This window comes from Anastrepha obliqua, chromosome 5 (genome assembly GCF_027943255.1).
Source record: "Anastrepha obliqua isolate idAnaObli1 chromosome 5, idAnaObli1_1.0, whole genome shotgun sequence".
Lineage (NCBI taxonomy): Eukaryota > Metazoa > Arthropoda > Insecta > Diptera > Tephritidae > Anastrepha > Anastrepha obliqua.
The window spans coordinates 127,864,075-127,923,162 of record NC_072896.1 but is presented as its reverse complement, the minus strand read 5'-3'; the positions used below and the strand labels follow the sequence as shown (position 1 = coordinate 127,923,162).

General features: G+C 39.0%; 1 protein-coding gene across 1 annotated transcript; it reads right to left on the bottom strand.

Annotated features, from left to right (window-relative positions):
* Nucleotides 1–7,276: 7,276 nt before the first annotated feature.
* LOC129247067 (putative mediator of RNA polymerase II transcription subunit 26) lies at nucleotides 7,277–43,540 on the bottom strand. The gene is made up of 2 exons (XM_054885963.1): nucleotides 43,518–43,540; nucleotides 7,277–13,220 (listed from the first exon to the last, which is right to left on the bottom strand). The coding sequence occupies exon 2, from the start codon at nucleotides 13,212–13,214 to the stop codon at nucleotides 9,570–9,572; it is 3,645 nt and encodes a 1,214-aa protein (XP_054741938.1). The 5' UTR covers nucleotides 13,215–13,220; nucleotides 43,518–43,540; the 3' UTR covers nucleotides 7,277–9,569.
* Nucleotides 43,541–59,088: the final 15,548 nt, after the last annotated feature.

Sequence of the window (59,088 nt, the reverse complement as noted above, 5' to 3'; positions counted from 1 at the left end):
CCTGCAGAAGTGTCAAAGTGCATTGACTCATTCCAACACCTGTGAGGACGCTGGTATTTGATGGGTTGAATCCAAGCAGACATTTTGTCCTTTTAAGATTTAGTTTTGGCCAAAGCGCTTGGGGGCCCTGCAGTTGGTAGTCAGGGATCAACTTCTATTGGTTTCTGCGATTATGCTCAAGCCAATCGCGGTGTACAGTGCGTTCAGAGAAATACTCATGACCTCTACCATTCGCTGAAGGTCAAGCTCAGAGGTTTTCTTTGCACACTCATCCGCTCTTCATTTGACTCCACTCCAGAGTAGGCGGGAACGCAACAAAGTGTGGTGTGGTGTTGTTGGATAAGCGAGAGCGACCTCCTGCATTCTTTAGCACATCTTGAATTGATGCGCGTTGAGGCCAGTGCCTTAATCGCTGCTTGACTATCAACAAAAATGGTAAGGCTTGCTGGAGGTAAGTCCATTATGTCCATCATATTTTAATTCATAATAAAATATTTTTGAAACGTTTATCAATTTTTATTTACAATTAATCATTCGCCGAGAAGCAGTGGGTGTGTGTGGGAATTGGACAGTTCATCAAAAATTCCACAACGCCCGATAATTCCTACAGACACGGCGAACAAATGCCGCCATCAAATAAGTATTCTGCCCTAATTCCACATCACAGCACCCGTCGTCATGTGAGGAGCGGCTCAAGCAACGTCTGTTTCGCATCGAGCGGTTGTCTCTTGAAAATGCTATTCCTCACAAGCTGTGCCTAAGTTGGCAGCCCACCATGAGGATAGGGACTCTATGGGCTCTAAGCTAACAACCCAATACTCCGAAATCACATTGTTACTGAGCGGCGGGAAACAATTAAACTTCATCATCATCATGGATTTTGTTCATTAACTGATGTAATGAGGCTGCATGGGCTAGCTTCTGACAATTCGTTAGATATGCCAATGCTAAAATACCATTCGCTAGTGTTGAAAAAACGCGCTAGCTGCAAAATAAATTGGTGGTAAGGTATTTCAGTGGTAAGTTTGACTGCCATTGGTGACCATTCTCAATAATAAATAGCACATCTGGTAGCAATGCCACAACTTTTAACATTCCTTATTTTACCCGGCTCACAGAATTATGAACGCCACAGTGACTTTGTCGAATCGGTACTGATAATAAAAATTGTCATTGCTTAATTCGAATGGGAGCTAGACCGTGAGGTGTTTTTCCCCTGCATTGATAGTATCGGAATTTCTTAATAACTTGTAGTCTGCTTCTGGAAAGTTGGCTTCGCGCTAACTCAGCGAGAAAATTGCAAGGTCTTTCTAACCACAAGTGGGTTGGAGGCGGTCTGAGGAGCTTTTAAGCCTTGCAAAGTCGCAGCTCTCAAATATGCCCTATCCGCACGTTGCTCGTTACGCGCTCTGCGGTGGAACTTGAGATTACTTTGAGTCACTTTTGAAATCATCTCAGCACCTTCCATTCCGCTATCCTGCGGTCACGGGATTAGGATTTGGGCATTATCTTCATTCTTTTTTGCTACTCCTGCGGGTAGGGCAACTCTTCGATTTTGTCAAATACCACATACAAATAATCATATAAAAAGGAGTACACACTGAGAATTCAAACACTCGTTTCATATTTGTTTTATAGTAATTTTATTGTAATACTTTTCTTTATTTATTAATTGGTTGCATTGTCTTGTACATTTCAAAAATTCATCTTTAATAATTATTATTATTATACTGTTATGAAATATTCTCCTTGCCTACGGTTACTCGTCATACGGGGATTGTGTGTAGATATATTTTGTATGCTAATTTACGTTCATTAATACAGAATGTAGATGCACATACATATTTATGTATATTATTCACTATGCAATATGAAACTTTTTAACGTTGAAGATAAGTTGATTTTGTGTTCATCATTAACCATTACTTTGTTTAGTATAATTATTTTATTGTTTGGTTATGTTTCTTTGAGTTTTGAGTATTTGTACATCTTTTGTTTTTATTAATTATTGAGTAGTCAAATTGTACGCGTACAATGAAAATCTTAACGCAGACAAAACCCTATTCGATTCGCTAGCTGTCTGTTTAATATCATATAAGTAATTACGAGTAGTTTTCTTAATCGGAAATGAAAAAGTTACAGACACATAACTTTTTGAGTTTTTATTTATTGATCATATTTTTGTTTAACGATTCCCCCTGCTTAATTTGTTGTTAGAGGTCTTTGGCATTTATATTTAATATATTTTTAGTGGCACTTTGCCCTTTAACAATTTAAACATTAATACTTGCTTTTTGGGCCACGAAAGTTCGCTTTCGGGAATATAAAAATGGCAATAAGCGTTATAAAAAAATGTTAATGAAGAAATGTGTGATTGAATATGCTTATAAACGTTAATGTTTTGCGTTTAGCCTAAATCTTGACGTCGTGGATTTCTATGGTCTTAGATTAGGTTTCCTTTATTTTTCTTATGCACATTTCCGTGCTTCTTAATATTGGTGTATGTGTACATCTTAATTTTAACTATTTTTAACCTGAATTATAGTTTTTCGCATGATTAAATGATTGTTCGCTCGGTTAGGAGTTGTGTTCGACTAACAAACTTTCTGGAAAAAAATGAACTCAAATATGCGTTGAAATTATCAAAGGTCTGTTCATGAAGCAAATAATGTCACAATTGTTGGTGTTCGTGAATCCGAAAAACTTGCAAAATAGGGGATTTCTCACTTAGCATTTCATTTTGAGGGGAAGTTGCAACTTTTTACTGGATACATTTGTATTTGTAAGAATTTGCAAGTGAGAAGAACGGCAGATCGCAAAGTAAAAATAAACACGAATTCAAATTAGCGAACTGAGTCAAGTTCTAACTTTAAATAAAAGTTGTGATTAGAATAGAGAATGTAAGTGAATTTATTTTAGAACAATTTTATAAAGTTTATTTGAAGTCATATATTAAATAGGAATCGGCTAATGATATAGAGGTATGCACTTCTGAACGACAGCCATTGCACAAAAATTCAAGTAAAAACACTCTTCTTCTTCCTATTGTTGGCGGGCACCCTTGGTGTGAGTTTGACAGGCAGTCAAGTGTGTGATGGTATGAGTGCTTGGTCGTTTCACTTGTACGTATTGACGGTTTTGCCAAATTAGAATTTTTATGGTGACATTAAAAACAAGCGAGTATCGACAAGAAATATAAAATAATATCTTTGACTTAGAAAATTTACAATAACAAATATTTTTAATATATTTACGTAATAGCCATGTTACATAAAAGCGCGTTTCGCAATCAGGGGTTCTCAGCTGTGGGCATTTTTTGACAACCAGCTGAAGGTGTTTTTACTTATGGATCTGTACAATGACCACAGCCTCCAGTCACCGTCGCTGCAGTTTCCGAAATACAAATCGTTAGCATTGAAGGTATCTTTTGTGTTTATGCTTTTACTTCTTGGTTATCAACTAGTTTGGCAATATGCACATATACACATACATTTACATACACGCATAGCTAGAAGCAAGGAACACATGAAGAGAGCTGTGTTAGCCACAACAATACCATTGCTAATGGAATGTTCTTCAGCTGATAACGAGGAGTAAATGAAACAAATGGACAAGTGGACAAAATCATGTGATGCTAAGCTGTATATACAGTAGGTTCTGTTTTTATGCGGTAGATACGTTCCGCAAGAAGCAGCATAAAAAAAAACAGCATAAAAAAAGCTACTAGTTCTATAGTAAAATTATAGATAAGTTTCAAAATGCTAAAACCGCATAAATCTGAAATAATGTAATAAAATCGCATAAAAAAGGGCACTAGTCCCATATTATAACTATAGATACGTTCCATAGACCGCATGAATCTGAAATAATTAAATAAAATCGCTTAAACAAAATATTGTATTTTTGAAAATTATATCTTTATTTAAAAAACGTCAGAATCGAAAAATAAATTTAAGTCAGGAATAGAATCAGACAATACCCACATGTTGCGCGTTCGTTTAGGATTTGGCGTAAAATCCCTTTCGTCACTTGAGGAAATGTACACGTCTGATCTAGATAGTTATGCAGGCGGTTCCATACTTGTAGGGTTAGCATTTCTGATGTAATCTGTGATGAGTTTTTGCTTAGCTGTCTTAGAATCTTGTTTATATGTACAATTCCCGATAGGTCGACATGCATTTTGTAATTAAAAAAAAATCCGCACTATTTCAAAACCGCATAAAAAAAAGCCGCATAAAAACAGAACCTACTGTATTGCATTTTCATCGCTTTATATTTTTTTAATTTAATACAAGGTAGCTCAACTGAAGAAATTTTTAATTTTTTGCTTTAATTTATAATAATTTTTCCCGCCCAGAATTTAATCAGCTGTTCGTAAAACATGCAAATTGTTGCTGGTTTTGCGTTCATGTACTTTTTCGACATTTTTCTCTTTGAGTGCGAATTCTTGCAAATTAAGTTACTGGCTAATTTTTACATGAACAGACCTAATATTGTAGTATTATGCTCACACCCTTTTACTCGTAAGTATCCGTTTGCGCGTAGCGGACGATTTTAAAATTGAGAACCTAAGAGAAACAAAACGAAAAATAATGTTTTTGACAAAATAAAATAAAACACAAAAATGTTTATAAATGATTGCATTTTATTTTCAGAAAATTTGAAACTTCTCTTTATGTTTACAGTAGCATAAGTTTAAAACTTTGTATGTTCCATATTATTTCATATTGAGTTGCTTCTACAGCATTTTTGTAGTCATACAGACTTTGGATAAGTCCTTTTCCAACTTTAACATTATAGATTTTAGGTTACTAATTTCTTGTTTCATTTTTACAATTTACAAAATTATATGCACGATCTGCTATAAAACGTGAAACTTAAATATTAGATTTAAGATGGTTGTGCTATCTTTGTCAGCTTACTAGAATCCGATCATTCCCGATCATTCCTGCGATAGCGTAAATTGTACGTACGTAAATACTTCTCTCATAAATTACATACATATGTATGTATGTATGTATAACAAAATTGTTTTTTGCACCTTTCTGGCGTTTTTGAAACTAATTTATATGCTTCTTTACATTTTTACACTTTTTTTATTAATAAACTTAATTTGATTTTAGAAATCGTTACAATTTGTTTTTGTTTTTCTTTGCTTTTTGAACAAAACAAAATCACACTCAAGTTTCTAAATTTATTAAAAATTAATATTAATTTGGTCAAAATATCAAGAGGCAACAAAGTATATTAGAAATATAAAAATCAACGACAGAGTGGCAATCGTGATGAAGACACACAAAAGGAAGAAATTTCAGATTAGATGTAAAAAAACACAACAAATATTTACATTTCAATAGAATTTAGGCATATCAGCGTTTTAATGCTAAAATAAATATTAAAATCAATTCTAAAAAAATATGAGCAATTTTTACATTAAATTTAAATTTAACGTAATTGAACATCAAACCAAATAGTGTGTTTGTATGTGTGCAGTACATGCCTATAAATACGTGTGTATATGTATGTATATGTATGTAAATATAAGTAAGTTGGACGCTCCTACAAATTATGAGTTCATAATATTTCTTATACCCGCACGCCTGTACGTACGTGCGTGTGTATGTTTCTTTACCTTTCAATGAATAAAAAAAATATACTTGCATTTTGTTATTTCCATCCTTCATAAAGAACTCGTTTATAATTTAACTGGTGGGTTTATCTGGCTTGTTTTTGTTTCAGTAATAAAAACAAATATGTATATGTACATATGTGCATACACGTGCATGTATGCGTTTGTGTTATTAATGTAAATAAAAATTGTATTGTACTTAAATTTACTTTTAAATATCTATCAATTTTAAGGATCAAACGTGCAAAATCATTAAAATCTAATTGTTTTCAAAGCTTTTGTAAATTAATTTTCACACCGCAAAGTCGTTTCGCCCTATACTCGTAATATGCGATTTATTATTTCAAAACTCAAAACCACAGAGATGTACAAGAGCTTTAACTATTTGTCGTATGTACGTTTAGCTGTGCTGTTAACCCCGCTAAAGTCTTGGGGGTAGGAGTTTACCAATACACCCAATCCATATCAACCTTCACTCTCTTTATTTCAAAATGGGAACATAGGGACGGCTCGATCTTAACTGGTGTGCCGGCCATGAGCGGCATCTCGTAAAGTATGGATCAAACAATTTGAAGTTTATGCTCGTTTTTTATACACTTAAAAAATTATTTTGTTTCATTCAGTTGTGAGCTACAGGATTTTAAAAATGGAAGTCAGCAAACAGGAAATTTGGTACATTTTACAGTTTTTCTTGCACAAAGGCGAAATTGCAAGCCGTTAAAATTGTGATTGGTGTTTACGGGGCCGATACTGTAACAGCTAATTACAATTTGCGTTGAGGCAGTTTTGATGTTAAAGAAAGCGTCGATAAAATCACAGAAAGCATCGAAATTTTACGCAATAATAATGGATTTCTTTTACCTCAAACAAATATTTTATTAATACATATTCATATGCGTATGCACTTGCAAGTATATCCTGCTTCCTATACATTCTTGCTTGTACAAATTTTTAAATTTACCTCCTTTTTTATAAGCTACAAATTCTAATTATAGAGTTATCAGCTAAAACCTAATGGCGTAACATACAAATAAAAACTAAATGAACAAAAGTGCTACCTACAAATATTTATTCATCACGCATATCTTAAATTATATTTTTAATTCCTTTTAAAGCTTTGGTTTCAGTGAATAAATATTCTTTTCTTTTGTGTTCATGTTGTTGTAATTGAGCAGAGTTAGTTTAGAAAGTCCCGATAAATGGTAGATCACAAAGAATTTTTCCAAAATTTACCTCACGTTTCTAAGAAAAAACAAAAAAAAATCTTTAGAAAAAGACTCTGAAGATGAAAGGTGGTAAAGGCGAAGGAAAATCATAGAACACATACAAAAATATGCACCGTGAAAATAAACACACGAACACACGTACACACTAGTCATATGTGCGTAATTGTAGTATTTGTCACCTACCCAAGCATCCTGGATAGATCAAGCAATAATTCGGTTTGTTATAGCTCCGGCATGCATAGAGTGATTTTGTCAAATTGAAAACTTTTTGAACAATTCAACAGGAATAAGAACCAAGTGGGTAAAAAAACTAAAGCCAAACCAAAAAAAAAAAAATAACATAAAAAAGGAAACGAAACTGCATTTTTGAATTACACTTATGTCCATATGTACATAAAATGACTCGCACTCATTTTTTGATCTTTGTCACATTTTTAAGTCTCTTTTTTTAGTATTTCACTTAGAATGTAATTGATTGAATTTTATTTTATATAACATTTTCTAACACTCATTAACTTATCAAAAGAAAAAGAAAATATATACATATACATATATGTATATATGCATATTGATACATACATGCATCTGATTTAACATTAATGTTGGCCACCTAAGTCGGTTGGTGTGGCTGTTTTAATTTGCATTAACCGAAGCAAAGAATTTCGCAAACCGGATGTAGCTCTACCTCACCGCTGACTACAACTTTTGAACAATTTCAATTCAATATTTAACCAATATATATATACATAAAAAACTACTATATAAATATATACAAACATATTATGCTTAAAAGCGTGTCTTCGTACACAATTCATAATTTTCGCTGTTTGAAACGAAATTTACTCGCATGCACAATTGTACTGTTTTCTTCAGGGACCAAAAATAACAGTTATCTCGCATTTACAAATTGCAAACGTTGCCCGAATTCCGAAGTTTAACGAAAAAGTTGTTTCGTAACAATTATTTGATGGGAAATACTTTGTACGTTGCCAATCTGTATCCACATCTCTACATTAAAACTTACATACAAATCTATCTATCATGCGAAGTCATTTTTTGCACCCTTCGTTCGGTTTTCAACAATCAGAAATCGAAATAAATGGAACAACCTCGAGGAACGAGTGCCAGACGCAGTACGACCGGGTGCTAGTACTGAGGCTGTGACTCCATGATACTCTTACTTAATGGTTTAACCCATTTAACATCAGACCATCAGAGAGCTGACAGAGGACTTGAACATTGTTTATGGATGCGTCCAGGACATTGTAGCTAATGATTTGGGTTTGCACCATGTTGCTGCAAAGTTGGTCCCAAAATACTTGAGTTTCATGCGTTCATATCGCCAAAGACATGATTTCCAAATCATCAAACGCATTAATACTGAAGATTAATCGTGAGTTATGAGTACGCAATTCACATATCAGGCGACTAAGTGGAGAGCTCCGAATGAACCAAGATCAAAAAACCCACGTCGTTTTCTGTCAAAAAGGAAAGCGATGCTTATGATTTTTATGGATTACAACGGCATTGTACACCACGAATTTCTGCCAGTTAATATGGGCGTTAGAGACGTTTACGTAAGACAATTCGCAAAAAAGAAATTATTTGTGGGAAAACCACAGTGCCATCATTATCCGTGCATTTTTGATCAAGAACGAAGAATTATAGCATACAAAAGTTATAGAATTCACCTGATATGGTTCTCTGCGATTTTTTCTGTTTGATCGAGTCGAAAAACGATTATCGGGAACGTAGTTTAACGTTTCAACAGCCGAAAGAAGTAATGGAACAATCGAAGACGACTCTGCTGGCTATACCGAAAATAATGTTTTGAGAGCTGGATCAAACGCTGCCATAAGTGCGTTACAGTTGATGGGGAGTACTTTGAAGGTGATACTATCACTTTTGAGGACGCTTAAGCGTTTTAGGCGACTTTAGCAAAGCGCACCAGTCGTTAGATATCAGCAATCAGCAACTTAAAAAATATGTTAAATGTTGGGATGTAACTCCTATTGGCGAAGTAAAAAGTATTTCTTATCTAATAGCTATTATAGAGCAAAGTGTTTGTTATGAGACGTATAATTGTTATGCCCTGGTTTTCTTTAAATATTGTGTTTTATTCTTCAAAGCATACATACATACATACATAGTATATATGCATGTGTATTTTATGCTTGATACATAGCAATATTAATAATAATGTACCGTTAGTTTTGCAAATTTCAGTGGCATATCAAAAGGGAGAATAAATTATGACTCCATCCGTATATACGTATGTATGTATGTTCTCTTCGTATTGTGAAAATGTTAGCATTCACAATTCTTGTGGTGCCTTCTATATATTTAATCTTGCAACCTACATTAAGTCAATAAAAATTTTTTTAATTACTTCTTAATTTGTGTTGTTCTTGTTCTAAGCTTTAAAAACATTATGCCAGCTTTCGTATAGTTCAGCTTACGTACGGCATAAGCATAGGAGTTTAATAGATTTGGAGCGATTGCGATACACTTGAGAAACTGTGTTCTTGGGGTAGTAAACGGCCTCGTGGGGAACAGTTAAGTTACACACATATGCACCCATATATTGCATGTACATCTGAGTATATGCATGTATGTATGCATGGAAGGGTCTTTCGTCTTGGGTGCATGGCTCAATGAGTCCTGTGATGGGCACGGCCAATACCGCGAGTTCGGCCTTTAGTGCTTTGAAACGGTTAAATTATTTCCTTTTTGATCCGTAACTCGACGTTCGTTGTTGGCGTTTGTTTTTTGCTGGCTTTCGTTGCCAGTGGTGTGCGCGGCATCTGTTCGACACCAATGTCAGTGGTGCTGGTTTTGATGTTGTCGTCGAGATTTTGATCGTCGCAACCTCGTGTTTTGTGTGCTTCACGTGAGTTGGCAACGTATCGTGCGTCACGCGTACAGTATTCCTCTTTATTGATGACAAATTTACTTGCTTTCATATTTCCAGTGTCATCACTTGTTTCTGCCTCCGCACCGACACTATCTTGGTCGTCTTCGACTTTGTCAGATTTCGCATTTTCTTTTAGTCTTAATGCCTCGTTACCATCGTCAACAGATTCAGTTATTTTGGCAAGCGCGTCGGATGCTGACATTTGCGCCTTCTTCATGGACGATTCGTCACTACTATTGCTGCTGTCGAACAACTGTCCAGCAGTTGCAGCAGAATGAGGCGACAGTGGCGTGGTTGCGGTTGGTGGCGTAGCTAACGCACTGCTGTGAGGTGCCTGTGCATCAGTTTCGCCCGCAAGCGAGCGCATAGGGTGAAGGCTGTTTTCGTCTCCGCTATCATCGGATGTGTTCGTATCAGTGCCGCTGCCGTTTATGACTGTAAAGCGGGTAGCCTCTTCTTCGTCTTCGTCTTCATCTTCAATGTCATTGTTGTTGTTTATTTGTGTGTATTCTTTATTTTTGGCATTCGAGCACTCGTCGGTTATATTCATTATTGCACCCCTTTGAGTATTGGGCGACGGTGTTTCATCTTCGGAGTCAAAAGAACTGTTATCCTGAGTTTGGTGCGATGGGTGATCGTCTCTTCGAGCCATAGCTTTAACTTTTCGGCTTAAACTGCAAATACTTTCGCTGCCACTTTCGATCCGTAAACGTTTCACCTGCGGTTGTGTGCTTATATCAGCGTCCTTTAAGTCATTTCTATTATTCGTGGCAATATCGGTATTCTCCCGCATGCCGACATCATTTCGGATGTTGTCAGCAGCATCATTCTCACTTTCTGCATCACTTCCGTTGTCGTTATCATCATCGCTTCCTTTAGGAATGCAGATAATTTCCCTTTCATCCTCACTCTCACTTAGCATGTCATTTTCGGATTGACTTAGGTTCTTTTTCCTACTGGCCTCCGCCGGACTCAGAACATTCCTTACATTAGCACCATTTTCATTGGTGGCAGGATCTTTGGTTTCGGTATGGTTATCTAAATAGCGACATTCCGCCGGCGAGAGCGATTTTTGCATATCTTCGTCTTGAAAACTCTCGCTGTGGTGCAATCCATTCGTCTGCACTGGAATCTCTTGCTGCAAACTGAGCATTTGCATGTGATGTCGGCAAGTTTGTAGCTGCTCTCGGAGTTCTCTGATCATAGTATCGCGCCTGTGCACCATTTCGCTGAGTTGAAGATTACTGTAACGCATTTGTTGATTTTCATGCAACAATTTCCGGAGCAAACCGAGAACGCGTTCTCGTTCCTTGGGTCTGGTTTCACGCAACGCTTCAACAGCTAAGTCCCAAGGCGCCAAAATATTGCTGCTATCCGCTTCCCCACTTACACTGTCATCGTCTGTGTCTGTTGACAGTTCAAATTCGGAGCCGACGTACGGAAGACTGTTGTGTGAACGTTGCTTTTGAGATTGTTTCTGAATTTGTACATCTGATTCCTGCGACTGCATTGTCGCTTTTGTGGAGTGGGTGCTCAGGTTCAGCCCGGTTGAAGTGGAAGACTGTGAGGGTGAAGGCGAATGTTGCGTTTGCTGTGAATGATGATGGGAACGCATAATGAGGTGTTGGTGTTGTATTGATGACATTTGTTGGTGCTGTCGTTTCTGATCAAAAAGTCGATGGTTTTGCTTGTAGTATTCATACTGTTGTTGGTGATGTTGCAATATTTGCAGTTGGGGTTGTTGCTGTTGTTGTTGTTGTTGGTGGTGCTGCTCTTGCTGCGGATGGAGTTGGGCTAATGCGGATATTGGAGGTAGTGGTGGTGGAGGTGTAGGCGATCTAATTATATTCGCCCGATTGATTAAGTTTTTACTTATGCGAATTCGGCTTTGTGATTCGTTGTTGTTGTTGTTGATGCTATTATTGCTGGCAGTAAAGGTTGCTGATATCGACGTCGGGAGAAGTTTGGCATGCTGATTAACTGTTGCAATGAGGGCCTGCGCGTTTTGCTCTCGTTTTGATTGCTGAATATGGGTGTGATGTGGCGCGTGATCGCGGCTTATGCATTTGTTCTCATTACACGGGGCGGGAGACGTGGAAGATGTGATCTCGTTCGAGCCCGAAAATTCTTCGGAGCTGTGCGTATCTGTAGGCGATGATGGAAACGTGCGTGGCGATTGACGAAGGCAGGCTTGCTGTTGTTGCAGCGGTAAATACTGCATATGCCTTTGCTGCTCCTGTTGCTGCTGTTGTTGTTGTTGGTACTGTTGTGGCGGGGGCAGGTGCGCGGACAATAGCTGTTGCTGTGGCGGCGTTGTTGATTTCGTCGATGATGTTGAACATACGGAAGAGTTTGAGGTATAAAGCGAGTGTCGCCGCGGTTGTGACTGCTGCTGGTCCTGCAGTTGTTGCTGTTGCTGCAGCTGCTGCTGTTGCTGCGTAGTATCTAAATCACCATGACTGCTGCTACTGTTACTGTTGCTGTTGCTGTGATTGATGCTACTGTTATTATTGCTTGGCATTTTTCGTTGCTGCTGACTCATTTTCAACGACATGGGCGATATCATGGGCAATGTGGTGTCCTCGTCAAGATGTACGTTACCGCGTCGATCTGTAGTCTCCTCGTCGCCACCATTTGCATTGTCAATGGGTGGGGACTGGGGAGTCTCGTTTGGTGTATTGGCACGTTCTTGTTTTATTTGAACCTCAGTTGCGCACAAATTCGAAAGCGTCACCTGTTCTTGTAGCGTTTGTTGTTCCTGATGCAGATTTTGTTGCTGCAACAAATGTTGCTGTCTATGTTGCACTTCACGCTCTCTTCGCTCTCGCTCTAGCTCACGCTGTTCCCGTTCCCGCGTCTGTTCCCGCTCTCTAGAACGTTCCAACTTACGCTCCTGTTCGCGTTCCCGCATTCGTTCCACCACTTCTCTCTCCCGCTCGATGCGTTCACGATCTCTTTCCCGTTCTTTGTACTCACGCTGCTCCTTCTCCCTTTCCTTCGCCAAAATACATTTACGAGGCACAAGCGCCACATTTGGTTGGTAGGTGCGTTCGAAGCGTTCACGGTCTGTGCTGCGCACTACTCTTTCCGGATTCTGCAACACTGGTGGTTCTTGACTTAGATAAGGTAATGTGGAGAACGCCGCCACCGCGTTATATGTAGCAGCCGGGTGCAGGAAGGGTTTCGGTGCCCATGGCCTGAACGCAGACATTGAGCCAACGCGCTGCTGCTGCGCGCAGTGCGCGTACATAAGCGATTGGTAGCGCTGGTATTCGATCTGATAAGCAGAGGTTTCATCGAGGCCTTTCGTTTTCTTCGTTGGAATGTCAAGCATTTCGGTGCGCTGCTTGTCGCTTAGACCGTGAGTCTGATGGTGTGATGGTGGTGCCATACCTGGCAGTGGATGTCCAAGCTGAGAAGCGAGCATTTCGTCGTCCACATGCATTACAGCCTATAATGAAAAAAAAACAAGAATGTGAAGTTAGTTTACCATATTATTGAACTAAAAGTAAAACAATTTTAAATTATAATTTCCTTTAACAAATCAAAGTTCTGAATTTCAAGGAGTATTTAAGGGAAAATTCTGCGGAAGATACAAAAATACCGATTATATCCTAAAATTGCGCTTACTATGCGGAGAGTGGGGAAACCGAGTATGGGAGTGCTACCTGAGTTTATGAGTGAGCTTTTTACGGCTTTATTATTTGAGCTCGATAGCGCATACGATTCTGGTGTTTGCTGATTTTACTTTACAAATTAAATTGGGTAGCCTCGAACAACATTTGATTACCAGTAGTCAGATAATTAGATCTAACTTTATATGTTCGATGTACATCTCTCGCTATTAAAAATGCAAAACGTACAATTAATAAAAACTAGTTCAATACCAATGAAAGAAGTCGTTATTAGCCGCTTGGTGACAGTGTTAAATATTTCTAAGTTTTCGTAGTCTTGAGGAGCAAAAACAACTCTCGCCCATTACGAAATGGCTTCTCCCTCAGTTGCATGACGACGGCATTACTCCAGCAAAACCAGGATAGCTTCACACATACATACATATTAATATATCCATATATGTAAACTTATCCACACAATCATAGTTACGTTGTACGTAAACTTGTGCTCGGGTGTACACATTGAGCCACGGACACATTGGGTTGCGCCAAGCATGTAAACATGTTGTAAAAACCGATGCGCCGACAATTCAAACATAAATTCAACATGAAATTGGCTGTTAAGTTAGCAGGCCAGGAAACGTTGATGGCAATGAGCACCAGATGAAGTAGTAGAAGAACTGCTCCAACTGCAAAGAAACAAGCGTGACCAACTATTCGCGTAAAGAAATTGGCACTGGAAGTGGTGGACAAAAAAGCTAAAAGTTTCAATTGCAATTCTTTGCAAAACAGCCGCTAGTTTATTCCACTTACCAAAGCATAGCGACAGGGTTAATCGCCAGTTTACTGCTGGTTGCTGGTGGCAGTTGACTCTTGACTGGCGTTTGTCGATTGCTGCTGGTTAGAGACTGACCAACAGACTAGAGACTGAATGGCGGTAGTGAATCGATTGTTGTCATAGCTACCGCGCCGCCTTGGTCGCGGAAGGAGAACAGACAGACAAACGGGCGAGATATCAGTATCGCAAAAAAACAAACGACCCATTAAGCGCAATAGTCGTAAAAATCCAGGGTTATAAAGAAAATCAGCAAAAGCTGAAAAGTCTTATGTCCAAAGGGGCACAATGTCAGCGCAACTGTAAAAGAATGCTTAGCTTGACAACGAACAACAACGCTGCAGCAGCCATTCCGTGTGACAATGGTACAGGCCGAAAAGACCAAGAGCGAGAGCAAGGGGAAAGCGAGTTTTTTAAAGCACTGACCAAAGGCTCTTGATTTTTACGAAGAAGCCGCACTCGCCATAAAACCTTTAAAATCATGGCCAACGGCATTGACAGCCGCAGTAGTAGAGCGCATTCAGTATTTGCTGGGGTTGAAGGTGGCGGCACAATACTATGGAGCTGTTTGTTGTCACCACAAACGTCACAAGCTGGATAGGCAGACAAATAGACGAACGAAAGGACAGACAGGTAGGCAGGCAAACGGACAGCCAGTTGAATGCAATTGGCTACCTCTGTGCGGCTGTGGAGATTGTGGCATCTGGACACTGAAATGTTCCATCTGATATCCAGCGTCTGCTTGGACATGATCTACGGTCCGGTTAAAAGATGAGGGTGTAGTGTTGTGCATTCTGCGTATACCATCTACGTATATGTATATTATTTATTTAAATATGAAAATATTTCACACATAAACATATGCCCAAAAATACACATATACATAACTGCACTCGAAACTATTATTGAATATTTCTTAGTTAAAAAATTAATGAAAATACCAAGATTGAACTCGACAAGAAGGGAGTATTGGAACCAGAAGATACACTCGCATTGCTCCAAAATAGGCGGATAAAACCAACCTTCAGCTTTTACTGACGAATTATAGCAAAAATATATCAAAGATTAAGGGAAAAGAAAGCTCTCTTCGGACCTCAGCGCAAGTTAACTATGTTAACACTCGAAGCTGCTGAAGTCCAGATGTGTGCCTTGCATGCCATAAATATTTAAGCTATGCACCCATAAATACAAATACACAATAAGCTATCCAAGCAAATAACAGAAACAACTATCATTAGCATTTCCGATACCAGCATTGTCTTGACAGAATTGACAATGCAGCCCGTCTATGGTTATGATATCAAATGTCCAATAAATATAAAAAACGTCGACTTGGAGAATTATACAAAGCAATATCAATAAATAGCGTATGCCTCTTCTATGGAAGCGGGTTTGTGAGAGTAAATACTTGAAGAATGTGGAGAAAGAGCTGAGATTTTCGGCATGGTAAATTAATGATCACTCGAATTTATGGCCAAGGTTGGTGCTTAGTGCGAAAAATGTGGATGCGGAAAATGGCAATGAAACATCGAGGAAGCAGCTAAATGTGGAGGAGGTACGACATCAACCACATCCTCCGCTCTACGATTATTATTACTTTTCTTTCAATAACAAAGTAGTGACGTAAAAAGTGGTTTGCCCATAATTTTGAACTTTTAACCAGTTTTTAAGTTTCTCGGTTATCGCGAAGAAGTAGAACTGTTACAAGCTAGTACAAAAGGGAGCTGTTATGAATAGTGGGATGCAATTCCCGAATGGGAAAGAAATCTTGGCATTATAAAATCTAGGGCGTTGACGTTAAAATCGTAAAGTTTTGTAAGAAACATTGAAGCGAATTTCTTCAAGAACTTCAGGACAATTAACAGAACCACAAATAACATCGAAACAAACATGAAGGACTGAAGGTTACGTCTAATCACATGCAAATCACTCCAGATTTATTAGCATGCACCCAACACTGAAGGGTGGTGGTAGTAGATCAGAGAAATGAAGAGGTTGCAGAACGAATCGAATAAAATTTCGTTGTACCCGTTCTATCAAAGGATAAATTGGATTCCAAACCAAAGATGCTTACTCGAGCCTAGAAATGCTACCCAGTCCCGAAAGAGCTACGCTTTAGGATATTTTTTGTTATTTACGCATACATAAATATAATATGTATATTGAACATTTTTTCCAACTCTACCTCACAAAATATAGAATAAGTTTGCACATTGCATTGAACTCGCATATTCAGTTAGTTGATAAACACATACACAAGTACATACCGACATATTATTAGATGTGAGTGCCTGAGTCCGAGTGAATTTGTCAAATTCAAGTGCTTTTAATCATTTTGTTATTTCTTTGAATTAAGCCTTTTATCTTTTATACAGTTTGTGAGATTTAATTAACATACATTGAAAAAAATAAATAGATAACTAAATTCAAGAACGGTGAGAGTATTTCTGGCACTCAACTCATAGGAGTATTGTTTTCAAACTTTTCGTAAAAAGAACAAAACAAACGAAATTGGCATCCAGCAAAGTGGATAAAAGAAAATTGGAATTGACTAGGAGCACGTTCGCATACACTTCAGACTTGTGTTCACTGAAGTTGGGAAGTCTCTCTGGCCTTCTGACCTGCCCCTCATGTCTATTTGGAAAACTGTCAAATGCTGACAACAGCATTTTGAGGAGGCGGATAGAAAAAGCCAGTGGAAGGAAGAACACTTGAATGAGTGCATTCATAGTCATTTACCTGGATGAGGAGGATCGCACAAGAACCGCGGGTGAAGCGAAAAACGTCAATCAAACAAAAACTATAAGTAGTAAAGCAATTGTATGTTGTACTTGTAAAAAGGGGATGCTAAGTGACGGGGAATTAAAAATTGCATCGAGCAGGATCAAAGAAAATACCAAATAGATATATATCTAGAATGTGTCTACAGTGCGCCACTATGGTGAACATGCATATATGAACCAAATTTATAAAAAAGTACTTCTTTAATTCGTATTTAATTTTTTATTATTTTAAATAAAGGTTACTTTAATTACATATTTTGAAACATGACTTAACAAAATGAACTTCGAGAAACTGGTGGATTTTTGTACCTACCTACCTAAAACGAAAACACATATATCAAATAAAGGTAATCCATAATTGTGTATCCATAAGCAGTTTACTGGATTTCTGCCAAACTAGTCCGCATTTACAGAAAAGGAGTTAGTCGTGGAGTAGAAAATATTTCCTCTTATTCAGGTTCTCACTTCAGGGCTGGGGCTGATACACTCGTTCCGCCACAAGATTGTAAAATTGCTGGTACTACGTGCACTACGTATTCTAGTTTTATGACTCGTAACAATCTTAAATAGCAATAGAAACGTGCATACAATTTTACAGCTTTGTATTGTGCCATAAAAGTATACAAAGGCAACTTAACAATTAAAATGTAACAAATTTTGCAGTTTTATTTAAGAAACCCACAGAAAGGAAACACTCGAATACAACTCAAAATGTGGATCATATCGCACCCTAAATACAAAAGGGTCACAACTCAAAATGTTCCTTCTGCTCAAATATGAACGAGACGGTATCAATAAAACGGTCCGCGGATGACATATGGCAAAAATACATTTTTTGTTTTTTGGTAGGACTGTTATAAGCTTACATGGCAAATTTCAGCGTGATATGTCACATAGTTTGTTTTCTGTGCTACTGTAAACAAGTCAAGCTCGAGTGTGGAAAATTTTGAGTTGTGACCCTTTTGTATTTAGGGTGCGATATGTGTGTTTGTACCTATAAACATTTGTATGCATACACTCGTACATACTTGTAAACATGGATATCATCATTAGAGGGATTATGCAAGGGGAAAAATTCCCTGATTTATTACTATATTTATGCATAAATATGAGAGAGTCTACGTAAGGTATTGCAGTCACCCAGCAGCGCACGAGCGGAAGCCTTGTATCACCTTAAATAGAAGTTAGTGACTGAATTTGCGATAGGGAGAGTGCGGCTGTGTCCGAAAAGTATTTTAATTTTTAATCAAAAAACAAAAGAACCGAAGAAAGAGAATATTAAGTCTCACAGAAGGAGTAGGTTTTTTTTCTCTTATCCTGTTCCATCTGGACATTAAACGTACAGACTAATTGAATTCGAACGCATTACTAAAATTGTATTTATTTTGAATCAAAAGAATTTAAAAGATAAACTTATACGTCTATTATCAGATATAAGACTATTAAATAGAAGCCGAGCATTGAGTGCAATTTAAAAACCCCTCGCTTTGCATAATTTCATGGTGCTAACAAGGAACATGCGTTCCGAGCCTAAGTAAGAATGAGTCGGTACAATGAGGTTTAATGTTCGGGGCATAGACTCAGTTTAATATTTTTATATAGGTAAGATGACTGTCGGAGATATACCATATACCGCACGAATTAAAGGTGCGAATTTCAATCTGGCTAGAATTGGTTGCGAATACTTCAAGATTTGGTCACACTCCCATTTTTCAAATACGAATCTTGCCGCGTTATTTAGAGCAATTAGCGACTCATAATTTGAGGCTTTATCAATATCACAAAGTACTCGTATTAAGGGGTTAGTCTACTTTGTCACTTTAAAATTTTTCAATTTTTTTTTTTTGCATAATTTGAAAGTATATATATCCAGAAATATTGTGTAAAAATTTTAAGAAAATCCGAGCACTCTAACTATTTTTTTTTTACCTGAACATCATTTCGTCTACCTGCGCGTATAGCGTGCATTAAAAACTTTAAACGCGTTTTTCTCAAAACAACGTTTTCAAAATCTAGCTCCACTGTATCTCAAAAACTAATCAACCGATTTTCATAAAATTTGGATCACCTATTCTAGACATAATTTGCACCAAATTGACGCTCGGGGGTTTTGAAATTTTAAATTTTTACTATATATTTTTTTTAAATATGCGAAAAAAAAACCGTTCTATCAAAAATTTTCCATTTTTATCAGCCATTTTTTTTGTCTTCATTAAAACCTAATATCCGAGGGTCATTTTGTAGCCAGTATCTTACTGAATCTGAAACATTTTGATTTTTTTGTTTCAGACAAGCCGTTCTTGAGTTCTGATGGAGCTGCCTCACCAACCCATGTTTGAGACGTTACGCTTCACTGCTATTTTTTTACTAAAAATACAATAAAATTGAATAAAAAAAAATTTATTTCTGAATTTTAAGACTTTATTTAATAAATCAAACAAATTTTATATTACTATCATTTATAGTTTTCTCAAAAAAAAAATCACGAATATAGCCTTTTTTTCGAGTCTCCAAAGTAGACTGACCCCTTAACTCTGCATACGAGATGTGCGGAACAATGGGTTTCTTAACAAACTCCCAATTTGATTTACGGTAGTAATCATTATACGAGCGACGTTTTAAAAGTCCATGCAAAAATAAAGAAACCTATTTAATCGTTTAGGGTTACCTTTATTTATTTTGCTGAGGCGTGAGCTGGTGCGTTGTCGTGATGGAAAAAGAAAATCATTCGACTTCCTCGATTCAAACGGATGCCAAACACAAAGAAAAATATCGATCTGGCTAAAATTTCGTGTATGTTTGTGCAAGAGATGCTATTAACTATATATAACCTCGATACGCGCTGGTAGGTTAATTTTTAAACTGTTTACTTTTGCCCAGTTAGAAGTCCGTTAAGTCTGGAAAACAAGTCAACACTTGACCATATCATTAATAAAGACTCAAAATGGAACCTGTGGACCACCTGATTTATTTGTTCTTAAGCGCGAATGATTTACATCGCATGGAGTTGCGGTAGTCGATACGTTACGTAAGTTTTTATTAGTTGTATATAAAAAGGTACGAAACCGTAATTGGTTACTCAGTTTTCCTAAAAACATTTTGCGTGTCAAAAGCATTTGAGAAATCAATTAGTACTGACATTTATTTTTTTCTTTTTACTAATCTTGTTCAAAAACTGTAATCTCCGTCCCGAGTTTCTTGACTACTAAGAACTAGGATGCAATTAGTGAAGTGGCGATCTAAAACCTGGCGATTGAAATTTCATAAAAAATCGCTGTGCTACTGTAAAATGACTGTTGGCTGCTAATGCTGGAAGCTGTGAAAGGAATGCATGATCCATTAGTTCAGAACTAGTAGCATTGACTATAGGGTGTATATATTTGCATACACAATCTGCACAAGTCAATATGTATCTATATGTACTTATAAACAAACTATCCTATACAAATTAGCTATTTTTTATACCATCACTAAAAGTTCGTTGATTCCATAAATGTTAAACCGAGTCACGCCTTTCGCAGTTTGAGAGACAGAAGCGCATTGGATTCACGAAGGGTGTGAAGTTTAAAATGTTTAAGGAAATGATTAACCTTGGTTTACTCATACACATTTTTTCAACTATGCGCGCGCACAATATGGCGGCTGGTAGTATCTGGAAATCCATCTTCGCCAGTGCCGTTCGGTTCTGAAACATTGTTAAGTAGTAATTTAAGTAATAAAATGCAATACTTAGGAGGCTGTGTTAGGTTGCGTGTTCAGCTTTATGCACAGGTATGTTTCCCAGCGGTCATATTTACCAATATTAGGTGCACATTTATGATATGAGCAGAATTCTTACTATTTTATATATGTATGTATGGGTGCGTGCGTTTATGTTTTTGTTTTTTTTTTTTTTTGTTTCGAAAAGCAATACAAACTTGCATAAGATGGATAGAAACAATTTTTTAATACCTTGGAGCACGGAAACTGCCTCAGGGTAGCCAACATGCAAACACACACGCACACATCCATGCTTACACAACACACAACATTCAGACACTCCTGCATGTACAATTCTTTATAACGTCGCATAAAGTTTATGACGCTAACACTTGAAATGAGGCGGCAGCGATGCATTTGAAATTACATATGCACTTGTGTGTGTGTAGCCTCTCGTAATTGGCGAGTTTCATTTACGCTTCGAAAGCAAATTAATTCGAAGTTGAGGTACTCTAGCGGCATTTGCCTTTATCCAGTAAAAACTTCATTATTCACAAAGCTAAGATGTAAACCTGATCTATTAAGAAAATATTGTTGTAAAACGTCTCCAAAATATGAGCTTTTGCTCAACATTGAGCAATTCTGTGTCACTGACTAAAGCATTTTGAACAAAGCGACATACTCGTAGTTATTTTGGTTTTACGGCGTTCTCTTCATCGAGGGATATTGCGTACACCCTCGAATTTTAAGGAAGGAAGAAGAAGCCTAGCTTCCTTGCCTAAATGGCACTACAACCGTATCTCGGTTTTGGCCGAATCTAAAACATTCGCCATCTGGCTCGGTTTATTGTTTGCTGGCGCCAGTTGGTAACACCGACTGCTGCCAGGTTATGACTTATCTATGTTGGGGAGGATTCGGTTTTCCTTTTCCTCGTCGCCCTTCAGTGGGCTCCCTCTCGAAGGACTGTCGTGTCGGAGCACTTTCGTTCATCCTCGAGACATGGCTAAGTCAGCGCAGCCGCTGTACTTTAATACACTTCACTATGTCTACATCTCGATATATGTAGCTTATGTCCCATCTGATACGGAACTCATTCTCGCTATGCGAAGAGATCCAAAGATTTTTCGGAGAATTTCTCTCTCGAACTCTTCCAGTCCTTCCTAGCCCCGCCAACCAAACAATTTTCAAAAATCAACGGTGTTTTGCAGTCATTTCAAACGTTCACTTTGTTTGTATTACAATTCAATGCACTATAAAAATGCATACCCAGAAAATTTCTACAAATTTCTAATTCCAATTTTAAAAAATTGTACACAAAGTTTAAAACTTCTTTTTATTGTGGAAGCTCAAACAATTCGAACTTTAATTCATGGGTTTTAACCATTGGCAAAATGTTCTTGTGACACCGTGCATTGTCCTGATAAAAAAAAAAATTTTCTTCTGCCAACTGGGTATTTTTTCTCGAATTTTTTCCTTCAGTTGGTCTAAAAGGTTACAATAATATTCAGAATGCATTGTTCTACCAGTTTACAAGAAACCCACAAACAAAATTCCTTTCGCATCCCAAAAAACTGATACCAACACCTTCTTGGCCGATTTCTGGGCACGAACTCGTTTCTGACCTGAAGAACCATCGAATGTGTTTTTGTTTCATTGTTAACGAATGTGGCACCCATTGGGCACGCAGCTTTCTGAAACCTAATACTTCGGTAAAAATATATATTAGTTTACTCCGCCCAATGAGATGCCTAGGGCTGATACTAAATCTCTTTCAGCCACTCGATGATTTTCCAATAGGTATCCCGAATGTTTTCTACGATTTCGGTGATGTTGCTGTTTTGGGACGTCCTTGTCGTGGATCGTCTTAAGGCTTACACGGCGACGTTTAAAGTCAGCAACCCATATTTCTTCTTACTAATTGATTGCGAAAAGTCCTAATACACTTTCAACATTCGTTTAAACATTTCTTTTGCTTTTAAACCTTTCAAAAATAAAAATACAATCACTGCAGAGACTTGATTTTTTCCATTGTGACACGTCGATACTAAATGGCTTGTAAACAAAGAGCGAACTGATAGATTGAAATGAACTTCGATACTAAATGGCTTGCAAACAAAGAGCGAACTGATAGATTGAAATGAAACTTCACATACGTCCATATGAAGAGGGTACCAACATAACATACCTCTCTTATAGAACAGCGAAACTTATTGAACAACCTAGTTTTTATATACTTTCCGCATGCTTTAGCGAAAATTAGTACACATTTTGGAAGTTGACAGGCGTCACCTGTCGAATGGATATAAAAGGTCGCTTAGAAATTAGTTTCTCCCAACAAATAAAAAGAAAAAAGAAATATGTACATATGCATACATGTGTATATATGTGTGTACGCACCTGTAATTCTGCTACAGTCGTGTTTACATAAGCACCTGCATGCATACATACACACTTCTGTAAGGATTTACGGCAAGTGTTGAAATTAAAGATTGGAAAAGTGCAGATAAAATATCGTCACTGCCACAGCCACTGCTTATGCTTGGTAAAGTTCACCTTTTCTTCTACTTTTACATTTGCTTCGTTTCTTTTCGCCTCTTGCAAAATTTTACATTCGCTTATAATGAAAAATTAAACAAGAGTTCATTCACATTGGAGAATTTGTGGTTGGACGCCAGTTCCATTGGGGGTGGAAGTGGTCGGAGGAATGAGGTCACCCAGCCGCCTTGCTGTCTCTCACAAAATCATATAGGACTTGCGGCGTAGACGGGCGCAGTGTTTGCAGGACGCTTGACTGCGCTGCTCAAAATGAGTTGCACCGAAATGAGGCATATAAAATGCCTTTCCAAACACTCCATATTGTTTTTCTTTATTGTTGCTTCATTGTTGGTGTTAATTGTAAAAAAGCACATTTTAATGACGCTTCTGTTGGAAATTTGCAGCATTACTTAAAAACCGTGCCAAAAAACCATAAAAATAATAATTCCATTATAAAAAAATCAAACTTACACTCTTCTAGCATCCAACTTCTCCCACAGCCCAACGATGGTTGCAACCAATTGAAAAGTGTTGTATGTATGTATGTTTAAGAGTATATACTCGTGCATATTTATGTATGTCTAAATATATAAATGAATAAATTCCCAACGGCTTCATTACCGTTTCGAATTTTTTAAAACTTTAAAAAGTTGAGTTGAGGTGGTGGCACTCGAAAAGTTAGTGAAAAGATAGAGGGATGTAGGTAGAAACTATGCGAGGTACACAATTTAAGAACAAAAGCCAGAGAAATAGTAAAATATGAAAAATACTGAATATCAACAACGGATTGCAATGCTGCAAAATTTAATTAGACGAATCCGCATCGCAAGCCAGTTGACGGCTGTTACACGTTGACGGACGGAAAGGCGGGCCGACGAATTGTGCAGCGGATAGTAGAAGGCAAAGCGGGGGTGCGGCATTGAGTGCCGACCGCTTGATGAACGGATGGCATAAAAACTTATTGCTGGGAAGTCGACATGTACGGCCTCCATAGTGAAACCAACAGCATAACAACTGGAGAATTGTATACAACGCAATGGCTGATGAAGCCGGATGAAGATGATGGGAATAAGGCAGCGACCAGCACGAGCTGTGCGCACTTGCTGGCATTGCAAATCCGAGGATACACCACAAAATCCCACCGCACAAATCTGCAAATGCAACAACGACAACTTTCTGAACGCCTGCGACGAATGACTCCGATTTTCGCATAAGCAAAGCAAGGCTGAACGAAGCCCGGGCGTATATTCAACAAAATTATGTGCGAAAGATTATGGGAAATTAAGCAAACAATAAAATTGTGTTTAAATATATGCAACTTCTATTTGAAGAACATTTTCTAGAACACTGCACACATTTTTGTGTTGATGGGTAAGTATGCACGCTCGAGTATGCTGCCGAATTAACAGGGACTGTATTGCTCAATACTTCGAGCTTTTCAAGGGTAAGTACGCGCAAAAATCCAATTCCATTGCATACTTATTGGCGCACAACCCCAGTTCTTATTTAAAGTTATAAGCGAGTATTCCACCATGCTTTAGGGCAAAAAACCTCATAGAGGGCAATGGCTTAATCCGCTCGAAGTCAAGAAAACTCCACACACACTTCTTGTTGCTGAAATTGTGGCTTCTCGTAATTGCTATTTTTTAATATAGCTGGGCGCCTTAATACGAATACGTGTATGTGTGTGCAAACAAACCCACACAGAAACATATGGATACATGTATTAAATAGCAGAAAATTCTCGGTTCGTTGATTTAAAAGAAAGTAAGAAGAGGGGATCGTAGGGAAAGATTTTCATTGGCCACATCGGGTTATCCGCATTGCTAATATTCACAATAAATAGTAGATACTTGCACATTCATGTGTACCTACGAATGAACTTCTTTCAAAGTTCGACGACACTTTCCCCCAGTGGATTCAAACACAACCATTGCATTGTTCAGTGTGTGTATCGGTATGTGGACGTACTTGTATATGTAGTAATATGAGCATATTTACATATTTATCAGTTTTACATATTTACTTATGGCGTAAAATTAAGGTTAAAACGGTGGATTGTGCTTTTCAGGCCAAAAAGAGGAGTAGAAGCTGCAAGTGTTGGCGTCTTTATACCGACTCGTTTGAAAAGTACAATGTAAAACGTTTCCATTGACACATTACTCCTTTTAAATTGGTTCAAATGAATGGGCATAACGGGTTTCAATAGGAATATAACATACAAAATTCTAAACGGACCTTTAATTTCTTATATGAGCTGTTAATGTTAAAAAGTCGCTCACGCTTTAAATTTTTATCGTGGCGATGTTCACGCTCGACTTCTTCTTCTTAATTGGCGCGATAACCGCTTACGCGATTTTGGCCGAGATTAACAAAGCGCGCCAGTCGTTTCTTTCTCGCGCTAACCGGCGCCAATTGGACACACCAAGTGAAGCCAAGTCCTTCTCCACCTGATCTTTCCAACGCAGAGGAGGCCTTCCTCTTCCTCTGCTACCACCAGCTGGTACCGCATCGAATACTTTCAAAGCCGGAGCGTTTGTATCCATTCGGACGACATGACCCAGCCAACGAAGCCGCTGGATCTTTATTCGCTGCGCTATGTATATGTCGTCGTAAAGCTCATACAGCTCATCGTTCCATCGTCTGCGATATTCGCCGTTGCCAACGTGCAAAGGTCCAAAAATCTTACGCAGAATCTTTCTCTCGAACACTCCAAGCGTCGCTTCATCGGATGTTGTCATCGTCCAAGCTTCTGCGCCATACGTTAGGACGGGCATGATGAGAGTCTTGTAGAGTGTTAGTTTTGTTCGTCGAGAGAGGACTTTACTGCTCAATTGCCTACTTAGTCCAAAGTAGCACTTGTTGGCAAGAGAGATTCTACGTTGGATTTCAAGGCTGACATTGTTATAGGTGTTAATGCTGGTTCCTAAATACACGAAGTCTTTTACAACCTCAAAATTATAACTGTCAACAGTGACGTGGGTGCCGATACGCCAGTGCGCCGACTGTTTGTTTGAAGACAGGAGGTACTTCGTTTTGTCCTCGTTCACCACCAAACCCATTCGCTTTGCCTCTTTATCCAGTTTGGAGAAGGCAGAACTAACAGCGCGGTTGTTAAGGCCGATGATGTCAATATCATCGGCATACGCCAGCAATTGTACGCTCTTATAAAAAATTGTGCCTGAGCGATTAAGTTCTGCGGCTCGTACGATGCTCTCCAACATCAGGTTAAAGAAGTCACACGACAGCGAGTCACCCTGTCTGAAACCTCATTTGGTATCAAACGGCTCGGAGAGGTCCTTCCCAATTCTGACGGCGCTGCTGGTGTTGAGCAACGTCATCTTACATAGCCGTATTAGTTTTGCAGGGATACCAAATTCAGACATAGCGGCATACAGGCAACTCCTTTCCGTACTGTCGAATGCAGCTTTGAAGTCGACGAAAAGATGGTGTGTGTCGATTCTCCTTTCATGGGTTTTTTCCAAGATTTGGCGTATTGTGAATATTTGGTCGATGGTAGACTCTCCAGGTCTAAAGCCACACTGATAAGATCGAATCAGTTGGTTGACGGTGGGCTTCAGCCTTTCACACAATACGCTCGCTAGAACCTTATAGGCGATATTTAGAAGACTAATCCCGCGGTAATTGGCACAAATTGCAGGATCGCCCTTCTTATGGATTGGGCAGAGCACACTTAAATTCCAATCGGCAGGCATGCTTTCATCCGACCATATTCTGCATAGGAGCTGATGCATGCACCTTACCAGCTCCTCGCCGCCATGTTTGAATAGCTCAGCCGGCAGTCCGTCGGCGCCCACGGCTTTGTTGTTCTTTAGCCGTGATATTGCTATTCTCACCTCGTCATGGTCGGGTAACGGAACGACAATTCCGTCGTCAACGATTGGGGTATCGGGATCTTCACATTCTCTATGACATGCGCAGCTGTCACCGTTTAACAGGTTCGAGAAGTGTTCCCTCCATAATTTAAGTTTGCTCTGTACGTCAGTCACCAGATCGCCGTCTTTGTTCTTACAGGGCAACGCCCCGGTCTTAAAACCTTCTGTAAGCCGCCGAACTTTCTGGTAAAATTTTCGGGCGTAGTTCCTATTGGCCAGCATCTCAAGCTCCTCGCACTCACGTATTTCGGCCTCTCGTTTCTTCTGTCGGATAATACGTCTCTCTTCCTTTTTCAGCTCTCTGTAGCGATCCCACATGGCTCGCGTTGCGCCCGATCGCAGCGTGGCTCTATAGGCGGCATCTTTTCTTTCGGCGGCAGCATGACATTCCTCGTCGTACCAATTGTTTTTTCGGGCTCGCCGGAATCCGATTTCTTCTTCGGCGGCGGTACGTAGGGAACGAGAAATGTTGCTCCATTGCTCGCGCATGCCGGTGTGTTGGGCAGTGCTCTCCGAGAGCAGGAGTGAGAGTCGAGTGGCGAATCTTCTGGCTGTCTGTTGTGATTGCAGCTTTTCGATGTCGAACATTCTTTGCGTAGGTAGATGTACGTTTTTTGCTGCACAGAGGCGGGTGCGCAGCTTGGCTGCAACAAGGTAATGATCCGAGTCGATGTTGGGTCCTCGGATCGTGCGTACATCTAATACGCTAGAAGCGTGTCTTCCATCTATCACAACATGATCGATCTGGTTTCGCGTTTTTCGATCAGGAGACAGCCAGGTAGCTTGGTGTATCTTTTTATGCTGGAATCTGGTGCTGCAGACTACCATGTTTCGGGCCCCGGCGAAGTCGATCAGCCTCTGTCCGTTACCGGATGTTTCGTTGTGTAGGCTGAATTTTCCGACTGTGGGACCAAAAATTCCCTCCTTGCCCACCCTGGCGTTGAAGTCGCCAAGCACGATTTTTATGTCGTGGCGGGGGCAGCGCTCATAGGAACGTTCCAAGCGCTCATAGAAAGAATCCTTGGTCGCATCGTCCTTCTCTTTCGTCGGGGCGTGGGCGCAAATTAGCGAGATGTTAAAAAATCGCGCTTTGATGCGGATTGTTGCGAGACGCTCGTCCACCGGAGTGAACGACAGTACTTGGCGACGAAGTCTCTCTCCCACAACAAATCCGACACCGAATTTGCGCTCCTTTACATGGCAGCTGTAGTAGACGTCGCAAGGTCCTATGTTTTTCTTACCTTGCCCCGTCCATCGCATCTCTTGGATGGCAGTGATGTCAGCCTTTACTCTCACGAGGACATCAACCAGCCGGGCAGAGGCACCTTCCCCATTAAGGGACCGGACATTCCAGGTGCATGCCCTCAAATCGTATTCCTTATTTCGTTTGCAGGGGTCGTCATCAGTGTTGGAAGTTCTCATCCGAGGCTTTGTTGCTGTTTTCATTGGGGGGGGGGGGGGGGGTGGGGCTTTTTAAGTGGCGGGTCCCAAACCCAGCGCACAACCAGCTATGCTGGGATGCTTCGCCTTCTCACTTTAGCTCACTCCCGAACGGGTGTTCGGAAGCTAACCAGAGGATACGTGGGCTAATCCCGGACGTTGTGAGCTGCTTGAACCATATGTAGAAGAATCGTCCTGGCCACTCCCAAGTGAATGGCGATCAGGAACTTTCCCCACTTGCGTGGACTTCTACATATGGAACCATCATCACGCTCGACTAGTGTGTGAAAATAAACAAAAATTACAACCGATATTAAATAAGTACCGAGTTGGATTAAACATAGGTTTTGAGTTGGAATGAGAGACCTGCGGCTTCATTCAGAATGGCAGATGGTTCTTTATGTGGAGCGAAACGAAAATCGTGGTGGAAATAAAGGGTGATCAGATTGCAGGTACTTTTTCCAATAGGGTTTTTTTTGGTTTTTGACAGATCACCCGTGACCACTATTAAACTAAATATATAATTTTTTTTCAGTATTCATTGCTATTTTATCATGGAAAGATTTACGCCTCAAAAACGTTTATAAATCGTACAATCGACGCTCTGTGAAAAGTGTTCATCGCGCGCTCAGACCAACTTATGTAGTTCAGCGATTAGGCCCATTTTTGCCTTTATGGCTACGTCAATAAGCAAAATTGCTGTACTTGGGCTGAAGAGCAACCCGAAGACATTCAAGAACAGCCATTATATTCATTGAGAACAACTGTTTGGGGCGGCATATGGGCTGGAGAATCATCGGTCCAACGCTATCGCGCCATGAGAAACGACATTTTGATTACGGAAAACCCGTGATCTCCACAACATTTGGTTCCAACAAGGCGGCGCTACTTGCCATACAGCCCGTGAAACAATGTCGTTTTGGTGAGCAATTTCTTTCTCGTCTCGGACCAGAAAAGGCCACAAAGATCAGGCCCGATATCACACCTTTGGGAGTTTTATTTGTGGGGTATGTAAAGTCTCAATGCTTTGTAGAGAAATCAGCTTCGATTGAGGCACTGGAAGCCAACATTAGAAAAAACTTTTCATTCATCATTTTGGTGTTTCATGCCCACAACGGGTTTCGAGCCCAGACAGTAGCGAATAGTATTCATGCACAAGGCTATGCAGCCACCGTACTACTTTTTGTTTTAATAATTGTTGTATTAACCTTACAATAACAAATTAGCCGATTATTTTTGGCAAAACCGGTTTGCGGCTTCCAATTACATTGAAAATTTCAAAATCTAAAAAATCTTTCCACGTATACCTCGAGAAACATCTCCTTTAAGAAATGCATTTTGATTTTTTGTTGCAGATGATTCTGTTGTGGGTTATGATGTACACCGCAAAACAATTTTTTTCTAGGCGCCTCCGAAGATTCGCTATCACTCACCCAATTTTCAACATTTTGCAATAAAAATTTAGGAAAATATTCTTGAAATGTTGCATGCCCGAACTAAATGAACACTATTTTTTTTTTAATTTTTTGTATCTGTATAGTCAAAAAATTCCTAAAACATGCCTTTTTTCACTGAATTAACCCCACCCATCCCCAGCCCTTAAATTTAATATAAAAAAAATGGCTGGTAATATTCTCCCTCAAAATGATTGTCGCAAATTATGGCCAAATCTGTAAATTATTTTTGGACAGACATACACACATATGTGTGTACACACACATGTGTATCATAGGGCTGAGCTTAGGCTACTATGGGGGTCAGCAAGGTGGCGGATAGCTGAACGGCCTATAGATATGTAGGTTAGCTGCGAATACTTAATAAGCAGTCCCCGACCAAAAGCGGCAGAAATGGAGGGCATAGTTGAAAAGGCTATACTGCTCGGTGAAATCTCTGTGACGGGGCGAGTCGATACCGCCCAGAAATAAGTGTCGCCCAGAAATAAAATCCTAAAGCGTCTGACTCAAATTGAGCGGCTTCTTAGGCAGCGTCTGCCTCCATGTTAGGAGCGGCTGAACGAGCACCTGTCAGTAGGTCTAAAATGATATGGGTAGGATCCCTGAATAATAAAACATGGATGTGTATAAGAAAGATGTTAAAGTTACGGTGCAGGGTGTAAAAAGCCCAGTGCCGGCGGTTTTGAGGAGTGAGCAAGCAGGCTCCCGGCCGTCGATATCCAACGACTGCAATGATACGATGGTGGTAAACTTGGCTAACGTATCAGATAATACTACAAGGAAAATGGATAGCCCAGCTATAAATCCCTTCCAACGGGCATCAAAGCTGGCACGAACCCCAGAGAAGACATCACCTATGGTGCGTGATAAAAGATCAAGGTCATCTCCACCCACCTTAAGCGAAAATAGACCTGTAGAGACACCAGCCCAAGCCGAACGGGACTACCTTGCTAAACTAGGAGAGAGCATTAACAAACTCTCCGAATTGATGCGACATCCTCAGCGCTCGATAAATAATAGTATGCGGGACCTTCTTAGCACTATTACGAAGCTGCATGCATGTGCTAAAGTGGAAAACGCAGAGCTAAGGAAGAAAGCTAGCCAGAACATGGTGTCCAAAAAAATGGTGGAAGCAACACCAAAGAGGCCACGTGAGGATAACTCTACACGGCGAAAGACGCCCCCAAAAAGGAGCAGAATATCGCAAGAACTGGCCAGAAAAGCTGACGTTAGTACGCCCTGTGAAACGGATAAGAGTCCAGCTAAAACTGCGAGAGTAGAAACCCCAAGAGACGAGAACTGGGTGAAAGTCAAGTACAAGATGCGAAAGAGCAAAGATAAGAGCAAGAAGAAGAGGAATCCCACTCCGAGACCTGATGCCATAGTTATCACAAAAACTGGCAACATGTCATATAGCGACATATTGAGGGCGGTCAAAAAAGATGATGGTCTCCAGCAGCTTGGTGAAAACGTGTCTCGAATCAGAAAGACAGCCAAAGGAGAGATACTGCTGCAACTTATAAGAGCACAGACAGGGCATGCCCGTGAATACAAAGAAGGGATTGCAAAGCTACTGGGAGATCAGGCGGAAATAAAAGCGCTGACACACGAGCAGTCACTAGAAATACGGGATCTAGATGAAATAACTACGAAGGATGACCTAGTCGAAGCCATCCGCTCACAAGTCAAGGAACTCAGTAACTTCAGCGGAAGCGCAATAAAAAATTTAAGAACGGCATATGCAGGTACCCAAACAGCCGCTATACGCCTTCCAGCGCTGGAAGCAGGGTACTTACTGAACGCAGGAAAAATCAAGGTTGGATGGGTTGTTTGCAGAATCCGTGAAAAACTGAACCTTACGAAGTGCTATAGATGCCTAGAATATGGACATACTGCAACTAAATGTACAAATCCTGAAGACAGGAGTGAGTGCTGTATGAAATGTGGTGGGAAAGGTCATTTCGCAAAAACGTGTGAAAGGGAACCTTTCTGTATTGTGTGCAATAAAGCCGGAAGGTCAAACTTCAAGCACCAAATGGGTAGCAAAAACTGCCCCATTTATCAGACAGCATGTAAAACAAAAAGAAAATGAGAGTGATCCAAATAAATTTAAATCACTGCAGGGAAGCGCAAGATCTTCTAACGCAAACAATGTACGAACAGCACGCAGACGTGGCGGTAATATGTGAACAATACAACAAGCCAGACTCTGGAATGTGGGTTTCGGATGCAACAAGGAAGGCAGCCATATGGGTCCTAGGAGATAAGACTATCCAAGAGGTCCAAATTGCAGACAAAACCAGCTACACTAGAGCAAAAATTTCTGGTGTACATATATATAGCTGTTATATACCGCCGAGCCTACCTCAAGTAGCATTTGAAAAGATTCTTGACGAACTGGTCAGAGAAGCCCTGACAACAACGCCAAACTTAATAGCTGGAGACTTCAATGCATGGGCCTTAGAATGGGGAAGTAAGTGTACAAACCAACGAGGGAAAGCACTTCTCAGAGCCTTCTCCTTACTTGACGTTGTGTTATTAAACACTGGAAGAAAAAACACTTTCGAGAAGAATGGTCGTGGCTCTGTTATTGACATAGCTTTTATAAGCAGATCTTTAGCTTTAAGGACGAAATGGCAGATTTGCGACATTTATACCCACAGCGACCACTTGGCCATAATGATGGAAATAATGCACCCGAAACAAAGCAAAGGAAAGAACAAGCCTGCTAAAAAAGCCCAGACAAAAGGGTGGAAGATCGAAACCATGGACGAAGAGATCTTTAAGCTTATGCTAAACGCTCATCCAACTAACATAAACGACGCGAATGAGCAAGCTCAACTACTGGTAACACGCCTGACCAAAGCCTGTGATGCTGCAATGATCAGGAAAAAACACACCTGTATACGGAAACCGGTATACTGGTGGAACAGCGATATAGCTGAACTCAGAGGCGCGTGCCACAAAGCTAGACGTCAATACCAAAGAAGCAGAGGAACAAGTGAAAAAGAAAGGCTGCGGGAAATCTACAAAATGAAGCGCAAAGGCCTCAAAAATGCGATTAAAAAAAGCAAGGCTTCCTGCTTCAAAGAACTTTGTGCCAAAGCTGATGAAAATCCGTGGGGAGGAGCATATAAGTTGGTGATGTCTACGATCAGTGGTTGCAAAGGAAAAGCGCCGACTTGTCCTATTATTTTAAAAAAGGTTGTGGAAACCCCTTTTTCCAAGACAAGAAGATGAGCAAGAATACCGACTAACAGCAGACGCATCTTTTACTACAGATATACCTACTGTTACGGAAACAGAGGTAAAAGAAGCCTTGAGTCGTTTTGGAAACACTAAAGCTCCAGGACTAGACGGAATACCAAACGGAGCTCTTAAACTCGCACTGAAAGAAGATGCAAAACCCTTCACGGAGACATATCAAAAGTGCTTTCGAGATGGTGTCTTCCCAAAAATCTGGAAACAGCAACGACTTGTCCTCTTGCCGAAACCTAATAAGACGCCGGGTCAACCAAGCTCGTATCGACCCCTCTGTATGATTGATACGATGGGCAAAATCTTAGAACGGCTTATTGCTGATCGTTTGGAGCAGCACGTTACTGAAAAAGAAGGCTTGTCCGACAACCAATATGGTTTCCGCAGGGGGCGCTCGACAATTGATGCAATAAAAAAACTTACATCAATAGCGGAAAATGCTATTGAAGGAACAAGATGGATGCATGGTACCAAGGAGTATTGCGCCGTCATAACATTGGACGTAAAAAATGCTTTTAACTCTGCATGCTGGTCCCACATTATGCAAGCTTTAGGGAACCTGGACACGCCACCATATCTATTGCGTTTGATAAGAAGCTACCTGTCAGATAGAATACTACTCTATGACACAGACGAAGGAGTTAAGCAATATAGAGTAACTGGGGGAGTACCGCAAGGCTCTGTGCTGGGCCCTCTGTTGTGGAATGTGCTCTACGATGGAATCCTCCGCATCCCCATACCAAAAGCAGCCCAATTAATCGGATACGCGGATGATATTGCGTTGGCAATAGTTGCAAAGGAACTTCATCAAATCAAGACTATATGCAGTGCGACAGTTCACAAACTAAAAAACTGGCTTTCATCGTCAAACCTACAGCTTGCGGGCCAAAAAACTGAAGCAGTCTTGATTACAAGCAGGAAAAAAATTGAGAACATCACACTAAGCATAGACGGGCATAACATCAGCACTCAACCGTACCTGAAATACTTGGGAGTCATGATTGATGCACGCCTAAACTTCAAAGTGCACATTGAAAAAGCTTGTGAGAAAGCAGCACGGGTAAACACGGCGCTATCTCGAATAATGGCTAACATAGGCGGGCCAAGCCAGAACAGAAGGCTACTACTGGCAAAAGTTACCCAATCCATTGTGATGTATGCTGCACCGGTATGGGGACAAGCGCTAAAATACGAGACATACGGCAAAAATACAAAATCTCTGTTTCGACTGAGCGCTATTAGAGTTGCAAGCGCTTTTCGCACTGTATCCCATGAAGTTATTGGGGTAATCTCTGGCATAATGCCCCCAGATATAATGGCTCTGGAAAGTAAGAGAATATATGACAAGAGCCGAAGCCTTGGCAGGCCGTTAATAGCTGAGGAGCGCAAAGAAATCAGATACGAGAGTCTATCTAAATGGCAAAGGCGCTGGGATATAACAACCAAAGGGAGATGGACACACCGACTCATTAGTGATGTGCAGGCATGGGTTGATAGAAAACACGGTAATGTCGACTTTTATATGACGCAATTCCTGACGGGACATGGTTGTTTTAGAGAGTACCTCCATAAATATGGTCATGATGATGGAGTTATATGCTCATTTTGTGCCAAGGCTAATGAAAATGCGGAGCATATTTTCTTTCACTGCCAGAGATATAGCAAAGAACGAGAGTTGCTGGAAAACCAAGTAGCACAAGGAATAACACCGGACAATGTTGTTCCACATATGCTACAATCTAAAGAAGTATGGGATGGTATCAAAAATTTGTCAGCGTTCGTACTCAATGATTTGAGACAAATGGAGAGAAGGCGAAAAAGCGAAAGCATAGCAATAGCTGGAATTCCATAGTAGTAGAAGTAGTACCTTTTCCTGTAGTAGTAGATGTAGTAACTTTTCCTGTAGTAGTAGATTTAGTAACTTATGGTTGTGCTGTAGGACCACTTGCTAGATAAATTATTTGGATGCAGGTAAACTGACGATACCAGACATAGAAACTTACGTTTCTGTGGTATGGACAGAGACATGGTGGGTGGGGGAGTACTGCTATGACAGGGGTGGCTCTCTCATCAGATGACCTAAACAGTGGGTGGTAACAAGCAGATGCTACTTTCGACGTATTGCATCAGGACAATAACGGACATTGAGCTTAGTGCTCAAACCGCCTCCCGACGAATACTTAACGGTTGTACCGGGGGGATCGGTACTTTGACGGTAGGAGGTTTAGTTCGGGTTAAAGTCCCACACTGACGGGGTTAGGCTTTCGATGCTTCCTCCTCGTAAAAAAAAAAAAAAAAAAAAACACACATGTGTATGTGTAAGAATCATTGCGCACATAACCGCTATATATGATATGCAACCCAACAACAACAACAAACACAAAACTGGTGATAAGCAACAACAACGAATTAAAACTATGTACAACTATTATAGTTAATGGCAGCTTGGCATGCAAAGCGCCACAGGCGCGCCTCCACCGTTTGCACATACATACATACATATTATATGTATGTTGGTACGTAAAAGATGTAACTTTTGCATTGTGTGGGAATGTAAGTTTGTGGGCTCACTGCGTAAGAAAATAACAAATCAAAGAGAATGCCAAATGCAGCAGACTAACTGAACAATCTGCCTACTAACCGTTCAGAGAAAATGTCCAATATTTATAGACGACGTAAGTGTATATATACATATGTACATTTGGGTGCACTTATTCGCAATATTGGCTGAAGAAATTGATATGATCCCTGTAAGAAATCAAGCTTATTTAAAATTAAAGTAAAATTTACCAAATACAGCAAAAAAAAGTAATAAAAAATCCACTGGATTTTAAAGTTTACTAACTACTTCTGCACTATACACATATAAACCATGTAATGATAATATAGTAAAAAGTAGGGTTATAGCTGGGCGCCACGATATCGTGGCTAAAGTAATAGTAGATCAAAACTAGGGAAACCCAATAGGGGGAAAAACATAACTTTTGCATAATCTTAATAAAAAAGCTTCAGCGTTTTAAATGCTTTTTGTTAATTTCTTGTGATTTTGTATGGGTGGGGGTCTCAGTTCTTGCGATATTTTCGGTTCTCCAAACGGTGCATTGACTCACTGACAAAAGAATATGCTATAGTGAATATGTTAACTCGAATTTATGCACCACATCATGCACTAGCTGGTGAGTCGACCAAAAATTTATGCCAGTGCTTTAGTTTTAAAAATTTTCAAACGTTGGTCCTACGAAAGCGTCAACGTGATAAAAATGTTAGCTTTGAATGACATTTATTTCCAGATTTGGTAAAATCTACCAGTCGAATGTCTAATTGTAGCGAACGTCGAGATATGGTTGTTGAAGGTTATTCAACAACCCTTTGTGCTGCAGCAACAATATTCTCAACAGAACGTCGAGTTTTTGGTTTGACCGTTCTTTTTCTATACTCGACAGAACCAGTTTCTTGAAATTTTTTCACCAACCTTTGAATTTTCGTCATAAATGACTATTGTTTTTACCAAAAAAACACGAATTTTGCGATATGCAGTTCTTGAAGATCAATCACTTTCTTAATAAGTTTCTATAATTTTAATGCGCTGTTCAATCGAGTAAAATTATACATCTGTCCATTGGGCAAATATCAAAGATGACAAAAAAGGGTCTAGGAATCTTCACTACTGACATGTGGGCGTCACTTTTAAAAGAACCTTTTTCTATTTGAGTACCATTTGTTATGTCAATATTCAGAACCCCGTTAAAACAAAAATCTGGCACCAACGAACGTTTGGTTCAAGCTTTGATTTCTAATTTTAACATTTCAACACTTTTCTTCTTTTGTATTTATGTATCTGCTGTTGACACATTTTCGGAACATATACAAAAAGTAACTGAATTATAAAAATAATAAAAAAACAATTGATTTATAAAAAAAATTATAAAAATAAAATTGAGTCTTTAAATGGGTCGGATTCCAACAGAGCCAACTTTATTTTGTATTGCTCCTTAAAAGTTTATTACCCTACGACACTGACGATTCTTTTCTGCAAGGGTGCATTTCCATGTAAGCGCAACTTATAAATATGTATAGATATATGGTGTGGAAGGCGCAGTGAACGTTTGTCGGCGTATTTGGTGCCTGTAATTTGAAACGCTTCTTTGATTTGAGAAATTTACCACGTAGACAGACAAATAAACAAATAAATGAATAAATCGTACGAAAGAGCTCACAAACGCTCATGCGAACAAGTGAATAACCAGTTGGCTAACTGAAAGGCAGTTGCAACTGTGGCAACAAAAAAACGTCTTCCATAACTGGCATTTTTGACGGCAACTTACTTGCCTACTTCTCGACATTTTCCTATGACTGCTATGCACCATTTAAACAGAAGCAGAAGTCACTACAGCGGTCAAGCAGTTGTACAAATACAACCACAACATCAATGGTAATTGAGAGTTTTAGCCTGCGGCCGGCCCATCATCAACTAAGAGGTGTAGCAAAATTTCATTACCACCATTACTACCATTACCATCGCTACTACTACTTGAACTTGCATAAATATGTATGTAGTAGCAACCAATGCGACCAACGTAACATGGAAAAGGAACAGAATAGAGAAGAAATTACAATATGAAAGGACAATACCTATGGGTATTGAATGTATAATTAATGCACTTTGGTAAAATTGAACTCCATTCCAAATGCCCGGATCGGCACTTTCTTTCATGTGCTGCTTCCACCCAACGAAATCTTAATCGCCTTTGGAACTTTTCAACTTTTTGCACAGTGTTAATGCATTTTCCGCGGCGTCTTTGGTATACTTTCCGTAAGAATGTGTGAAATTTTGTAAATCGCGTTTGAATGCTTCCTTTATTTATATAAAGAAAAAAGGTTTAAAAATTGTCTTAAGGAATGTGGTTAGAGCAGCTGATTTATTCTAGAGGCATTTAATAAACAAGCTTAATAATATAAATAGGGGTACGGTATTTGAGGACAGCTTGGGGGTAAATCTAATAAGATTTTATTTTGAACAAAATTTAATAAAAGTTCACGATTTTTTTCACAACATTAATTTATTAAGTATCTATAAAATTGAAATACAATTTCCATTAGCTGCTGTGGAAAACAAAATTCTAGAATGCAGAATTTTTGATTATCTGGTGGCTAGAAATTGTATATTTATCTATACTAATATTATAAAGAGGAAAACTTTGTTTGTTTGTTTGTTTGTAACGAATAGGCTCAAAAACTACTGGACCGATTTTAAAAATTCTTTCACCATTCGAAAACTACATTATCCACGAGTAACATGGATTACATTTTATTTTGGAAAAAAATAGGGTTCCGTAAGATATTTGGATTTTTCGGACACAAACTGAAAAAAATCTTATATATAAAATAAAGTCAACTTTTTGTGTGTGTTCGCTAACCGGCCGTGTCTGCACCGAATTAAACCAAACTTACACACATTGTTAAGAAGGTATTGAAGATGGTTTCCGTATAGTTTGGATACCTATTGGTGGATAAGGCTCGAGATATAGGTCAAAACGTGGACTCGGGTAACCTTCGGATGTGTATGTACAATATGGGTATCAAATTGAAGCTGTTGGTGAATGCTTTAGTACAGAGTATTTTTCATGCCGCTCCGTGACTGGGGTCTCGAGATATAGGTCAAAACGTGGACCGGGGTAACCTTTGGTTGTGTATGTACAATATGGGTATCAAATGAAAGCTGTTGATAAGTGCTTTAATACGGGGTAATTTTCATACCTATTGATGACTAGGGTCTGGAAATATATGCCAAAACGTGGACCCGCCGTGTCTTTGCACCGAATTAAACCAAACTTACACACATTGTTAAGGAGGTATTGAAGATGGTTTCCGTATAGTTTGGATACCTATTGGCAGATAGGGTCTCGAGATATAGGTCAAAACGTGGACCCGGGTAATCTTCGGATGTGTATGTACAATATGGGTATCAAATGGAAGCTGTTGGTGAATGCTTTAGTTCAGAGTATTTCCATCCGCTCCGTGACTAGGGTCTCGAGATAGAGACCAAAACGTGGACCCTAGAATGTGTTTGTACAATATGGATATCAAATGAAAGCTGTTGATAAGTGCTTTAATACGGGGTAATTTTCATACCTATTGATGACTAGGGTCTCGAAATATATGCCAAAACGTGGACCCGCCGTGTCTTTGAACCGAATTAAACCAAACTTACACACACTGTTAAGTAGGTATTGAAGATGATTTCCGTATAGTGTGAATACCTATTGGTAGATAGGGTCTCGAGATATAGGTCAAAATGTGGACCCGGGTAACCTTCGGACGTGTATGTACAATATGGGTATCAAATGGAAGCTGTTGGTGAATGCTTTAGTTCAGAGTATTTTTCATGCCGCTCTGTGACTAGGGTCTCGAGATAGAGACCAAAACGTGGAGCCTAGAATGTGTTTGTACAATATGGATATCAAATTGAAGCTGTTGGTGAATGCCTTAGTACAGAGTATTTTTTATGCCGCTACGTGACTGGGGTCTCGAGATATAGGTCAAAACGTGGACCCGGGTAACCTTTGGTTGTGTATGTACAATATGGGTATCAAATGAAAGCTGTTGATAAGTATTTTAATGCGGGGTAATTTTCATACCTATTGATTACTAGGGTCTCGAAATATATGCCAAAACGTGGACCCGCCGTGTCTTTGCACTGAATTAAACCAAACTTATGCACATTGTTAAGTAAGTATTGAAAATGGGTTTCGTAAAGTTTGGTTGTAATTCGGAGCAGTGGCAACGGGTACAGCGTTCTTTTGAGCCAGCCATAATGTCGCTTACTTTTTTAACGCTTGGGGCTGAACTGAACTGTCAAATTGACAGTGTGAGTTACAATGTGTCAATATTTTTTTCTGATTTGGATGCCATAAGGAAAAAACGTAAGTGCAACATGTAAAAATTGTTTGTGAATTTTTTTGGAGTAGATTTTGGAACAGTGAATAATTTCTTACGAAATTTGAGAATTTAATGTGAAATTCGAATGAAATTATGTGTTCGTGGAAAAAACAATTTTTTTCGTTTTTTTTTTGAAAAATATAAATGGATAATGGTTAAAAAAGCTCCAATGCTTAATAAAACATATAAATTGAAACGAAAAATTCATGGATGATCAGGAAAAAAGACGATTGTTTATTCATATGCGTTGATTTGAAATTTAAAAACAATCTTCTTTTTTCCTGATTTTCAATTTATATTTTATATTTACTCAAAAACAAATAGAAAAACAAAAAATATTTATGCCAAAGCGCTTGAATAAAGAATAAAGAAATAAATAATATGAAAACCATATATTTTCTGTTCTAAACCATATCTATTCTATTTTAGTATGCCCAGCGAAGGGGGCCGGGTTTGCTAGTGTATATATAAATTAATTGCATTGAAAACTCCCAAATACCTTTACGAGAAATTAAGATTGATAAGATCTGATAGGCATCGAAGCAAGTTCCTCTTTATGTGTCTCACTATTCCTATATTTATCTCTAAGTTTATTTTGATTTCATTTATACTCAGTAAGTTTAAAGTTTGCTTTGTATAAAAACATTTGATTTTGAACTTCGTAACTTTCAACCGGTTCATGTATTGTAAAAGACTAAAAAGCCTTAAAGGCCTCTTTTTTTATAATAAAAAAAATTTATAAAAAAATAACCTCCTCGATCCGAACCCGGAAATGATTGCATGCCCAAACCAAATGATTCTTACTCATATTGCTCATAACGATATTATTTGCAGCCTTCATAGAAGAAATGGTGTCATGAAGATGCTTATTGGTTCCACGCTCAACTGCGTCTCATACGTACTAATCCAGGGGATTATGGTCTGGGGAGTTAGGCGGCCATAAGTTCGGTCTTAGGTGATCACGGAAATTTTCAGCCATACAATCTTATGTCGCCATCGCTTTGTGTGAAGTTGTGTTAAGGAGAAGAGTCTTGCTGAAAGATGTATGGTCTGTTACCGCGGCCACTATCAATCCGGGGTTTCACTATAAGCTCTAGGAAATCGATACATGCAATAGAATTCACTCAAAATCATTACATGTCCTTTGTTGCTCACAACACCTAAAACCATAGCAGTGACTTCGTGTTCATGACAACAGGAACCGCTGTAGGATTGGAACATAGCCATCCGTTATATCTGCGGTTCATCTTTTGGTCTTGGTCAACATTTTTTTCGTCGGAGAAAAACCGGAGTAGTTTTGATTGGATAACTCGCTGTTCTCGAGCTTGATCAAACTTAAACTGGATGGATAAAGGTTACAGAAAAATGAAATTCCTTCGCAAAGGTTCCCATTGATTTTGAAGCGTCCTCGTGAGTGATCGCTTGCGATTGTTGAATAAGTTTTGCAGATCGGACAGTATCAGAACGTTCCTCGTATTTTTTGCGTTTTCTAATAGTTTATACATTCCAATGCCCGGCGGACTTTATGAACGAATGAATGGACGCATTTAACAGAATTAAAGGTTTGTAAATATATCGAGGATAAGTGCATGTTTCTTTATTTCTTGCAAAAAGGGCAAAAAGAAAAATAATAGTTTCGGATGCATAGCCACATACATGCATCCTGTATATATGTATGTATGCGCATTAACATATGAATCACCTTTCCGAACCTCAAACTCCTCTTTGGCGACGAGCCAAATACGAAATGACAACAAGTTCTGGTTTATTCCAACAACTATCTAACAAAGGAACTTTACACCATGTAAAAAGTTGCAATTAAGACACAATTGCTACCTTTAACCCGTCTCCCCATTCTAATGAAAATCGGTAAGTGGTTCATACTTGAGCCGTTGGCAAGAAGAAGAAACGTACTTTAGATGACCATTTTGTCGACTACATCAAACCATTTTGAGAGTCTACAAGCTAGTAAAAAAATTATGTCCGATATAGATAACAGATCAGCCCCTATTTCATCATTTCCTAACTTTGATCTAGAAAAGAAAAGTTATATCTCCGCATTTCGGTAGTCATACTTCAGGTCACCGCATACTTTGACAAATAAAAGCTAATGCAGGACCCTCCATATACAAAGTTGAAATCTCTTAGTGGAATCAGAAGTCTCTACGTAACCGTGAGCAGACGACAGTTGTGAACGAGAATGAAGCTTTTCTAAGCTGAATTATCTAATGTTTACGTCTGAAGATATTTATTCGGTACAACCAATCTATCAATTGTAAAAAATATGGAAACTTCATTCAAATCTAAAAATAAACATTCTCCAGATGTACCGAAAAAACTGATTTTTAGAATCTATAATTAAAATATGTGTTTCATTACGTTATATTAATTAGAATACAGGATATGTTAGAATTTCCTCACGGTGCTCAAAAACGCGCACTGAATCGTTTTGTGGATTTGTTCAGAGCTTCATAAATTTCCGTATCTTCAATTCTAAGTAAAGCCATCGAAATTTAACCTTGAACACATACAAATGGCGCTTAAAAAATGTTTTATCAATCACTCGTTTCGTTCATATATTTTCCACTCTCCGACTTTGTACTTATATATGTACACATGTATGTATGTATGCTTTTCTGCGTTTTGCCCCCATAGCCATGCTAAAATGCAAAGGCAACAAATGCTGCAATAAGCAAAACGCCTGCAGAAGGGATACAGAAGTTCAAACCACAGTTGTGCAGTCGATGCAACGCGAACTGCCGACTAACAGGTGGGACTGCTGAGAGGGGCGATACAAAAACCTGTCAGTACATTGAACTGTATTTTTCCTCATTGCGAGTACGAGTATTTGTTTTTATTCCTACCTACACATATTTTTTCAGTTCAGTTTTTACTTAGCTTAATGAAATGGCGGACGTTTATAACTCCATCAGGTAATTCGAAGGTGTTGTTGCTAGGGCGACTTGCGATGCTAAGGGCGGGTTGAGAGTCATTGGGTTTTAATACACTCAATGAGCGTCTGACGGTGCCATAATATTAGCAAAATGTTAATCTTGCTCTCAACACTGCAGTGCCAGTGGTTGGCTTCTCCAAATACTCGTGTGAGATGGTGCAGCACTTCTTCCCGCCGCTTCAGTACGCTTTTAAATCCATAATTATCTTCTACGTTCGTATTTTTACAACGTTTTACGAATGAATGCAAAGGTTGTGTACAAAATGTAAATGTACCTACCCACCAGACCTCAGTTCTTACCGCCCTATTGTACTACCCTAATGTCAGTAAATTAAAGCTCACCAAATATCATTAAACTTTTGCTCACTGCATTTTGCGAAGTCGTAACTTTACATTAAAATACCGATTCTTTTTTCGTATTCTTCGCACAGTTTTGCTAATAATAATTACACGATAACAACTAGTGTTGTTCCGATACCGCCATGTGCTCTATAACTGTACTCGTTAAAAGTATCGATGTTACAAAAGTATCGGAGAGAAGTACTCGATGGTTGATCTTATCGAACTCAATCTAAAATGCACAAAGTTGAGTAGATTTGCTATTTTATAAAGGATGGAAATTTACCTTTAATATCTTCTCTTTCTTCTAACCAAAATTACTCTTTATGGCCAATATTGGAGCAGTTATATATTTAAAAATTTGTGCAATTTTGTCCAAGCATGAGACATCGGTGGTGCTATCAAAACTCATAGTAATCGCAATGCCCTCTTCCGATACGCTACTGCTCGATTCCTTAACAAAAGGACCAAAAATAACAGTTGTTTCGCATTTAAAAATTGAAAATGTTGCCCGAATCCTTATTTGTTTCGAAAGTGTCGTTACGGTGGCCGGCGCTATGGAGATATGCTGACTGAAATTTTGTTTCTAAACATTAGTCAGCTAAATACAATGGCATTATCTACCAGATATGAAAAAAAATTCATTCCAACAATATTTCTAGTTTATATTATCATTTTAAGTTCTCAAGCTCTTAAAAAACATTCAATACAGCCGCTTATTAAAACTCAATCCGAAAATATACGTCTACTATGCAATGAGTGGTTTCTTTTTAAAAATTCTAAAAGATTAACAAAAATCATTATTTTTTTCTTTTGAAAGAGCAAACATTCCCATTATTTATGGCTGTCTCGGCTGTCTTCGCTGTATATACGGTCTGTGTCAGAAAACAGGAACCGCGATTATTCATGACGTATAAAGAAATATATTTAAAAAAAGTTTACATGAAAGTATGTACAAACCTACGAGTCGCAATTACTCAATAAACCGTTTAGTCTTCATCGTTGCTAAGTATGGCCTGGCATTTTCTTCATGCTTAGAACCAGCTTTCTGCGTAGCTCGTCGACGAACAGGACTACATTTTGCGAACTGACGCACGAGTTCCTTTAAATCGTGGACTGGTTTTCCGGCAAGATGCATTTTCATGATTCCCCACCCATTTCAACTGTGACGCCATTTTCTTGTTTTTTTGTTTTTCTGAGAGTAGTGGTTTTGATGATGTGGTTCCTATGATGACGGTAGGATATGTTCGCCTCCTTCAATCGTCGTTCGATGGTGTTGATACTCACGTCTATTTCCTTTTTAGCAAGAATTGTGCATACTTGGTGTAGTCGGAAAGAAGGGTCCCGCTTAAAAAGTTGGACGATCTTTTATCCTGCTTTTTTGTCGTCACACGCTTCAAGCCACGCTCGGGAAAGTCATCAATATTTTTGTACACTTTATACTGCTGATTCTACATCACAGCAAGCTTTTTTAATTTTTTAATCACTTCTGCAGCCGCGGCGTAAGATAATTTCGACCTTTTCGAATGTGTGCAAAGAAATACCGCCTCGAAACGCTTCGCGTACTTCTCACTCATTTCTGTTTGGTTGCGCTTACGGGAAAGCTTCGAACGACACTAACCTTAATTAGCACTGGCGTCGTGGGCTTTGAGTGAGACTATTACGCAGCAAAAAGCAGGGCGAAATATATCTTGAAGTTACAAAAAAACCGGCTCTTTTCTTCTGACTGGCTGTATATATTATATATATATAATTGGCGCATACACCCTTTTTGAGTGTTTGGCCGAGCTCATCCTCCTTTTTGTGGCGTGCGTCTTGATGTTGTTCCACAAATGGAGGGACCTACAGTTTCGAGCCGACTCCGAACGGCAGATACATTTTTATGAGGAGCTTTTTCATGGCAGAAATACACTCAGAGGTTTACCATTGCCTGCCCAGGGGGCTTCGCTGTAGCACATCCCACTAATCCAGTTTTTCCAGACCTTGATCACGATTTTCGGCTCTATCTTACGAATGGTTTGCTCGATATTCGCCTTCAAGGACTGCATCGCTAATGGCTTGTTCGCATAACGTCTTAACTTCACGCCCGAACAAACAAAGTCTAGCGGCATCAAATCGCAGTTCCCGGATAGAAAATATCGTTTATCATGGCTCTGTAGCGCTTACCGTTGACCGAAATGGCATTTCCAGCAGATTTTTTTATCAGTCTCTTTCTTATTTAACATAGTCTTCGCCGCTGTTGCTTGCCCCTTTCTGTTGAATGTCAGATTTTATGGCATTTTGATCTGTTTCACGTTGCTTTATGCTGGTTATGGTGTACAGTTTTAACGCCCCGCTTAATAGACGATTCTAATAGTCCAATTAGCTTTCGTTTCATTGGATGTTTATTCCTCGGTCACTAAACTTAGTTCTAAATCTCAATGAAAAGCATTGCAATACTCGTAGTCTCATATTTTAATTATAAAAAGTTGAGTTGAAGTTTTGAAATGTGTCAGAGACAAGATCCCGACACTAGAGGATGAGTTCAGAATTTTATAGGACTCAAGGTTGTAGAATATTCAACAAAACTTTTAAGCCAAAAAAAAAAAAATGTTTTTTAGGCTTCTGCAGCGGTGTTACTTTCAAAGTAAGTACAATATTCTAATCGAACTTTCTTTTCCAGTACCAGTGCACCGCATGAAAAAATTCGCGAATTGGGTGCCACTCACTGCAAGTCACTGTTCATTTACGCCTTCCAACTTGCCACTTGCCGCCAGCAAGCGCGTCCACAATTCAAAACACCTGACAAGCACTCATGCAGCTTTATTCGGTCATCCTGTCATAATTCGAGCAGGATAATGCGGCTTAAAGTCTTGCCATGACAGTCTCCGAAAATTGCCAACGCCGTAATGCCGCTGTCCAATGCCAGCAATGCAGCAGCAGCAGTGTAATATGGGTACATTAAACTCACTGCATACAGATTGAGTTGGTGCCAGCCCCCTATTTCCCAGAAGTGGAGCGGCTGCTGCTGGTTCAGCGACAAGTTGTGATGTATTCGTATGTACGTTGTTTTTGTTCATAGGAAACTCATTGCTAAAGTGAACATTCTAACTAATTGCCCTAAACCAAGCGGTGTAGCCAACAAACATAGCCAATGGACATGGCTGAGCGGGGGCAGGCGACGGATTGCAATGCAGAAACTAATCCGCACAGAAAACCTGGCTAGTTGGAAAATTTCGACAAACATGAAACTTTCTGAGAATTATTTTTGGATAGCATCTATATTTTTTAATAAATTTGTTGATAAATTGATTGAAATAAATTGACTAGATTCACGTCTTTAAAAAGGGGATAAAGGTAACCACCAAAGATACTTGAATGAACTGTGCACACTTTCTGAAGGTTTGAAATACAAATATTTGTAGCGAGAAAGCACTTTACGCATACGTGAAAAAGCTGTACAAAATTCACCAATTGCTTCAGTGGGAAAAATAAATCGAATTGGTCATGGTTACGAGGGCGGATCAATAAGTCCGTGACTTTTTGTATTTCTGACTTCTTTACTGAAAAAGAAATACTGCTCCTGTCAACAGGCATCTATCAGTTGACTCCTGTCACAATTTGAACGTGCTGCGTCAGTTAGTTTGTGTTTCACAGCTATGTACCTCTATCAGACTACCCAGTAATTCACAGTCGACCACAAACGCAATCGTGTAACAACTTCACAGGAAGGTTTGGCGTTATTTAATCGCAATATGGAGGAGTTTTTGCGCCGTTTTGTAACCGTGGACGAAACACTGATCCATCACCACACACCAGAGACCAAACAAGAACACGAAATTCAGTTTTTTCCATTTTCTCCTCAAATTACTGGGTAGTCTGATAAAGGTAGCTGTAAAACACAAACTAACCGACGCAGCACGTTCAAATTTTGACAGGAGTCAACTGACAGATGCCTGTTGACAGGAGCAGTATTTCTTTTTCAGTAAAGAAGTCAGAAATACAAAAAGTCACGGACTTATTGATCCGCCCTCGTATTATTGCATGAAAAGGAAACCAGTTCGAAACTAGTGGATTTTCCTTCAGGGTAGTTAATAGTACATACAAGTATGCATATAACCTATGTTTATACATACACACACGTCTTTCAGTTTGTAAGTGTATGTACATGCATATGAATACACATACACATACATATATATTTGCACATTCACCTATATGGCAACAAATGCGGAAAGTTGCTGACATTGCCAACTCGTTTGCTTAGTTTTTGTAGTGATTGTTGTTTTTGAATTTGTTTTCGACTTGTAAAACGAAACGATTTTCCTTACATGTAATGGCGTGAGCATTTGCTTTTATTTTCTGCAACAAAGTGTTCAGATCTGGTAGTTGCTGCTGGCGCCCATCGGAAGATGAGAGATGGCGCTCCTTTTTTGATGGCTTGCAGCCAGTGCAATGGAGCCGCTGGTGCACTCAAACTAGTCACTTACCAGCGACAGTTGGCCAAGAAACTTGTTTCATTCTATCCACTGCAAATGACAGATCAAAATAAAAGCAAAACGCTGATATAAAAACATTTACATCTTGGGTTGGGTGCGTCTTTTAAGAATATCACTGCTCTCATTCCGCAATTTTCATTGGAATAACGAGCTTTGGTTATTTCGAGGAGTCCGTCTTTGCCAAAAAACATCAAACAACTGGTTGATCTAGTTTGACTTCCCGTTTACCTTGCAGAGGACGTTCGCTTATCCAAACGCAGCAGTTGCAATTAGTATTGCATTTTAAATGAAATTGCAGGTGGATATTAATAATTTTCAACAACTTTTTTTAGCATCATAAATATTTAAAAATGTAATTTAACATACAATGTGTATATGGATATATGCATGTATGTATGCACATAGTGCAATTAGCGTTCTTAAGCAGAGAGCGGGTATATAAGAATGTATGTATACCTATTTGTAGATTTACTTCAAACGGGTGTTTGTTTTTAGAGCTTGAGAACTTAAAATCATAATATAATACAGAAATGTGGTCGGAATAAATTTGTTTTATAATCTCGTAGATAATTTCATGGTCCATTCGATTAGTCCAATTTTCGATTACTTTTTCCAATAAATCTGAATAATAAATCTAAATGAGCCTAATCAGGAAAAATGCGACGTAAACACTATTTGGATTCAATTCTTGCACGAGATGTATAATATTTTAAAGGCATTTAAGCTAAGATCCGTACGTAAGATTTCCCACGTAGTCGAAGGACAAAGGCCAAGTTGGAAGCTGCGACGAGTCAATATTTCGGTTTGTTGTTGTTGTAGCAGCATGAAAAAGCCTGAACGGGGAATGCTGCTGGAGTAACAGTAATTTACCGATATAAATCCGGATCGTTCAGCTAGCGTAACATTAACTGTTATGGGCTTCTTAACACTTGTTTTATTTCAAGTCTAGAACATAATTACCCTTTTTACAGACCCCTTACAGCTAGTATGAGCTAAAATTACTACAGATAATTATTAAATAGATTAAAAAAGAGGTTAGAAGTTTATAAAATTCATTCTTTAAAACCCAAAAGTCAAGCGGAATAGAATTCGAGATCTAAGAATTCTCTTAAGCGCAGTCAATAGGTGCTCTATGAACTTCGTGAACAGATTCATTTTTTTTTTTTTTCAAAGTAAATTTCCACAATTTGGAAGCGTTGTTCTGGCGGTAAACGATCCATGATGACTTGCCAAACCTTACTGAACAGAAATGTCAACAATGTTTGCCATTCTCAGCTGTCAAACCATAGTTATCGATATCGAGTTCCCATGCAGATAAAAAAACCCGATATTTGAGAGCAATGAATGGCGCTTTCTTAGATTTAGATTTTCAAGAAATGCAGGTCACTATGTTTCAAAGATATATAAACATGCATACATAAGTACAAATGGGTACGCAGATATATTTTTACATACTACAGTGCACTCGGGGTAACTCGAATAGCCGCTAAGTCGAACGACGTGCTAACTCGAACATATTTTTTCCCCTATTGACTTCTTTGTAACTCGAACAATAAAAAAGCGCTATAACTCGAACAAAAAAACAAATTTATTTGTACACACATTCTTTTCAAACATGTACATTTTGTACATAGATACATATGTAATAGTATATGTATATAAATTATATGTATACTAGTGTATTGTCCATATGAATATTTCGGCGTTAATATCCCGTTAGTTTTCTGGGAACAACATCTTGCATTGACCAAATTGCTTTAAATTTGTCATTTGTAGTGTATCAGTGCACGTGAGTAATGGATCGTAAAAGGTTGAAGTGTTTAACATTAAAAGAGAGGGCTGAAGTCCTTAACAAAATTAAACGTGGACGTAGTGTTACTTCTCTAGCGAAGGAATATGGGGTAGCCAAGTCCACCATAAGTCTTATAAAAAAGAAAGATAAGGCAATTTATGGCTTGCACTAACGCTACCGGCAACCATAAGCTTAAACTTCTCGTTATTGACAAAGCAAGAAATCCTCGTGTTTTCAAAAATTTTAACTGTCCGGTGGAGTACAAAAATTCCAAATCAGCCTGGATGACTTCGGCGATTTTCAAAGACTGGTTTCATAATTCGTTCGTGCCGCAGGTAAAATCCAGATTCATTAAAACAATTTTTTTAACCAAGTTAAATGACTTTAATATTTAGGTAAGAAAATATTTGAAAGATGGGGGACTACCTGAGAAGGCTCTTCTTCTAATTGATAATGCCCAATCACATCCCAACGAAATCGAATTAAAGTCCGAGGATGGTTTAATTTTAACTATGTTTATGCCGCCGAATGCGACACCATTGATCCAGCCAATGGACCAAAATGTAATTCGTATAACGAAACTATACTACAGAAATTTTCTACTGGCTTCCATTTTCAACAATCGATCGAAAAATCGATATCGATGACTGTTTTTTAACATAGCACACTCAATTGATAAGTCGAACAAATTCGATAAATCGAACAGCGCCTGTTTTAATTAGTTCGAGTTATCGCGAGTGCACTGTATTATATATCAATGCATCTTAAAAGCCTGGGATAGTAGATGAATCCGATTTCTCCCTTTCTGTGGATGAAAACACTGTGGTAAGCGTCGTTCATCCAGTTAGTCATTTGCTGAAATCCGATATTCAACGGTGAAAAAACAATATAACTACAGACACCACGAGTAGACAAAATTTTGGCATTTCTCGGAATTATTTACGTTTACGTTTCTTGTTTTGTTTCGAAAAGCGTATCGTAATAATAAAAGCTAGTAGAGCAAATTTAGACACATACATATGTTTATGTATATATTGTATTGTATATAGACGTATGAATTCTGTACAATCAAGCTAAAATATTTTAATATGTTCCTGAAAGAGGAGTGGCGGAAACAAAGGAATTTCCATTCATTGAAGAGTTTTTTCTGTGTTTATGTGCAGTTCTAGGAATAAAATCCGATTCAGGCAGTCATCAGCCCAGATAATAGGCAACCAAAAGAGTGAACAATTTTTACCATCCCGTTTTGACGAATAAAGGCGTACAGAATAAAGAAAATAAAAAATACAGCTGATGCCAAAATAGCAGGCAGCTCGAAACGACAGCAAGAAACGAGAAGCAATACTACTCGTACAGTTCTTCAACTCTGTTGAGCGTTTTTGGAGTTTATTAATTTAAGTAAAATTAACGAATACTTCAATGCTATTACACTAAATTTTAGTAAATATTTCAAAGTAATAATTTTCGGCAAATTTTGTCGAAGCCGTTAAAATTAAACCGTTGTAAAAATATTACATTCAAACTTGTAAGATTTATGTCTATCTTCGATTGAACTATCGGCACACCACAATGTCCAAACACCTTGATGTAGTCACACAAATGAACAGAAGTACAGTTTGATGCCGTCTCAGAGAAGCAGCCAGTTTTTAGGAGCATAGGATCTTAACCATAGTCTCCCGAATGCAGCTTGTATCGGTTGTTTCTTTAGGAGAGTGAGAACTTAAAATCATAATACAAAACAGAAATATTGTGGAATGAATTTTTTTAAATTATAAACTGGTAGATAATTTCATGGCATTTGTTTTATGAATATAACTCCGGCATATGTCCGCCGCGACTACGAGATAAATGGTCCATTCGTTAAACGATTCATGATTATTTGCCAAACCTTACTGAACAGAAATGCCAACACAGTTTGCCTTTCTCACTTGTCAAACCATATCTATCGATATAGACAATTCTCATGCAGCTAAAAAACACCCGACATTAGAAACTACTTTTCCGACAATTTGGTGTTTTATGGTTACAGCGGAAGGTTCGGCTGCATACAACAACACTCGGGATTCTATACTTTTTATTTTAAATAAAAGGTTTGATTATGTAATACCTGTAAGTAAAAATTTCTTAAAAAGACTGCAACAAAAGCTGGGTCAGGTTATCATTAACTTTAATAAATACTACGCCTTCTATTCGATGTGTGCTAGAATTTTTGAAGGTCTTTAAATGTTACTCAGCAACTAACAGCCATAAAATAAAAGATCTGCCAACAAAAGCAAAATGTAATCATGAAGAGCCAAACAATTTATTGTTATGAATTTTGAGTGCTTATTAAAATGTAAGCTAATATACGAGTAGAATATGGCGCATGTGCGCATAGGAAATCAATATGGCCCAAACAGTTTTAGACTGTGAATGAAATATGGAAGGGCTTCATCAAACCAAAATAAAGATTGTAGTTTTGCTTTTGGCGGATAACACAGGTTTCGATAAGCGATGATCATAACTATGAAGAGGTGTAGTGGGCAGCAATAAACATATTTTAGCCTACTCATTTCGTCTACCTGACTTGGTTAATTTCATACCAACAGCTTTTCTGGTTGTGGAATTTCAACGAGTCGGTTTCTGCCAAACAGATGTGCATATGGTATATGTAACAAATATTGAGCACGTTGCTGCGTGGTTTACCTGTGCGTGTGGGCATTCGATGAGCAAACAATTCAAGCTTTTTCGGCAATAATTGGATACTTTATTATCTATCAGACGTGTCATAGACATCCACTCAATGGAAATAAGTTAACACTAAATTGTTGTTGGTGCCATTCATTGCGACTCTGCTCCGGCCATAGGCGGCAACAGCATTCGCCGCAAAGGTGACAAGTCGCCCATAAACGGCAACAACAATTATGCAATTTATGGCGCCTGTTGTCGAAGATGTCGAGGAAAGATGTGGCAGCCAGCCACCACATTGATATTCCGCAATAATGCATTGGATCATAGCCAACAGCCCACGACGGGCCGGATTTGTCGCATGTTGCACGCATTTGCCATTACTTACTGGTGGCATACGCTACTGCAACAGATCGAATGTTTGACCGCTGCCACAGATTTGTACTTTGTACCTTGTTCGCTTATTCATAAACGAATAAAAATAAAAAAACAACATAAATATTTCTAACAACTTGTCTCTCTATGGGGTTACAATAATTATTCTTTTTTCCACGTGCTGCATCGGCGTTGCAATAATAAAAACTTTTTGAAAGGCGCTTTTTCAACAGTTCAACATTTTGGGATATTTATGAGACAATTTATGCCTGCTGTGCTTTGAGTTTATTAGAATACAGATAAATTTGAGTGTTGAATCTTTTATGTGGACACATTTCTAAATATGTAAATGCGTTTGTACGTATGTACATCTGTGCAACTGTTCTATTGGCAGTGTGTTGGCTTTGTGGTGGTCGGTTGAGGCAGCACGGAAAAGTAGGTCATAGGAAAATCGACAATCACAAAAAAGTTGGCTTTTTAATTTTTTATTGAAGATGTGCGTGAAGTTGATTGACATTCAAATAGTTACATGCACACATACGCTAGACATAACGGAGGAATGAATGCCATTCGCTAAAGTAAAATTTTAATCAAAAGCAAGCTTATAGAATAAGTGTAAGAAAATTGAATGAATAAAGAATTCTGCCCAAAACTTAACCAGTTAGTATTTAAATACAAATATCTGATACACTTTTTATTTATTACTATGACAATGTTAAACACTACTTAGGGCTAATATAGGGTGGGCCATGTAAAATTAGCTTTTTGAATCGGCTATAAAAAAAAACTAATCAATATTTTTTCAAACTTTTTTTTATTTTGAAGATTGAACATTGTCATTTATGAATGAAAAATAATATCGTTCAAATGACTGCCACGACTGGCTTTACAGTAGGCCATTCGATCAACCCTATTTTTAAGTACATTTTCGATTGTTTGGGCTCTAATTTCACGAATGGCCACTTCGATTTCATGTTTTAAAGCATCAAACGTCTCTGGATGGTTCGCATAGCATTTGTCCTTAACGGCTCCCCACAAAAAATAGTCCAACGGGCTTAAATCACAGCTCCTAAGCGGCCAATTGAAATCGGAATTTCGGCTGATTATTCGGTTTTCAAAAACGGTAGCCAAAAGTTCGAGTGTAACTTTGGCAGTGTGACAAGTTGCACCGCCTTGTTGAAACCAAATGTCGTCCATGTCATTCTCTTCAATTTTTGGAAACAACTCGTTGAGCATGTCACGGTAACGCTCGCCATTTACTGTAACCGCGGCTCCTCGCTCATTTTCGAAAAAAAATGGCCCGATGATGCCGCCAGGCCAAAAACAGCACCAAACAGTGACTCGTTGTGGATGCATTTGCTTCTCTACAGTAACGTGTGGATTTTCTGAGCCCCGAACCCGAAAATTTTGCTTATTGACGTAGCCACCGATGTGAAATTCAGAAAAGAAGAAGAAGGTTTTCAATATTTCCCAATTTTGCTCAAGCGTATAGCGTCCCATTTTTTAAATGTCAAACCTTTAAGTAAATTATGAACACATTTGACATGTCATTTGTGTTACCATTCTCAAAAAAATAGGTGGTTCAAAAAGCAAACGCTATATGGCCCACACGTTAGTTTTATTAGGGTATTTTCCGCCTTATGCGGAAACATGAAAACTTAAACGTATAACAGAACTCTGGGTCCAGATGTACATATGTACCTATGGGCATTTGTATGAATTTTGTTTGTTTAGATGTTTGAGGTACATCAGCACTAGGCAGTAACGGCAGCCGCAGTAGGCAATTTTTGTATATAAAATCCTCATAAGTAAGGAGCCACCATCAACCAACTGATTGGACCTTATCAGTGTGGCTTTAGACCTGGAAAATCCACCATCGTCCAGATATTCAGGATAAACCAAGTCTTGGAAAATACCCATGAAAGGAGAATCGACACACACCACCTTTTTGTCGATTTCAAAGCTGCATTCGACAGGACGAAAAGAAGTTTCCTATATGCCGCAATGTCTGCATTTGGTATCCCCGCAAAACTAATACGGCTATGCAAAATGACGTTGCTCGATACCTGCAGCGCCGTCAGAATCCGGGTGTTTGATACCAAACGAGGTTTCAGACAGGGTGACTCTCTGTCGTGGAACCTTTTTAATCTGATGCTGGAAAAGATCGACCGAGCCTCAGAACTTAACCGTTCAGGCACAATTATTCATTAGAGCCTACAATTGTTGGCATATGACGATGATATTGACATCAACTGACTTAACAACCACGATGCCAGTTCTGCTGGATAAAGAGCAAAGCGAATGGGTCTGGGGTGAACGAGGCCAAAACGAAGTACCTCCTGTCATCAAGGAAACAGTCGGCCCACTCGCCCATCGGCACCCACGTCACTGTTGACAGTTGTGATTTCGAGCTTGTAAGAGATTTCGTTTATTAGGAACCAGCATTAACACCTCTAACAACGAGAATCGCTCTTGCCAATAGTGCCACTTTGGACAAAGTGGGCTATTGAGTAGTAAAGTCCTCTCTCGACGATAAAAATTAACTTTATAAGACTGTTATGATATCCGTCCTATCGTATAGCACAGAAGCTTGGACGATGACAATATCCGATGAAGCGTCCCTTGGAGTGTTTGGAAGAAAGATTTTGCGGAAGATATTTGGACGTTTGCACGTGATGGCGAGCATCATCGGTGATAGAAAAGTGACATAGTGCAGAGAATAAGGATGCAGCGGCTACCTTGGCTGCGTCATGTCGCTCGAATGGATACAAACGCTCCGGCTTGGCTTCACTTGATGTGTCGAACTGGCGCCGGGTAGCATGAGAAAGAAACAACTTACGCGCTTTGTTAAAGTGGGCAAAAATCGGGTAAGCGGCTATCGCGCCAATCAAGAAGGAAAAGATTCTTGATGAACGTCGTCGCGAGTTTTAACAAGTCGTTCAGCCTTTTGTCAGCAATATCCTTTAAGCATAATCCTTGGCACATTTGTCGAGCCCTATAAAGAGCAGGGGAGTGGAAAAGTAAGTGCTCCAAAGTACCCCTGGCAATCGCTTTATTACATGTGTTATACTCTTCGATCTGGATTAATCCCATTTTGGCTGCGTGAGTGAGACAGTATCCCGTCAGTACTCCAACCAACATTTTGCAGTCCTTTCTAGAGAGTGATAAAACAAAGTTTGTAGTTTTCGTATTCCAAGCCCTTAGCGTTTCCAGAGCATTAGTTCCTCCTTGAGTCCCGTTTTCAGAAAGAAGAGTGATGGGTATATTTCTGACGTATGTAGGTAAGTGTTATATAAAATTTAGTTTCGATTCTAATAGAAAAAAAGTTATATATACCTTTGAATAATATTTGCTGTATATGCGTAAGTACCTTCGTATACATGTACGAACGCAATGATAATTTAAAAGCAAGATACATACTCGAGTATGATTAGATATTCAAATGTGCCCTACGCAGTTGTTGCATTATCACATAAATGTTTACTTCCAGTAGCGGTGCATACGATTTGCTTTTCCCATCGGCAACTGTATAGGGTTTTCTACATTTTTTCAGCTTGGAGTCAAATGGCCAACCTAAACAAATGCATCGTGCGCATGTTTGTGTGCAACAAATGAGAGTTGCGACCGCGATTCCTTGTGGCAACACATGGCAATAGATGGCTTACTGGTTGCATGCTTGGCTGACTGAGCTTTGCCAAACAGCCAAGCTGTCTAGTCTAGCAGAGTTTACACAGAATATCAGATAAAAAGTACAGAAAGATGAAGTAAACAAAAAACCAAAACAGAAAAGAAGAAAAAATGGACAAGCAGTACCGAATGAGTTATGAATGACAATGAATAAGTTGGATGACTTTCATTATTATGCCTATGTGAGAGTGTGTATGCACACTAATGTTCACGATGTTACCGGTAACGTCTGTTGGTGGTTTGCATCTTCGGAGTTAATTCGTGGATCTGTGCATCAATTAGACTTTTCTTGTTGTTGATATGCTGGTTTTATGATTTAGTATAAGAAAAACATGAAAATTAGTAATGCCAACCGCAATCACATTGACAAAAATGTTCAACTCTGTAAAAATAATAGTTAAAGTTTCATCGCAAAATGAAAGAAAATATATTCGCAGCACTTTTCAGTACTTTTCAGTGGCGCTTCTCTGCACTCCAGACTCTGCTATCACATCAGGGCTATCGCTGCGTGTGGTCTGCTATTTGTGCATAATTTCAACACTTTTTGCTCTTGTGTGCACACAAATGGAAAAGGGGAGATGCTACAGCAATACTAGATTTGAAAGATGAAAGGGACGGGACGCACTCATCTAGCATTAATGGTGTGAAAATGATACAATGGCCAACATATAACTACCAAATGATCGGATTGGTATGGGAAGCCCATAATATAGAGATATTTACTAAACTTAGATGTTCGGTTCAGTGCCGTTCATTAAGCATGATGGATTTAATTTGACGTTTACATTTCGACAACATGGTCTTTTGTGCCCTCTACTCATCACAGTACTTTATCCAAGCCCAGTTACCTTATTAAACTTAAGATAGAGCTGGGTTGGACTGAGCGTATGCGCCTTTCTTCTGGCTGTAATTGACCGTGACGTCTTAACCTTTTCCGCGCTATACCGCTGCAGTTAAGGAGTCGCAGAAACGTCAAGAGTCAGTGGGCCATGTCCCAATCCCGTACAGATGACTGCACAATCTGCAATGGCGTGTGGAAATGCCCGTAAGCAGCCTATTTTGCCAATGCATCCGCTACTTCGTTCCCAGTTATACCCCTGTGCCCTGATACTCAAATTAGTCGGATGCGATTGTGGGTTTCTAACAATTTCAGTTTCTCGATACACTCAAGGAACAGTGATGACTCAACATCACAGGATGACAGTGCCTTGAGTAACGCCTGACCGTCGCTCATGATGGCAATTTGTTCACTCCGGAGATTCCTGTCTAAATTGATCGCTGCTCATAGACAGATGGCATACATCTCCGCTTGGAAGAATGTTTGAAAACTACCCATCGACATAGAACGCTTGGTTCTGGGGCTATATATTCTAGCGCCTATGCCTTCTGCTGCCTTTGAGCCATCTGTGTACCAGTGTAGGGTACACTCCTGGGGTTTTCTTTCAAATATAGGGGTACTCCAGTTTACCTTATCGTGTAGCTCAATTCTAAACTTCTTTTTGAACTCAATGACTTTAGTGATATCATCCCAGGGCAGCTGAGCATGTGAGAGCAATTGCTTGGACATGCAATTTCCATAGATGACATCAATTTTCCTTTGCCGAAATCTTCCCTTTTAATATTCAACAGGGTTCGCTTGGCTGATTGCTGAATAACTATGTCAAGCGGTATCAACACGAGCGTCACTTCCATCGCAGAGTGCCGTTCTTTAAAATCGGTCTTATATAATTTGCACGTGAGGGATAATTATGAAACAGTTCAAATATGAAATATTATCGTAACCTATGCGTGTACAACTGACGGCCGCCATAGCAAAATCGGTTTGTGAGTGACTGTTATTCAGCTGCCTTGGCTTCGAGACCCATTGTGACATGAAATATCAAATGACAGAAAATGTTTGTTTTGGCATTCGTCTCTCAGCAGGAGCCTATAGCATAAAAATCTATAACACTGAGAACAGATACCACGATTTTCGCCATAATGGCAACAGTGGAAATCATATCCCAAAGATGGTTCGAAAAAATAAAAACAAAAATACTTTCGGACAGTCAAACAGTCCTCAAAGCCTTAAATAGTTTTATGCTTAATTCAAAATTCTTTAAAGAGTGTAACAATGCACTCAATAAACTGGCGACTCTTAATCCGGTCTCCCTGATTTGGGTAACTACCAGGGTATGAGGGACACGAAGGAAATGGAAATGAGAAGCCAGACTTTTATGTTTTATACTTTTATAGGACCAATCGCATTTTTCGGCTTTAATAAAAATAGCCTAAAACAGGAAAGTAAAAAATGGATCCAAATAAAAACCAAGGAATATCGGAATGGCACAAATGGCCCTTATCAGTCTGAAAAGTAGGCTCGTGCCTACTAGAAGATGAAGACTTACAAATTCCCCCTCTTAAGGAGCTGGTTCGATTCCTGGCAATACCAAATAACTAAAATTAAGCACTTGGGGGCACACAATAGATCAATCTGGTCGCAGTGCATAAAGGCCTTAGCTTAACCCGTACATCCAGGACCATTGCGAGTAACATGGTCCAATTTTATCGACTGTTGCAAATTACAATTCTAGGC

Bases quoted from the DNA above. Each gene is read 5' to 3' on its own strand.
- LOC129247067 (XM_054885963.1), bottom strand. From the start codon at position 13,214: ATGCATGTGGACGACGAAATGCTCGCTTCTCAGCTTGGACATCCACTG.